General features: G+C 42.1%; 4 protein-coding genes across 6 annotated transcripts in view; 3 read left to right on the top strand and 1 right to left on the bottom strand.

Annotated features, from left to right (window-relative positions):
• LOC112258287 (CREB3 regulatory factor) overlaps nucleotides 1-3,154 on the top strand; it is a 26,219-nt gene extending 23,065 nt beyond the window's left edge. For all 3 annotated transcript variants that reach the window (XM_024432563.2, XM_024432562.2, XM_024432561.2), the window contains exon 9: nucleotides 1-3,154. This exon is cut by the window's left edge and continues 2,633 nt beyond it. The gene's annotated coding sequence lies outside the window, so the exon portion shown is untranslated.
• A 12,187-nt stretch (nucleotides 3,155-15,341) lies between these two features.
• Nucleotides 15,342-21,711, top strand: bnip1b (BCL2 interacting protein 1b). The gene is made up of 6 exons (XM_024432560.2): nucleotides 15,342-15,441; nucleotides 15,694-15,786; nucleotides 15,883-15,974; nucleotides 16,073-16,177; nucleotides 16,406-16,524; nucleotides 20,029-21,711. Exons 1-6 carry the CDS (start codon nucleotides 15,358-15,360, stop codon nucleotides 20,223-20,225), a joined length of 690 nt encoding a protein of 229 aa, XP_024288328.1. The 5' UTR covers nucleotides 15,342-15,357; the 3' UTR covers nucleotides 20,226-21,711.
• A 3,345-nt stretch (nucleotides 21,712-25,056) lies between these two features.
• LOC112259157 lies at nucleotides 25,057-52,530 on the bottom strand. The gene is made up of 7 exons (XM_042327859.1): nucleotides 51,920-52,530; nucleotides 51,584-51,708; nucleotides 48,554-48,752; nucleotides 31,477-31,672; nucleotides 28,301-28,443; nucleotides 25,892-26,103; nucleotides 25,057-25,766 (listed from the first exon to the last, which is right to left on the bottom strand). The coding sequence occupies exons 1-7, from the start codon at nucleotides 52,055-52,057 to the stop codon at nucleotides 25,409-25,411; spliced, it is 1,371 nt and encodes a 456-aa protein (XP_042183793.1). The 5' UTR covers nucleotides 52,058-52,530; the 3' UTR covers nucleotides 25,057-25,408.
• A 7,475-nt stretch (nucleotides 52,531-60,005) lies between these two features.
• On the top strand, nucleotides 60,006-60,579 carry LOC112259387 (non-histone chromosomal protein HMG-14A-like). The gene has a single exon (XM_042327921.1). The coding sequence runs from the start codon at nucleotides 60,128-60,130 to the stop codon at nucleotides 60,377-60,379; it is 252 nt and encodes an 83-aa protein (XP_042183855.1). The 5' UTR covers nucleotides 60,006-60,127; the 3' UTR covers nucleotides 60,380-60,579.
• The last annotated feature ends 11,510 nt before the right edge of the window (nucleotides 60,580-72,089 follow it).

Raw genomic sequence — 72,089 nt, 5'->3', positions numbered from 1 at the left:
AAGAGAATGTGGTGATTTAAGGCTAAATTTAATCAAATTGGCACAGCTGCAAACCCTCCCTGCGGAACAGTACCATTGTCCCTATGCTGGAAAAAAGGCATGTTTTAATTGAAAATGTTTTATTTTATCCAGTGAGCATCTTATTTGAGTTCTGACATTATCTGAACATGCCTTTCGTTTGCTGTAGAGGGACAATGTTATTGTTCTGCAAAGCAGGTCTCCCACACTGCACGCCATAGACTGATTAACTCACGATTTTAATTAAAAGGGGAGAAAATATACTTTTTCTGAAACTAGAATGATACTTTATGTTTATAATAAAATATCTTATTCTACTTTGTTAGTGTAGTCAAGATTCTCTATATACCACCCATGGTTTGTTTTTGTAGTGTTTCATTTTGTAAATAGATTAAGCTGAAATGTATCTTCTAAATATTATATTTGTATAGTATATTATATATTACGTGTATGGAAAAAGAAAGCACTTTGTTAAAAGAAAAAAAAGGAAAATACAAACAAAAAGTTAAAAAAATTCCTTCCATTTGCTGCTAAACCGACCTTGTTTGAATGCTGCAGTGTGTGCTTGACTTCTGTAACCTGATCAGGACAGTGTGTTGAGGAGGTCTTAAGAGGGCAATCAACATTTTGGTTATAAGGCTCCTATGTTTTGAATGACTCTGAGTCTAACGTCATGAATTAATTTGCCTTCAGTAGAGATTTCCTATGGAAAAACAAATTCTGCTTTGGGTTTTTCTTCAGGTTGATGTACAGTGTAGACTCATTTCTTCTGGGCATTTGCCAGAGTTATATTGTTATAATTTTTTTAGTAATTTGTACTTGTAACTTAATGGGGAGGGGGAGACTGAGGTACTCACAAAGGCCCATGTCCTTTTGTGAGTGCCTCAGAAGGAAAACTATCAATGTACTGTATGGCAAGTAATTTGTGGTGGAAATGTAATCCGGATACTTTTTGCCTTTTCAAACACCCATCCATTCACGTAAGATGGCCAATAGTTGGTTCAATTGCACGGCAGTGTTGCTGTGGAAACCGATATCAGCCAATATTGTACAGTCTACAACCAAGAACTCCAACCTGGTGATATGCTCAAATCAACAATGGCCTCTCCATTGGGATCATTGATGGCAAGTGAGGTTGAGCTAGGGGAATTGATGTTATGTAAGATGCTAGTAAAACATCTTATCTAGAAAGAGTGCTGTAGCTGAGTAGCTGACTCTAGCATCAGGGGTGTTTCCACACAGGTTTTCACATTTAACATGATGGGCGCAAGCTGTGCAACTTTACATTCTAGCCAGGAGACTCTGTGGCATTTTAACAGTCAAGGAAGTGGTTGTCATTCAAAGCCAGTAAATATTCCTTCTGCTCTATTGACATCAAACATATATAAACAGATATTAAGCTAATAGATAGTGTAATTATGTGCTACTCCCGTCTGATAATTGAATCCATTATGGTCTTTTCTGCTGCGAATCAGGGTAACGACCATTCTATCAGAAATATATGTAACGAAATATTAAATCAAAGGAAAATATATTTATGTAATCCAAATTGTTGCGATTTATTTCTGCAGTTCAATAATATTGTGTGCGTTAATGGAGAGTCAATGTAAAACAAAATGGTGCGATGGATAGGAATAGTCAACGGCCAATGGACTTGTAAGTAGAAATATTTTTCCTAGATTTGCTTTTCTTTATACTCTTAACATGTGTAAACATACAAAAATGTATTTTTCAAAAGGGAAATAATTTTGCTTTATAGTTTTGATCCAACCTGGGTTTTACCATGCTGCTGGTCATCTATGGTTGGTAATTCCTAAATGTTTAATGTATGAAAAATATTATCGTTTATGATGCATTACATAGACCTTTTTATTTGCTAACAAATGATTACATTTGAGTCAACCTTATGCTATAGTCTTAGACCTTCTGCTAAGTCTATAGATGTCTAATGGCAGCGTTACCCAACAGTTAGATCACAATGCGAAAGTGACCATACTCGATTTGTTCCAAATGGCTACAGTAGACTAGAGAGGAGGCGGCAAGCGTGTCTTGTCCCCTTTTTTTCCCTCCTTTTTTTGTTGTTCAATTCCTGATATGATTTTGGCTTGCTTTCTGTATGTAGTGGTTTGTAGTGTGTGATGACAATGTTCTTAAAATGGTGCACTATGCAGGTCTTACTCGTAAGACGGTGTTTCTTTAGTTTTCAGCTGTCTCGTGTCTGAGCAGAGCATTTTATTTGACGTTCTACAAAGACATTTACTCTGTCTCCATAACCCTATGAAGTTGTTCCTAGTGGTGAAAGGCAGGTGGGGGGGTTGAGTGGAGGTATTCCCTCTGAAATGGAGGAGCCAGGCGCGTGTAATGGAGAAAGGTCCCGTCTCGTCGAACACTGCTAAATTGACATGTTCTTCTTTCCATCTTATCTAACCAGTGGAATGCTTTTGTGTTTTTGTTTTAACCTGTCATTTTAAAGGACCCTGTAAAATGCATTCTGCCATTACATATACCTTTTCCCCCTACACCCACAGTGTCTATAGAAATTCAACACTTTTTTTTTATAGCAAATTGTCGTGGGCTGTATTTGAAATTTTCTTCAATGCTTAAGCATTGCAGAAGCATTTTGAAAAGCCTCATTTCATGTCATAACTTGCTCAACTTCCCCTATTGCTTGTAGAAATCCTCATACTCCAAGGTTCTATGCTTTATATGTAGTATAACCATTTTTGTGTAATATATTGTTTGATAAATACATGCAGCGAATATTTCATAGGGAATGAGCATCGTGCATGAAAATCTCATCTAATGTATTTGTTTATTGGTAAAACATTTACTAATTTACTAGCAATGGGTGCATCTTCACCCTGAGTTTAAGGATTTTGTATGTCTCAAGGACTTTATTGAAGATATTTCAACATAAAAGAATGAGCGCAAAGAGATTTTTGTTTTGGATGTTGATCAATATATTCAGACCAAACTCTTTTCCGTTGCTTACCCACTGTTATGACAACAAATAGTACAAACAGAAGCATACCCACATTGCACTTGGTTTTACAAAATGTCAAACATTATTTTTAATACAATGCCTGCTAAACCAGGTGCCTTACAAAAAAATAAAATAATCCAAACTTGATCTACACCCTTCAAAGTCTTGGAAGTTTTGTATGGATACAAGATTTACTATCTTTCTGCCCACGATGCTAAGAATTCTGACATTTACTCTGTCTGGTGTTTTAACAGTGTAGAGTGGTGATCTCATGTACTTAGGAAAATTGTTGCTGCTTTGCCTCAGACAGTTTTCTTATAAGTTGAATGTAGTCTTCCTTCGAGGGATTCAATTCAATATACGGATGTGTTCATACTCCAAAATATCCTAGTGTAACACTGGGTGAGAGAGACTATCCAAAGAGTGCTGCAATCATGAGTCGAAGGAACTTTGTCGTCCTTATTTCTGTGAACCTTTTTATTATTTCTTTGGTATTTATGCTTTAAATCTGTAAGTGGTTGCACATGTTTGAATTTGTAGATTATTTTTTTGGTGCCTTTTGTACTTTCCGACTTGCCATACCATTTATTTTATTATATTTACTTTTAACCTAAAGAAATTACTTTACCTACAGAAATTATTTTAGATATTCATGATACTGCAGCGAGCTATACATTCTTGCTGAAATAAATTTAGCAGACCCAGAGCATCCACCAACAATTTATTTTTTTATATAGAACCGGTAGATCTGCTTTGCAAAGACTATGTCCAACCTTTTCTAACCTATTGTGTCCCCTCCACAAATTATCAAGATAATTGTGCCTCTGTTCATCATTTTCTACTGTTCCACAAACGGCTGGGTTGCACTTTACCTGGAGCAGTGGCGCATACAAGCAGGTGGCCTTTAGCAGCCGTTCTTCAATGAACAAATACGGTTTGAAATAACTCTTAATGACACACCGAGGTTTGCATTGTTCAACTTTAGATCTATATTAACCATGGAGCTCCAGGAAACTGCATAAATATTTTTCACTAGAGACCAAGGTAGGCAAGGTTTTAAACATGGCAACCCCTGTATAACACTTAAAGCGACGATAATCTTGAAGTGGTGGGCCTCTGCACATAATCAGTTTCCTTGATTTCTCCAAAGTGGTGCCACCGCACAGTTCCCTTTATATCACCGAAGGTTGAAGGGAGCACTAATTGGAGAGTGAGTTTTAAACAAACAATGCAAACAGCTGATAGGTTGTCACCACTCACCAGCCATGGTGCTGAATCTCAGACGTACTTGAGCTCACTCGAGCTGCCTCTCGGCTCCTGTTGCCATGTTTGCACGCTGCTTGGGAGCGTTGCAACTCTTTACCAGTTCCCAGAGAACTTCTCTGGACAGTGACTGATTTGCTTTAAGACCTGCACTAGCCACTGAGGTATCAGTGCCAATAAGGCTTTGTCCTCAGTAATGGTCACCGACGACCATGTTTGAATTTGATTGAAGTGGATTGGCCGGTGGTGGTGCTTTTTACTAGGATTATTTTTACTTCAGGAAAGGCATAGAGATCGGTTAGAGTCGCTAGGGCTGCTGGGCAGAGATCTCTCATCCCTGCACTGAAGTGTTGAGGTATGTACTCCTGCATGTGACGCATGCAGACCAATTCAATGATTACCAATGCCGCTGAGAAAATGGGTATAACCCTCTTTCCAAACACCATAAACACATCATATTCACACTGCAATGATATACATTTCCTTCCAAACTTGCCAAATGCATGGAGTGAGAGGGAAATGTACCTAACGTTTATTTGTGGTTTTTGTAAGGTTAACTCCAAATTATTTTTGAAAATCCTTACAACTCTTGATGAGTTCTATTTAAAACCCATTCTAAAAACGACACAATTCCTGCCCTTGATGTAATGCTTCTGATGTTGTATGGTATTTAAATTGATAATTTAGCATGTAGTAGTGTGTGTGTGTGTGTACTCCCCAAGTGTAGAATATTTGTCACAGTAGGAATGCTGTATGTCATTGCTAAATTCTCTGTAATAGATCTCTTGGTAAGATTCATAAGAACATCTGCAGAAGTATATCTTGCTGAAACTAACAGTAACTTGATTCTATTAGCAATGTATATTTGTAGTTCAAATACATTATCTTGACAGTTGTCATATATGTTTTAAATGTTGTGCTGGGTTTATACTTTTGTCGTTCTCTTATTTTTTTTTATTTTTTTGGAGGCACAATTAGTTGGAGAACTGTTATGGATAATAAGCCTTGAAAATGTACAGATGTGATTTTGGCTAGGTTCAGTTGTGAACTGGCAGGGTAGCCTAGTATTTAGTGTTGGGCCAGTAACCGAAAGGTTGCTGGATCGAATCCCTGAGCTGACAACGTAAAACATCTGTTGTTCTGCCCCTGAACAAGGCAGTGATCCCCAGGAGGCCGTCATTGTAAATAAGAATTTGTTTTTAACTGACTTGCCTAGTTTAAAAAAAATAAAATTGATTGGAAAATGGGTCTGCTTGTGTAATTGTGCCTCTTTTTTAAAATCCTTTTTCTCACAGGTACCAACTCTGCTCAGAGTTTGTACCACAGTTTTGCGGTTTATGTTAGAGTACAGCTATGGACAGAAGTGACGTTACGTCAGGAGAATTCGGTAAGGGTTAGCAAAAATGCTACAGTTGTCCCCATTGCGACTCGAACATGTCACTTTTGGTCTGTAGCTGTATTCCATCTAGCCACAACCCAGTTTTGCTTGTAACCATGATAGTCTAAATCTACTATTGATTTTAATATAAAAATAATAATAAAAAACTTTTAGAAACCACAATTTGCTTCATGTTTTACAATTGTTTTATTTGTGTAGGCTATTAGTTTAATTGTATGATTAACACTGATGCACATTCATGACCTACATGAATAGGTGCATAGTTGAAATTCAGTCCAGACATCTGCCATAAGATGTTATTGCATAAGCATTGATGTTAGAGGCCGAATCATAGAAATATAATCACATTCTAGTTCTGTGGGCTGACTGACCTACTGTACTGACAAATGAGTTAAAATAGCCTCACTTTGCATTGTGATTCACATTTCCTTTTTCTGCCACTAACTGTTATGTCGCCTCCTGTATATTTATTTTCCATATTTCTTGTCTTGGATGAATGCCAGTATCATCTCAGATCTTGCTGGGGTGGGTGGAAAGAAAATATTGCAGTTTTAAAGCTACTTTTCTAGCAATTCTTCACATTTTTCCATGTCTAATGTGTATTCATTTGATAAGAGTGACAAAAACCTACATTCAAAAAAAGGTTAGCTGTTGTGGGCTAGTTGATCTGGACATGTCTGACAAGTTATAAATAGCTCTCTAATGTATACAATGACTAACATGACAAGAGGAACTGATGATGCACCTACCCAATTTAGAAATTGCACCTTGTGCATTCTACTATTAAACTTTCAAGAGTACGTTTGAAGTCGGACTTAGTTTCCTAGGGGGTGCGCCTCACAGCTTGGGAACCACTGACTTAGGTAATTGTATTAGACTTGATTTGTGGTCAACTTACTACAACTCTACATTTTCAATGAATTTCTTATTTCATGGAATTACATAGATACACAATGTGTGGCTTAACGTGACCACGGCCCCGAGTAGGGTACAAACAATAAATACAGTATGGGGATGAGGTAGTTGGATGGGCTATTTATAGATGGGCTATGTACAGGTGCAGTGATCTGTGAGCTGCTCTGACAGCTGGTACTTAAAGCTAGTGAGGGAGATATGAGTCTCCAGCATCAGTGATTTTTGCTGTTCTTTCCAGTCATTAGCAGCAGAGAACTGGAAGGAAAGGCGGCCAAAGGAAGAATTGGCTTTGGGGGTGACCGGTGAGATATACCTGCTGGAGCGCGTGCTGCTATGGTGACCAGTGAGCTGAGATAAGGCGGGGCTTTACCTAGCAGAGACTTGTAGATGACCTGGAGCCAGTGGGTTTGGCCATGAATATGAAGTGAGGGCCAGCCAACGAGAGTGTACAGGTCGCAGTGGTGGGTAGGATATGGGGCTTTGATGACAAAATGGATGGCCCTATGATAGACCGCATCCAGTTTGTTGAGTAGAGTGTTGGAGGTTATTTTGTAAATGACATCGCCGAAGTCCAGGATCGGTAGGATGGTCAGTTTTACGAGGGTATGTTTGGCAGCATGAGTGAAGGATGCTTTGTTGCGAAATAGGAAGCCAATTCTAGATTTAGTTTTGGATTGGAGATGCTTAATGTGAGTCTGGAAGGAGAGTTTACAGTCTAACCAGACACCTAGGTATTTGTAATTGTCCACATATTCTAAGGCATAAGGTAGGTGCGGGCAGCGATCGGTTGAAGAGCATGCATTTTACTTTTACTTGCATTTAAGAGCAGTTGAAAGCCACGGAAGGAGAGTTGTGTGGCATTGAAGCTCGTCTGGAGATTAGTTAACACATTGTCCAAACAAGGGCCAGAGGTATACAGAATGGTGTCGTCTGCGCAGAGGTGGATTAGAGAATCACCAGCAGCAAGAGCGACATCATTTATGTATACAGAGAAGAGAGTCGGCTCAAGAGTTGAACCCTGTGGCACCCCATAGAGACTGCCAGAGGTCCGGACAACAGGCACTCCGATTTGACACACTGAACTCTATCAGAGAAGTAGTTGGTGAAACAGGCGAGGCAGTCATTTGAGAAACCAAGGCTGTTGAGTCTGCCGATAGGAATGTGGTGATTGACAGAGTCGAAAGCCTTGGCCAGGTCGATGAATACGGCTGCACAGTAATGTGCTGCAGTTATGATGTTGTTAAAGAAGAAATAAAACTGACCTTTAGACTTGTTGAGTATCTGGCCAGTCTGAAATATGTATTTTTCTTTGCAACTCTGCCTAGAAGGCCAGCATCCCGGAGTCGCCTCTTCACTGTTGATATTGGCCACATACTCAACTAGTCTAAAGAAGGTCAGTTTTATTGCTTCTTTAACAAACAAAAAAACAGTCGTTGAGACTGGTGTTTTGTGGGTACTATTTAATGAAGCTGCCAGTTGAGAACTTGTGAGGTGTCGGTTTCTCAAAGTAGACACTCTAATGTACTTGTCCTCTTGCTCAGTTGTGCACCGGGGCCTCCCACTGCTCTTTCTATTCTGGTTAGAGCCTGTTTGCGCTGTTCTGTGAAGGGAGTATTACACAGCGTTGTACGAGATCATCAGTTTCTTGGCAATTTCTCGCATGGAATAGCCTTAATTTCTCAGAACAAGAATAGACTGACTAGTTTCAGAAGAAAGGCTTTGTTTCTGGCCATTTTGAGCCTGTAATCGAACCCACAAATGATGACGCTCCAGATACTCAACTAGTCTAAAGGACAGTTTTATTGCTTCTTTAATCAGAACAACAGTTTAACTGTGCTAACATAATTGCAAAATGGTTTTCTAATGATCAGTTAGCTAATCCAAGTTTATCATTTTAAAAGGCTAACACAGGAGTGATAGTTGCTGATAATGGGCCTCTGTACACCTATGTAGATATTCCATAAAAAAATTGTCCGTTTCCAGCTACAATAGTCATTTACAACATTAACAATGTGTACACTATTTCTGATCAATTTTATGTTATTTTAATGGACAAAAAGTGTGTTTTTCTTTCAAAAACAAGGACATTTCTAAGTGACCCCAAACTTTTGAACAGTAGTGTGTAAGAAGGCTGTTCATTGACTATAGCTCAGCCTTCAACACTGTAGTACCCTCCAAGCTCATCATTAAGCTAGGGTCCCTGGGTCTGAACCCCACCCTGGACGTCCTGACGGGCTGCCCCCAGGTGGTGAAGGTAGGATGCAACACCTCCACTACACTCATCCTCAACACAGGGGCCCCACAGGGGCCCCCCAGGGTGCGTGCTCAGCCCCCTCCTGTACTCCCTGTTATCCAATAACTGTGTAGCCACGCACGCTTGCAACTCAATCATCAAGTTTGCAGATGACACAACAGTAGTAGGCCTAATTACCAACACTGACGAGACAGCCTACAGGGAGGAGGTGAGGTTCCTTGGCAAAGTGGTGCCAGGAAAATAACCTCCCCCTCGACGTCAACAAAATGAAGGAGCTGATCGTGGACTTCAGGAGACAGCAGAGGGAGCACGCCCCCATCCACATGGGATGGAAAGAATGAGATTATGCTCTAAAAATAGCCCTAAGATCCAAATTAGAGCATGATAGACGTAGGTTTACCATGTTGAGAAATAAGGTGATGAACAAAATCAGACAGGCCAAGGCAAACTTTTTTTATTAACATAATTGGTGAAGGGAAATTCTAAATTGATCTGGGGAATCTAAAAAAGTTAACAGGGAAAGACCATAGTAACACTGCAAAAAGACTAGAAATCATGGTGAATAACAATCTAACACAGGATGCAGTTGAAATAGCACTAGCCTTCAATTCCTACTTTATTGACTGTCAGGGTACTGACAGAGAACCCCTCCACTGGTTTCTTGGGCTCAGTGCTAGCTCAGCTCAGACACTCAAACTTTCTTCATCATAAGGGAGGTTTCTGAGTCAAAGGTGAACAAGGTGATTAGCTCACTAAAGAACTCTAAAGCCAAAGATGTGTTTGGGCTGGACTCTACCTTTCTTAAAAACTACAAAGAGTCACTCATTGACCCCATTACTAAGGTCACCAACACATCTATTGGTCTCGGGGTGTTTCCAAGGGTATGGAAGTCGGCCATAATAACGGCCATCTTTAAATCAGGCAACCCTGCTGACGTGAGTAATTACAGGCCCATTAGTATACCACCTGTGGTGTCAAAGGTTGTTGAAAAGTGTGTAGCAGAACAGCTGATTGCCCACCTCAACAACAGCCCCTTCACATTACACTCCATGCAGCTTGGCTTCAGAGCGAAACACTCCACAGAAACAGCCAACTGCTTTCTTCTGGAAAATGTGAAGTCCAAGATGGACAAAGGGGGCGTTGTTGGGGCTGTGTCTCTGGACCTAAGGAAGGCTTTTAATACTGTTAACCATGAGATTCTCATCACAAAATTGTCCAAGTTCAACTTTTCCCCCGATGCCTTGAGATCATACCTTGAAGGCAGAACTCAGTGTGTCAGAGGGAGTAATGAGCTGTCGCCCACTCTTAGCTATGATGTGGGCTTGCCCCAAGGGTCAATACTGGGGCCCCTCTTGTTCAGCCTGTACATTAATGATCTGCCTTCTGTCTGTACCGGGTCTGAAGTTAAAATGTATGCAGATGATACAGTGATATATGTGCATACAAAGAGCAAACAACAAGCTGCACAAGAACTCACTACTGTAATGGTCCAGGTTACAAAGTGGCTCAGTGACTTGTGTTTGCATCTCAATGTGAAAAAAAAACTGTTTGCATGTTCTTCACAAAGAGGGCAACAGATGCTACTGAGCCAGATGTCTATGTGTCAGGGAAGAAGCTCCAGGTGGTATCTGATATTAAGTACATTGGCGTCATACTTGATTCCAACCTCTCGTTTAAAAATCATGTGAAAAAGGTCATTCAAATAACCAAATTCAACCTAACTAATTTCCGATTTATAAGAAATTGTTTGACTACAGAGGTAGCAAAACTGTACTTCAAATTTATGATACTCCCCCACTTAACATACTGCTTGACTAGTTGGGCCCAAGCTTGCTGTACAACATTAAAACCTATTCAGTCGGTTTACAAACAGGCTATCGAAGTGCTTGATAGGAAGCCTAATAGCCATTATCATTGTTACATCCTCAGAAAGCATGAGCTCCAGAGTTGGGAAAATCTTGTGCAATACACCGACACATGTCTTGTATTCAAGATCCTAAATGGCCTGGCTCCCCCTCCACTCAGTATTTTTGTTAAACAGAAAACCCAAACATATGGCAGCAGATCCACAAGGTCTACCATTAGAGGTGACTGTATAGTTCCCTTAAGGAAAAGCACCGCTTTCTCTGTGAGAGCTTCCCATGTCTGGAATACACTGCCACCAGACACACATAACTGCACCACAGTTTCACAAAATGCATGAAGACATGGTTAAAGGTCAATCAGATTTGTGAACATAATCCTTAGATGTGTATTGCCACTTTCCATGTTGTCTGTTGTCTGTAGCTTGTGAGGTGTCGGAACACTTTGTTGCTTTTATGAATTTTGTCTTGCTGTTTTTTGTTCTATGTTACTCTGTCTGTTTGCTACGTCTTGCTTGTCCTATGTTGCTCTGCGTGTGCTCACTGCTCAATGATTGTCTATATTGTAATTGTTTTTAAGAACCTGCCCAGAGACTGCGGTTGAAAATTAGCCGGCTGGCTAAAACCAGCACTTTTACTGAAACATTGATTAATGTGCACTGTCCCTGTAAAAATAAAATACATTCAACTCAACATTGACAGGACTGCATTGGGGAAGGTGAAAAGCTTTATGTTCCTCGGTGTACACATCACTGACAATCTGAAATGTTCCACCCTCACAGCATGGTGAAGAAGGTGCAACAGCGCCTCTTCAACCTCAGGAGGCTGAAGAAATTTGGCTTGGTCCCTAAGACCCTCACACACTTTTACAGGTATACCATTGAGAGCATCCTGTTGGGCTGTATCACCACCTGGTATGGCAAATGCACCACCTGCGTCCGCAGGGCTCTCCAGAGGGTGGTGCGGTCTGCCCAAAGCATTACCGTTGGCACACTGTCTTTCCTCGAGAACACCTACAGCTCCCGATGTCACAGGAAGGCCAAAAAGATCATCAAGGAAATCAACCACCTGAGCCTAGGGCTGTTCATCCCGCTGTCATCCAGAAGGTGAGGTCAGTACAGGTCAGGGTACTGGGACCGAGAGACTGAAAAACAGCTTTTATCTCAAGGCCATCAGACTCTTAAATAGCCATCACTATCTGGCCTCCACCCAGTACCCTGCCCTGAATTTAGTCACTGCCACTAGCCGGCTACCACCTGGTTACTCATCCATGCACCTTAGAGGCTGCTGCCCTATGTACATAGACATGGAATCACTGGTCACTTTAATAATGTTTACATACTGTTTAACTAATTGCACATGAATATACTGTATTCTACTGTATTATAGTCAATGCCACTCCGACATTGCTCGTCCTAATATTGATGTATTTCTTCATTTTATTATTTTACCTTGATTTGTGTGTATTGTTGTGACTTGTTAGATACTACTGCATTGTTGTAGCTAGAAACACAATCATTTCGCTAGACCTGCAATAACATCAGCTTAATATGTGTACGTGACTAATACAATTTGATTTGAAGTAGGTGTAGATATTGACATAGGCTACTTTGGGCCATTTGGTAGGGTTGTCTGCACAGCTGGTCTCAGGCAAGTTGAAAGGACATATAGGCAAGTGAACAAGAATCAATTTTTCTAAATACCTAGACCATTCAAACTTAGGCAAAGACTGGAAGTAGTTATGCGGCATATCTAAAACTAGCGAATTAGATCGATATTAATTTATCTCGCTAGCCAGCAAGCTAACTAGGAAAAAGCTTAGGGTTAACAAACAGTGACGTAAGTACACTGCTCAAAAAAATTAAGGGAACACTAAAATAACACATCCTAGATCTGAATGAATGAAATATTCTTATTGAATACTTTTTTCATTACATAGTTGAATGCTGACAACAAAATCACACAAAAATGATCAATGGAAATCAAATTTATCAACCCATGGAGGTCTGGATTTGGTGTCACACTCAAAATTAAAGTGGAAAACCACACTACAGGCTGATCCAACATTGATGTAATGTCCTTAAAACAAGTCAAAATGAGGCTCAGTAGTGTGTGTGGCCTCCACGTGCCTGTATAACCTCCCTACAACGCCTGGGCATGCTCCTGATAAGGAGGCGGATGGTCTCCTGAGGGATCTCCTCCCAGACCTGGACTAAAGCATCCGCCAACTCAGTCTGTGGTGCAACACAGACTGTTGGTGGATGGAGTGAGACATGATGTCCCAGATGTGCTCAATTGGATTCAGGTCTGGGGAACGGGCGGGCCAGTCCATAGCATCATTGCCTTCCTCTTGCAGGAACTGCTGACACACTCCAGCCACATGAGGTCTAGCATTGTCTTGCATTAGGAAGAACCCATGGCCAACCGCACCAGCATATGGTCTCACAAAGGGTCTGAGGACCTCATCTCGGTACCTAATGGCAGTCAGGCTACCTCTGGCGAGCACATGGAGGGCTGTGCGGCCCCACAAAGAAATGCCACCCCACACCATGACTGACCCACCACCAAACCGGTCATGCTGGAGGATGTTGCAGGCAGCAGAACGTTCTCCACGGCGTCTCCAGACTCTGTCACGTCTGTCATGTGTTCAGTGCAAACCTGCTTTCATTTGTGAAGAGCACAGGGCACCAGTGGCGAATTTGCCAATCTTGGTGTTCTCTGGCAAATGCCAAACGTCCTGCACGGTGTTGGACTGTAAGCACAACCCCTACCTGTGATCGTCGGGCCCTCATACCACCCTCATGGAGTCTGTTTCTGACCGTTTGAGCAGACACATGTACATTTGTGGCCTGCTGGAGGTCATTTTGCAGGGCTCTGGCAGTGCTCCTCCTTGCACAAAGGCGGAGGTAGCGGTCCTGCTGCTGGGTTGTTGCCCTCCTACGGCCTCCTCCACGTCTCCTGATGTACTGGCCTGTCTCCTGGTAGCGCCTCCATGCTCTGGACACTACGCTGACAGACACAGCAAACCTTCTTGCCTCAGCTCGCATTGATGTGCCATCCTGGATGAGCTGCACTACCTGAGCCACTTGTGTGGGTTGTGGACTCCATCTCATGCTACCACTAGAGTGAAAGCACCGCCAGCATTCAAGTGACCAAAACATCAGCCAGGAAGCATAGGAACTGAGAAGTGGTCTGTGGTCCCCACCTGCAGAACCACTCCTTTATTGGGGGTGTCTTGCTAATTGCCTATAATTTCCACCTGTTGTCTATTCCATTTGCACAACAACATGTGAAATGTATTGTCAATCAGTGTTGCTTCCTAAGTGGACAGTTTGATTTCACAGAAGGGTGATTGAATTGGAGTTACATTGTGTTGTTTAAGTGTTCCCTTTATTTTTTTGAGCAGTGTATAATGTAGCAGCTTTACTAGCTTTATGGCACATTCATAACTACTCGGAACTGGGAAATCTCCGACTTCCTTTCTTTCAAAACTGTGAACTCGGGAATAAAACAAGCTCCAAATGGAAAAAATAGTTTTGAATGGTCATCCAACTCGGAATTCAAACTCAGGACTCTTTCTAGAGCTCTGACTTGAAGATCACTCACAGTACCAGTCAAAAGTTTGGACACACCTACTCAAGCAAGGGTTTTTCTTTATATGGACTATTTTCTACATTGTAGAATAATAGTGAAGACATCAAAACTATGAAATAACACATATGGAATCATGTACAGTAGTAACAGAAAAGTAACTAAACAAATCAGAATATACTTTTAAATTTGAGATTCTTAAAAGTAGCCACCCTTTGCCTTGACAGCTTTGCACACTCTTAGCATTCTCTCAACCAGCTTCATGAGGTAGTCACCTGGAATGCTTTTCAAATTTGAGATTTTTGGTTCCAACCTCCATGTCTTTGTGAGATGAGTAGGTGAACGGATAATCTTCAAGACTATTGGAAAAGCATTCCAGGTGAAGCTGGTTGAGAGAATGCCAAAAGTGTGCAAAGCTGTCATCAGGGCAAAGGGTGGCTACTTTTAATAATCTCAAATATGAAAATATATTCTGATTTGTTTAATTACTTTTCTGTTACTACATGATTCCATATGTGTTATTTCATAGTGTTGATGTCGTCACTATTATTCTACAATCTCGAAAATAGTAAAAAAATAAAGAAAAACTATTGAATGAGTAGGTGTGTCCAAATTTTTGACTGGTACTGTACGTCATGATCTTGATCTATTATTCTGAATTCCCAGTTGTTTTGAACACAGCATTACTGTCAGTGTTAGCAGGTCGGGTAACACATTAGTGGAAATATGTATCATGCAAATAATTTGTTGTTGTGAGAGCCAAGTATGTTAATAAAGACACGCGAGGCTGCTGAAAACGTTTGTTGAAACGACAGTGTCAGTAGTTTGCGCAGGATGACGCCAAAGATATCTGTGTCTAGTTTGCTAACGTTATTTGTGATCACTCAAATAAGCAGCTTTTCATATATAGGCTATGCACTATATTATGCTATATATTATTTATTAGATGTGTCCATTAGTTATTTTGTCTGATTTATAGTGAATGAACACGGTCAACGTTTTCATAAAACAACGCGCTTCAAGTATTGCGCGCTTTTTGGATTAGTGGTTTTGCCGTACAACAACAACAGAAATGGCGTCTTCCCAGGATGTCCACGTCCGTATTTGTGGACAAGAAATAATCAAATATGATCTCGAAATTAAAGCTCTCATTCAGGTACACCCATCTTAACAACTTTTAACTTATTTTATTTATTATTATTATTTATTAGGTTTACCTTGTGTCATTTCAATATGCGGTTGTGAGCCAAGATAGTGTACATTTGTCCAGCTGTCTAATCTAGCCTAGTTCATTTGGCTGGCTAGCTAACTAGCTAATTGCGGAGAGCAAGCGATGCAATATAGCCTGTTTCACGAATGTGTATTATATTGAATGGACAGTTACATAAAACTATATTCTCTTGATTAGGACATTAGAGAATGTCCGGGGCCACAAAGTGTGCTGATGGATTTCAACTCCAAAGTAAAAGAGAAATTAAATCAACTGCGACTGAGAATCCAGGTAGTTATGTAAATCAATGCTAATTTATTTTAGATCGCATTTATTGTGATTAGATAGCTAGGAAAAACTCATCTGAACGATACATTACATTCACAGAATATGGAACAAATGGCTAAGGAACAAGACAGAGAGACAGACAAACAAGCCATCCTGAGTGAGACAGAGAGTCATCGCAGACAGAATCTGAGGTGAGAGATTGGGATCCAGATTCCTATTTAACAAGCCATTGACCTCGCACCTTTTGGAATTCCCTGACTGAATATTTTCATATGATTTCCATCTACAGTAACCAGACAGCTTGGAGGAAGGCAAACTTGGCATGTAAACTGTCCATTGACAACCTTGAGAAAGATCAACTTCTGAATGGTGGAGACTCTACTGTGAGACAGCGGTGAGTAGTGCTCTCCTCATCAGGCACAGCTGTTAGAGCATTAATAAAATCGCTATGTCCAGTTTCTTATTCCTACAATCATTATTCTTCACAGCCTGAAAAATCCTATTTTCAACACACCCTAATGTACAGGCTAAAAGATACCCCCTCTAACAGGGTGACAGGGACAGAAAGTTGATTGCATTGAATTTAGTTCTAGTGTGTCATCCCCTCTCTGTGTGTTCTCAGGAAAGCAACTAAGGAGAGTCTGGTCCAGACATCTGGTGACATCACAGAGAGCCTGATGAGCATCAGTCGTATGATGGCCCAGTCGGTGTCTCAGAGTGAGGAGACCATCGGCACTCTGGGTAAGAGACTACTCAATCAGGAAGGGAGAACAGTCACAAAATGGGTGCCAGTGGTTAGTGCTTGAAGACAAATATAAGATACGATAACTTTGTCCATTCACATTTTTTTTAAAGTTAGCATACAAAATACACAATCAATACACTATAATACAAATAATGCAATACAAAAATGGCTGGAAAGTGAGAACACATTCACATAGCCTAGTCCCTTTGGCATACTGTCCTCAGTGTCCCTGGGTGGTTAGACTTCGTCCATTAGGCTAGAACACTTTGCATTTCCAGCACCTATTCTAATTATGCAAGCCACTCTCTTATTAAGCTATGTTAAATTACTGTAAAACTTTAATTAAACACTGAGTCTCAAATAGTCGCCTGTGCCTTTTAATTAACCAGGCAACGGCACACATTTCAGCTAATAAACGCCGGTTTCAAATAAATTAATTCTAAATTACTTGTTTACGAGGTACGAGGAATTTACGAGGAATTAACAATAATTGTTTCCGAGGTTTAATCTTTGATTTTTTACATTAAATAATTCAGAAGTGACTCAAATTATGGCAATCTGTTTTTATCGGCAGTAAGAAACTGCTAGCTAAGTGGCAAGCTCAAAAACAGAACTTCAGGGGAACAGACCCCCAGAAATCGTCAGATCGCCCACTAGTAGCGGAAGTAAGAATTGCCCGAAAATGCAGTCCAGGAAAATATATATTTTTTCCATAGAGGCCTTTTTGCCTTTATACAGATTACAACTTTTAATTTCCGACGAATTGAAAACGAAACTTTGTTTAAAGTATCACCCTTTCTTAAACAAGCCGTACAAAGCTGGTTACAATTTCATCCTCCAGAAAAGATAGAACAAATATTACAACAAATATTGTGGTTAAACGCAAACACACTAATTGATAAAAATAACTTATTTTACGATAAATTAAATAAATATATTTTGTTGTAAATTATATCATAAATAGGACTGGTGGAGTTAGGTCATATGCAGCTAACACAGACATATGGAAATGTCTGCTGTACCCAAAAAGTAAGGAACTTGTCTGTTGGCCCTGCATTAAAGACCATAAATCGTTAAAGAAAATTGGGATAAATAAAAACCATATACCAATTTCATTTAAGGACCAAAACATTGACAGCTGTGCCATATAAATTGCAAAATAGTTGGGAAGAGTTTTTCGATGTACCTATTCCATGGCACATGGTTTATGAATTGACACGCAAAACAACGGCAGATTCCAAACTTCACATTTTTCAATTTAAATGATTATACAACATTTTTTAAATTAATAGAATGTTATATCATTTGTTTATTTTGGTGCTGTCCATATGTAGCTCGTTTTTGGTCACAGGTCCAAGAATGGCTGAAGAATTGCAACATTTGCCTAACGCTGCAGATAGCAATACTGGGTGATTTGAAAAGTCAGTCATTCAATCAATCAATAATAAAATAATTATTTCAGCAAAAAATGAGAAGCTATGAGAATAGAAAGGTTTAGTACTTCTGTGAAGCATCACAGCACAGTTGAAACATATATGGCAAATATAAATGGCAAATATAAATCCAAAATGGATGGTGTTAAGAGATAGATGGGAGTGGTTGAATGGAGCTGAAGGGTGGAACTAATAACAAGATAACCAATGTAAAACATACTGGGTCTTCAAAATGTATATAGGTTCAGAAATGTTGTTAAGCATCACAGTTACAAATATAAATCAAATAGAATCAAACTGGATGGACATCAGAAAGAGAGGAAGGAGTAAAAACAAACAAAATATAACTATTATAAAATGTGTGTAAACTGAAGGTAGAAGTGTTATTGTTTATTAGTTTACTCCAATTGGGGGAGGGTTTGCAAGGAATAATGAAGGTATATTCTAAAAAAAAGTAGGTGTATGTATGTACAGTTGAAGTCAGAAGTTTACATACACTTAGGTTGGAGTCATTAAAACTAGTTTTTCAACCACTCCACAAATTTCTTGTTAACAAACTATAGTTTTGGCAAGTCGGTTAGGACATCTACTTTGTGCATGATACAAGTAATTTTTCCAACAATTGTTTACAGATAGATTATTTCACTGTATCGCAATTCCAGTGGGTCAGAAGTTTACATATGCTAAGTTGAATGCACCTTTAAACAGCTTGGGGGGGGGGGGTTTGGTTCAGTCTGGTTCATCCTTGAGAGCAATTTCCAAACGCCTGAAGGTACCACGTTCATCTGTACAAACAATAGTACGCAAGTCTAAACACCATGGGACCACACAGCCGACATACCGTTCAGGAAGGAGACACATTCTGTCTCCTAGAAACGAACGTACTTGGTGCGAAAAGTGCAAATCAATCCCAGAACAGCAAATGACGTTGTGAAGATGCTGGAGGAAACAGGTACAAAAGTATCTATATCCACAGTATAACGAGTCCTATAGACATAACCTGAAAGGCCGCTCAGCAAGGAAGAAGCCACTGCTCCAAAACCGCCATAAAAAAAGCCAGACTACGGTTTGCAACTGCACATGGGGACAAAGATCGTACTTTTTGGAGAAATGTCCTCTGGTCTGATGAAACAAAAATAGAACTGTTTGGAGGAAAAGGGGAGGCTTGCAAGCTGAAGATCAGCATCCCAACCGTGAAGCATGGGGGTGGCAGCATCATGTTTTGGGGGTGCTTTGCTGCAGGAGGGACTGGTGCACTTCACAAAAAGAGATGGCATGAGGGATGAAAACTGTGGCTATATTGAAGCAACATCTCAAAACATCAGTCAAGAAGTTAAAGCTTGGTCACATGGGTCTTCCAAATGGACAATGACCCCAAGCATACTTCCAAAGTTGTGGCAAAATGACTTAAGGACAGCAATTTCAAGGTATTGGAGTGGCCATCACAAAGCCCTGACCTCAATCCTATAGAACATTTGTGGACAGAACTGAGAAAGCGTGTGCGAGCAAGGAGGCCAACAAACCAGGCTCAGTTACTCCAGCTCTGTCAGGAAGAATGGGCCAAAATTCACCCAACTTGTGGGAAGCTAAAAAAAAACCTGTGGATACTATGCTATAAGAAAGGATCAAAATTAATGTAGAACACCACAGCACAATTTGAAAATATGGCACAGGGAAACCAAACGAGGGTGGTCTATGTTGATGGGCAGAGACTGCCTAAACGGTGGGATTAAAGAGTTTATGTATTATGTGATTGCTTTATATAAAAGTACCATGTATATAAAATGTTTGTAGCAGAAAAGCTGTAAAAATAAAGATGTCTTCCAAAGAGGTGGATGAATGAATCAAAAATAAATAACACATTACTGCAGGAAATGTATTAATATGCTGGAATTAACTATGCAAATGAGCAAAAGCTGTGTCCGTTAGGGAAATATACGCCTGGCTCATAAGGGCCTATGTTCAGTGATTTCAGCAAATAAACGCCCAAGCTATTTTTGAAATTTTACAGTAGTCATGTTTTGTAGAAATGCACATTTACTCATACAGTACTTGTCCTCTATATAGCTACATCTTCAAGAACAGTCCTGGAAACGGATGAAGAGTTCAAATCCATGACAGGAACCATACATTTGGGAAGGAAACTGATCTCGAAGTATAATCGACGAGAATTGACTGACAAACTACTCATCTTTCTAGCAGTAGCTTTGTTTTTAGCCACTGTCTTGTACATTTTGAAAAAAAGGCTGTTTCCATTCATTTAGAGGAAATTGTAAGCAATTGCCAGTTTTGTCCTTTGATATTACTCCCCAAAATGACATCTGTAATGTCACTGCAGTCATGCTGCATTTCTAACCTTTCAATGTCTTTCTTGCCCTACTACAGCCTTGTGCATGGCCATTTTGCATCTTCAAAACTGTCTGACATGCATTATCTATACCACAGAGGAATGACCTTTAATGGCAAACTCACCGCAGATGTTGAGATGAGCGTGATGAAAGGACTGCTCTCAGAGTATCTTGAGCATGTGCACAGGTGCGCTTCACGCTGCTACGAAATGGAAGCTACAGGATCAAAACAGAGAAGTTTAGCCTTGCGGAAATCAATCCACTTTGTGTTTACTTCGTGCATGCAACATCTCGTTGAGTATCTTTACTGGCAGGAATTATTTTTTATTCCATTACCTTATTTTTCCTGTATAGTATACCTCAAATGTACACCCTGGTGTTAGTCCATACGAGGAAATGACAATGGTTACTGTACATCTGAAACAGTATAAAGTTTGGACGTAATGTCTGCTAATGGTTTTTGGATAGAGAACATTACATATGGCCTAAACGTACCAAAGGAGACTGTGCGTGTGTGTAATTCGAGAATACATTTTTGAATTATGACTCAATTGAAGCCGAGCGTGCGGGTTTTCCACTGACTCCTCGCTCAATTAAGTCTATTGTAAAGTTAATCGCTGGTGCTGTTAGTCACAACAATGTCAATTATTTCACTTTTTGTTTTGGAAGAGGTAGCTAAGGGTTGAGGCTTTACCATACATGGTAAATTAGACCAATTCATCCACTTATGGAAACATGGCAATCCTGCTCTGCCTGTCCTTTTCACCCTGCTTGCTCTGGTAAGTTCGTTGCATTAGTGTAGGAAATTGAGTTTACATTGAAGTTGAAAAACTATTGAATAAACAAATATTGTGCGTCTTATTGCTAGGTAGCGGAAAGATCTCTCCAATACGACTTCTAGTCTGTCCATTTTGGATTCCTCCAATACATGTTCCACATATTACCAGTAATGGCAGTAAGCAACCAATGTATTATGGCCAGATTTGCCAATTCATTGTTAAGGAGCAGACCCCTTTCCCCCCCAAATTTGCACCCGAAATGACAGATCCTTGCTACAGACAGTACGATTGGGATATGCATTTTCTTTGTACCATTTGAAAACTCAAGTTTGAGGAAATGTGAGAGGAACGTAGGAGGATAACACATTGATTTGCTAAAAGAAACGTTTTGTACCATCATCTTTGAAATGCAAGATAAAGGCCATAATGTATTATTCCAGCCCAGGTGGCCACTAGATGGCAGTGTACGTGAAGTTTTAGGCAATGAACCATCGCGTTTGTTCAAAATGTTGTATGAAGACTGCCCAAATGTGCCCAATTTGTTCAAAACTGTACATAATAGCATGGTATTCTTTTACTGTAATACAGTACAGTTGGATTAAATTCTTACGCTCTGACAATCAGATGTCTGTCCTGGGAAATTCTTGTTACTTACCTCATCTGTACCTCAGGGTATCCACCGATCCTGAAGACGTTCCAGTTGAAGTGGATTTAAATAAAATCAATTGTATGGAGGTCAATGGGAGTGTCAAAATAAATGTCTATAATTCGCTGTGTGAGGTTTACCGACTAAATTTTGCAATGTTTAGGTTGGCTAGAATGTCCCGCCTTTGTGGTCATTTATTTACATTGAGGCCTGTCTCGTCATTATCGAGATCTTTGGAAATGGCTCGTCTAATGTCGCAATCGCATTAACGCTTTATTTTCACGCTGACATATTTGAGCGGAGTCTGCCCTCTCCCTTCGCCTTCCTCTGGGATTACGATGTAATTGACACAACTTTTGCGCAGTCGTAAATTGACTTCGCTCGCTTCAAATTGTACACGTGAGAGTTATTTAAATCAACTAGTCTCAATTAGACAATTTGCACTCAAACTAGTAGCATTTTATTCTACTGCTTATAACATTTCAATAAATGGTCAAAATAGCAACAAAGTATGTGAAAATGTTTAATGTCCAAAAGTACAGAACAAAAGAGATGTATAAAATGGTTTGCTTGCATCAAGGCCTAATGGTATGCATAGCTTATTAAAAAAATAAGACATTGAATCAGAGTACAAACAAACGTCATAAGAAATAAGTTGTCTTTAAGTACAGACCTTCATTTTCCAATAGGTAAAAGTGAATGAAGTCATTCATTTGATTACGTGATAATACTGACACAGAAGTTGTCAGTACTATCATATAAACCAACCTATACATAATGCATGTAAAAAATGAATGTGAGAGATAGCGGAGTTGTATTCATACCAGTTCAATGTCCTCAATGTGTCCAGTATGAAACATCTCTAGAGCTGGCATGGTGTGAGGTAGGTTCCTTGGAGTACTAATGAAGTCAGAACAAGCATGATGTACAGTAGCTAGCCATTTGCATCAAAAGCTAGTAAAATGTTGAACCGTCAGTGGCAAAATGTTCTGATAAGACACTGTAGTCATCCTGTGACACTTTAGTTGAAAAATACATTGCAGTAGACCCTATTTGATACATACGTATTATCAAAGACCTCTGAGAATAGTCCAAGGCCCATAATATTTTAACCAGGAAATTATGAGTCTCGTTTTGTTACGAGACCTGAGGTTTGTCTTTGAGTGAATATACATAACCATGTTGCAGTGTTGTTACGAACTGTCCCGATTGTGATAGGCCACTTGTTCCTTGTAATTAGTGATCATGTACCAGAGATGGACTTCCCTTGTGGAGTTGATGTGCAATTACTGAGTTGAAAGGGAACGTAAACCTGTCTTAGACATACAAATGAAAAAAGTAGAAAAATGTTTCCATAGAAACATTGAACTTGCAGAAGCACTACTCTATACAAATGTTTTTCAGTAGTGACAGTATAAATGGGTCGTGCTAACGCAGTATTAACCATTTTATAGAATGTAAAGCGTAGTATCAAAGGGACAGTTTCCTTAAATTATATTTACCTCATCTTCTGGATACCTTGAAATCTATGACCTGGAGTCAGCCATCCAAAATGTGGGTGTTTGAGTATATTAGGAGATGTACTTTTAAGACACATAGTATCTCAAAAGCAATAGCTCAGTCTCAATACATTGTGTGTACCAAGTTAGTGTCCAGCTAAAACTACATTACAGCCACAATTATGAAATGGAAAACATCCAACCTTCTGCAAGAGTCCTTGCTATGACAAGCACTTTAACATCTTTACTGAACCTATATAACATGTTCATGCTGTAAATTGTATATACAGTGGGGCAAAAAAAGTATTTAGTCAGCCACCAATTGTGCAAGTTCTCCCACTTAAAAAGATGAGGCCTGTAATTTTCATCATAGGTACACTTCAACTATGACAGACAAAATGAGAAAAATCCAGAAAATCACATTGTAGGTTTTTTAATGAATTTATTTGCAAATTATGGTGGAAAATAAGTATTTGGGCAATAACAAAAGTGTATCTCAATACTTTGTTATATACCCTTTGTTGGCAATGACAGAGGTCAAACGTTTTTTGTAAGTCTTCACAAGGTTCACACACACTGTTGCTGGTATTTTGGCCCATTCCTCCATGCAGATCTGCTTTAGAGCAGTGATGTTTTGGGGCTGCTGGGCAACATGGACTTTCAACTCCCTCCAAAGATTTTCTATGGGGTTGAGATCTGGAGACTGGCTAGGCCACTCCAGGACCTTGAAATGCTTCTTACGAAGCCACTTCGTTGCCCGGGCAGTGTTTGGGATCATTGTCATGCTGAAAGACCCAGCCACGTTTAATCTTGCAATGCCCTTGCTGATGGGAGGTTTTCACGCAAAATCTCACGATACATGGCCCCATTCATTCTTTCCTTTACACGGATCAATCGTCCTGGTCCTTTTGCAGAAAAACAGCTTCAAAGCATGATGTTTCCACCCCCATGCTTCACAGTAGGTATGGTGTTCTTTGGATGCAACTCGGCATTCTTTGTCCTCCAAACACGACGAGTTGAGTTTACCAAAAAGTTATATTTTGGTTTCATCTGACCATATGACATTCTCCCAATCTTCTTCTGGATCATCCAAATGCTCTCTTGCAAGCTTCAGACGGGCTTGGACATGTACTGGCTTAAGCAGGGGAACACGTCTGTCACTGCAGGATTTGAGTCCCTGGCGGCGTAGTGTTACTGATGGTAGGCTTTTACTTTGGTCCCAGCTCTCTGCAGGTCATTCACTAGGTCCCCGTGTGGTTCTGGGATTTTTGCTCACCGTTCTTGTGATCATTTTGACCCCACGGGGTGAGATCTTGCGTGGAGCCCCAGATCGAGGGAGATTATCAGTGGTCTTATATGTCTTCCATTTCCTAATAATTGCTCCCACAGTTGATTTCTTCAAACCAAGCTGCTTACCTATTGCAGATTCAGTCTTCCCAGCCTGGTGCAGGTCTACAATTTTGTTTCTGGTGTCCTTTGACAGCTCTTTGGTCTTGGCCATAGTGGAGTTTGGAGTGTGACTGAGGTTGTGGACAGGTGTCTTTTATACTGATAACAAGATCAAACAGGTGCTATTAATACAGGTAACGAGTGGAGGACAGAGGAGCCTCTTAAAGAGGAAGGTACAGGTCTGTGGGAGCCAGAAATCTTGCTTGTAGGTGACCAAATACTTATTTTCCACCATAATTTGCAAATAAATTCATTTAAAAAATCCTACAATGTGATTTTCTGGATTTCTTTTCTCATTTTGTCTGTCATAGCTGAAGTGTACCTATGATGAAAATTACAGGCCTCATCTTTTTAAGTGGGAGAACATGCACAATTGGTGGCTGACTAAATACTTTTTTTGCCCCACTGTACCCATTTACTTCTAAAAGTAATCAAATGAAAGCTATTTTACAATAATGTTTTACATTGCACCTGTAATTAAAACAAAAGGAACTACTACTACTGAAAAACAAGTGCATGGCCTCAAATCTACATTTGACCACACATACCCTGTCACCTTTATAATTTAGGACAGTATGAATGGAGGAGCATGGTACAGGACCATTACTCGTCCTTTGTCATTGTTTGTAACCACTGAGGTTATCAGTAGTAGGGCTGTTTGAGGGGGAAAAGGGTTTAGGGGCAGCTATGTTGTGTCAACAGGCTAAAGACATTGCACTCAGCGTTTCACCCCTGGATGGCGGTATTGGGTGGTTGACTGGCCACAGCGAGCCCAAGGTCTGTGTCATTGTCCAGGGGCTCCTGACTGAGACTCACAGAGGGGTGGAGGTAGCCCCTGTCTAGCTGGCCCGTCTTACGTTTCTCCTGTTCAATGTCTGGGAGGAAGAGCTGTCCAGCAGGATGCAGAGAGGCGGGAGGGACGGTGATGTGTTGGGGGTCATCTGAACGACCGAGGGAGCACGGGCTCAGGCTGTCACACAGGGCCCCCCAGTTCTGCTCACACTGCATCCTCACTCTCTGTGCTATGGCAGTCCTCACCTCCTCACCACAACCCAGCAGGATGTTCACCAGCTCCACATGAGTCCTGAGGTAGGAGGAAAAATTATATTTCTGAATGCAGACTACTACAGTATTTGAATATCAGATCATGTGGAGTCTGGAAACACTACACAGAGTTTAGTATGAAATGGAAAAAGGCCTCATGCTCACCCTTTAGGGAAGAGGTCCTGGAAGTGGATCATCTCCACCATGACATTGATGTTCTCCTGGATGGCGGAACAAAGGTTGTGTTTGACGTAGCACTCTCTCTGCAGGTGGATCATCATCTCCCTCACTGCCAGGCACTTCCTGCTCACACAGCTGAACCGGTGCCTCAGGCTGTGGGCCATGCACTTCAGGGCATCCTTGATGAAGGACTTCCCCTACAGAGTTCAACATAACAGCTGACATGTCATCTCAGGGCTGGCACAATAATTATATCATGTAACCTACAATTAAGAACAAACAAAAAAGTCACTACATTTTAGGAGGGAGTTGTTCAACTTTATTTTCAGGTAGATTGTAACTGCTATTGGGTAAACTTTTTTACATGATGGTAAAGTTGGTAATCATTTTACGATCAGAACGTTCGGGAGGAGAATCTTAATTTACAAAGGTTCCAAGCAGTCAAAACTGTTTGAGACAGAACAGAACTTTGGCAGCACCCCTACTAATTAGATACAGTTGAAGTCGAAAGTTCACACACTTACGTTGGCGTCATTAAAACACATTTTTCAACCACTCCACAAATTTCTTGTCAAAACTATAGTTTTGTTAACAAGTCAGTTAGGCCATCTACTTTGTGTATGACAAGTCATTTTTCCAACAAATTGTTTACAGGTTATTTCACTGTATCACAATTCCAGTGGGTCAGAAGATTACATACACCAAGTTGACTGCCTTTAAACAGCTTGGAAAAAAACAGAAAATTATGTCATGGCTTCAGAACCTTCTGATAGGATAATTGACATAATTTGAGTCAATAGGAGGCGTACCTGTGGATGTATTTCAAGGCCTACCTTCAAACTCTGTGCCTCTTTGCTTAACATTATGAAAAAAAAAAAAGATCAGCCAAGACCTCAAAAAATAAAATTGTAGACCTCCACAAGTCTGGTTCATCCTTGGGAGCAATTTCCAAACACCTGAAGGTACCACATTCATCAGTACAGAAGTATAAACACCATGGGACCACGCAGCAGTCATACCGCTCAGGAAGGAAACACATTCTGTCTCCTAGAGATGGTGTGAAAAGTGCAAAATTAATCCCAGAACAGCAAAGGCCCTTGGGAAGATGCTGGAGGAAACGGGTACAAAAGTACCTGCATCCACAGTAAAACGAGTCCTATATTGAAATAACCTGAAAGGCCGCTCAGCAAGGAAGAAGCCACTACTCCAAAACCACCATAAAAAAGCCAGACTACGGTTTGCAATTGCACATGGGGACAAAGATTGTACTATTTTGAGAAATGTCCTCTGGTCTGATGAAACAAAAATAAAACTATTTAGCCATAATGACCATCGTTATGTTTGGAGGAGAAAGGGGGATGCTTGCAAGCCGAAAACCATCCCAACCGTGAAGCACAGGGGTGGCAGGCTTTGCTGCAGGAGGGACTGGTGCACTTCACAAAAGAGATGGGATAATGAAGGAAAATGTGGCTATATTGAAGCAACATCTCAAGACATCAGTCAGGAAGTTAAAGCTTGGTCGCAAAAGGGTCTTCCAAATGGACAACCCCAAGCATACTTCCCAAGTTGTAGCAAAATGGCTTAAGGACAACAAAGTCAAGGTATTGGAGTGGCCGTCACAAAGCCCGACCTCAATCCCATAGAACATTTGTGGGCAGAACTGAAAAAGCATGTGCGAGCAAGGAGGCCTACAAACCTGACTCAGTTACACCAGCTCTGTCAGGAGGAATGGGCCACATTTCACCCAACTTATTGTGGGAAGCATGTGGAAGGCTACCCGAAACGTTTGACCCAAGTTAAACAATTTAAAGGCAATGCTACAAAATACTAATTTGAGTGTAAAATTCTGACCCACTGGGAATGTAATGAAAGAAATAAAAGCTAAAAATAGATCATTCTCTCCACTATTATTTTGACACATTCTTAAAATCAAGTGGTGATTCTAATTTTTTTACTAGAATTAAACGTCAGGAATTGTGAACATGACTTCAATTGCACGTTGTAGCTAATTTGCAAAGATGCATTATGATAAGCTAAAAATATAATTTTACAAAGATGTAAATTGTTACACCAAATTCCAGAATAGTCACATCATAGGTATCATTTTCCAAGTTGTTCTATAACATACTAAACATGTTCATACAGTTACATAAAGGATGTACTGGCTGTAGTACACTCAACACCTTTTTTCTATCTAGAACCTTAAGAGGTTCTTCAGCTGTCCCCATAGGAGAACCCTTTCTATAGCGGGTTCAACATGGACCCCAAATCTTATTTATTTTTTCCTACGGGGACAGATGAAAAAACCTTTTGGACCCCTTTTTCTAAGAGTGGAGAGCATTTGTGGAAAACCCTCTATGACAGCAGCACAGCGGTTTAGGAGAAGTGGAATACCTTGGAGTCAAACTTGCCGGCATTGTGCAGAAATGTCATGCAGATCTCATGTAGGCCTCGTATTTCACAGGAGTTGTTGTTGAAGCATTCGAACATGCCACAGCCCACATCCCCAGCATTCACCAGACAGTGCTGGATCTCCGCTGATGGAGGGAAAATGTTAAACAGGAGGGTGGCAAGCATGTTTGTGGTCTCTTCAGAAGAGAACAGTAGCTTGTTAATAATAATGCAACAGTCAATCGTGTGTCAATGTGCTGGTTCCTAGGGAATCATCGAAAAGTCCTCCAAATATGACTGCTGCTTTTTCAGTAAAGAATAATCATCTTACAAATTATACAACCAACTGTGCAGACGTAATATTGTAAAAGTATTTAAAATGTTTCAGGGTTAGACTAGTGCTGTCAGGACTCGTCCTGGTCGTTCTGCTGCCCTAGAGACAAAGAAAAATGGGTCCCTCCTATACAGTGGCGATCCGTCATTCAGGGCAGGCACGTTTTTTGCAAAAATAAATAAAGGTGGCTTGCCTGTTTTGCATGTAATTTTGGCATTAATACATTTTATTACATTTATTTAACCAGTTTGGCCAGAACAATTTCATTTACAACTGCGACCTGGCCAAGATAGTGCAACAAACAAGAGTTACACATGGGATAAACAAATGTACAGTCAATAATAGAAAAATCTATATAGACTGTGCAAGTGTAGTAAGATCAGGGAGGTAAGGCAATAAATAGGCCAGTGGTGAAATAATTACCATTTAGCAATTAAACACTGGAGTTATAGATGTGCAAGTAGAGATATTGGGGTGCAAAACACCAAGAGAAATAATATGGGGATGAGGTAGTTGGGTGTGCTATTTACAGATGGGCTGTGTACAGGTACAGTGATCGGCAAGCTGCTCTGACAGCTGATGCTTAGAGTTAAACTTTTGCAATTCATTCCAGTCATTGGCAGCAGAAAACTGTAAGGAAAGGCAGCCAAAGGAGGAGTTGGCTTTGGGGGTGACCAGTGAAATATACCTGCTGGAGCGTGTGCTACAGGTGGGCGTTGCTATGGTGACCAGTGAGCTGAGATAAGGTGGAGCTTCACCTAGCAAAAGACTTAAATGACCTGGTGCCAGTGGGTTTGACGACGAATATGTAGCAAGGGCCAGCCAACGAGAGCATACAGGCCGAAGTGGTGGGTAGTATATGGGGCTTTGGTGACAAAGCAGATGGCACCGTGATAGACTAACATCCAATTTGCTGAGTAGAGTGTTGGAGGCTATTTTGTAAATGACGTAGCCAAAGATCAGTAGGATAGTCAGTTTTACGAGGGTATGTTTGGCAGCATGAGTGAAGGATGCTTTGTTTTGCAAAATAGGAAGCCAATTCTAGATTTAATTTGAGTTTGGAGATGCTTAATGTGAGTCTGGAAGGAGAGTTTAGTTTAACCAGACAGGCATTTGTCCACATAATCAAAGTCAGAACCGTCCAGAGTAGTGATGCTAGTCGGGCAGGCAGCAATCGGTTGAAGAGCATACATTTAGTTTTACTAGCATTTAAAAGCAGTTGGAGGCCATGGAATGAGTGTTTGGCATTGAAGCTCTTTGGAGGTTTGTAAACAGTGTCCAAAGGGCCAGATGAGCGACATCACTGATGTATACAGAGAAGAGTCGGCCCAAGAATTGAACCCTGTGGCACCCCCATAGAGACTGGCAGAGGTCCAGACAACAGGCCCTCCGATTTGACACACTGAACTCTGTCTGAGAAGTAGTTGGTGAACCAGGCGGGGCAGTCATTTGAGAAACCAAGGCTATTGAGTCTGCCGATAAGAATGAGGTGATTGACAGTGTCGAAAGCATTGGCCAGGTCGATGAAGACTGCTGCACAGTACTCTTATCGATGGCGGTTATGATATCCTTTAGGACCTTAAGCGTGGCTGAGGTGCACCCATGACCAGCTCAGAAACCAGATTGCATAGTGGAGAAGGTACGGTGGGATTTGAAATTGTCGGTGAACTGTTAAGTTGGCTTTCAAATATTTTAGAAAGGTAGGGCGGATATAGGTCTAACATTAGGGGAAGACACTCTAGGCCCTTGAAAGGGATGACCGCGGCATCTTTCTAATCTATGGGGATCTCAGACGATACGAAAGAGGTCAAGTTGCTGCACATCGTAGAGTTATCGGTGGTGACAGTGTCTCCTAGCCTCAGTGCAGTGGGCAGCTGGGAGAGGTGCTCTTATTCTCCATGGACTTTAGTGTCCCAAAACGTTTTGAAATTAGTGCTACAGGATGCAAATTTGTTTGAAAAACCCTAGCCTTAGCTTTCCTAACTGACATTGTATATTGGTCCCTGACTTGCCTGAAAAGTTACATATCGCGGGGGCTTTTCGATGCTAATGCAGAACGCCACAGGATGTTTTTGTGCTGGTCAAGGGCAGTTAAGTCTGAGGTAAACCAAGGGCCATATCTCTTAGTGCTACATTTTTTGAATGCATGTCATCAGTTTGTAAACAACGTAAAAATATATAATTGAGTTAATAAAGCTGCTTACAAAACAGGCAGCGCCAAAATGCAGGTGTTTCAGCCTAGCTCATTGCTTTGTCGTGGTGGGGCAGGCCAGCAGAAAAATAGGAGCACCAAGATTTACATGCTAAAAGTCGCCACTGCGCCTATACCCTGCAAAAACGAAATAAACACTGCTGAAGACTAGGCACGTGGAACCATGATTACATTGATGGATTACATAAACCCATGGTATTAAAAAAACCGTCGTCGTCAACATATTCACGGTGGTGTGTGGCTGCGCCGGGGGTAAGAACAGCTTGCTGTCAGAGCTTGTGTTGGCATTTCAACGGGAATGTGCTTGGATAAGAGTTGGTCACTTGGCGCATTGAATTACAGTGAAGTGACAGAACTAGAGATCACTGCGTACCTGCGTAGGACGCCACTATAAAACCGAATTCTACCACAGGTCATTTCGGGGGACATCATTTTGTGAAAACTTTCATTCACAGTGAAATAGTTTCATGTGGCCTAAAAAGAATACGACCGGAGAGTCACAAGGGCATTGTGCAGACCATTTTATGAAAACGTGTGAAACTTTAGACTATCTGGTGAATGTATAATCCGCATTTCAGACATACAAGTACGAGGCAGTAGCTATAGCCTACAAGCAACATTTAGCCAACCTACCTGTGTTTTGCAGTGAGAGTCGTCTTTTCTGATGGTTCAATTGTTTCTCTTGAGGGCTTTCGTGAAGTTCGTTTGGGTCGGCCGCCTTTACTTGCTGAAAGGCTATACAAAGAAAGACCGCCAAAGAAAATTTAAGTAGCATCTCCATTCGCGCTAATACACTCCAAAAAGAAAATAGCATTTTGAATATTTTAAAAAAAAAAAAAAAGTATTAAATTCAACTAAATGGATAACTTTCCAGTAGAGACGTGAATCAAAACGAGCATTGCGGGGGGAATGGATGCTGCCTATATTTCCCTCAACTCTTATGTCAGTTTTAATGAAGGCGCTAAACAGGTGCTGTCGTTTGTGGCTGCCGACCAATCACATGTCAGGCATCCACAGCCAAAGTTTAAATGGCCTGCGTTCAATAACATTTCGCCATACTGTACTAAAGAATTGGAGGAAGTATTGAAGTCAAAGGCTGTAATATATTTCATATTACAACGCAGTGATGCATTTATGGTTTTGAATTATGTGATGTGAAACTACAAAGTAAGGGTGGAGTTGGGTTTTTCAGATGCTGAGTTGTTTGTTATAACAATGGAGGCTAGTAGTTACTGCTGTTGAGGTGGCATTTGAAAAAGACGGAATAAAATGATGAATGTATACAGTGGCACAGGAAAGCAATGTCCCTTACCCCCAAAGAACCTAAGCACATTGTAAATCAGTTACACTGATGGGATTATCACTTCTAGCCTCAATTAATCTGGCAGCTAACGGGGGTGAGAGAATGTCAGCATGCCGTGACAGCCAGTGTGGCGGTAGGCAACTGCAAAGGAGTAGCCTTCATGAGGGACATGCTTGAGGGATCAGTTTTGCAATACTCCAGAAAAATGTCACTAAGTTTTGAGTCTTTAACTGAGAGATAGTCAATGGGGGGGTGTACTGTGAAGTGGTGCTATTCAAAATAGTTGAGTGGAAGTCAGGAGCCTTAGTTCCCATAGGCTGGGCTAGTGATTTGTGGGAAATATCTTGCTGTCTTGCCTAAAGGTTACAACTGCATGAGAGGCATAGTACATACCATGGAAAACAGAATGTGACAAAGTGGCCTATAGTGCCAAAGGATCCCAAAGGAACATGAGGTGAGAGAGAATCCGATGCCATTACCAGGGCTCAGTGCCAAGCCAAACATATCCCCTGTCATCCTTATATTGGCAGTGTGTGTCAGAGGCACACTTCAGGAGGCCATCAGAAAGTATTCGCACACCTTTGTTGTGTTACAAAGTGGGATTAAAATGGGTTTACAACCCAAAAAAATACTCTGTCAGTGGCAGACAAATTCTAACATTTGTAGTTATTGTCCTGCTGAAAGGTGAATTAATCTCCCATTATCTGGTGGAAAGCAGACTGAACCAGGTTTTCACTCTAGGATTTGACCTGTGCTTAGCTGCATTCTGTTTCTTTTTTATCCTGATAAACGCCCCAGTCATTAACAATAACAAGCATACCCATAACATGATGCAGCCACCACTATGCTTGAAAATATGGAGAGTGGTTCTCGGTAATGTGTTGTATTGGATATGTCCCAAACATAACACTTTGTATTCAGGACAGAAAATGGAATTGCTTTGCAATTTCTTTTGCAGTATTACTTTAGTGCCTTGTTGTACAGGCTTCCTTCATTTCAGGCGGTCAATTAGGTTAGTATTGTGGAGTAACTACAATGTTGTGGATCCATCCTCAGTTTTCTCTTATCACAGCCGTTAAACTCTGTAACTGTTTTAAAGTCACCATTAGCCTCATTGTGAAATCCCTGAGCAGTTTCCTTCTTTTCTGGTAACTGAGTATCTGTATCTTTGTAGTAACTGGGTGTATCGATAAATCATCCAAAAAGTAATTCATAACTTCACCATGCTCAAGGGGATATACAATATCTGCTTTTTTAACCCATCTACCAATAGGTGCCCTTCTTTCCAGCACTGGAAAACCTCACTGGTCTCTGTGGTTGAATCTGTGTTTGAAATGCACTCTTCGACTGAGGGACCTTACAGATAATTGTATGTGTGGGTGTACAGAGATAAGGTAGTCATTCAAAATGAATGTTAAACACTATTATTGTACACATTGAGCCCCTACAACTTATGATGTGAGTTGTTAAGCACATGTTTACTCCTGAACATATTTAGGCTTGCCATAACAAAGGGGTTGAATACTTATTGACTCAAGACATTTCAGCTTTTTATTTTTGGTATTAATTAGGAACATTTTCGAAAAACATCATTCCTAATCATTGAATTAGGAATTATAGGGTATTGTGTGTAGGCCAGTGACAAAAGACAAACAAATATCAATCTAAGTCAAGGGGTGTGAATACTTTCTGAAACCACTGTACCTTAAAGCGGACTCTTGAAGTCACTTGAGTGACAATTCAATCTCTTCCGGTACAGTTTAGAAATGTGTATATACAGTATATACGGAGTAAAAATATAAAGGCAACAGGTAAGTGTTAGTCCCATGTTTCATGAGCTAAAATAAAATATCCCAGAAATTGTCCGTACGCACAAAAAAACGTATTTCTCACAAATTTTGTACACAAATTTGGTTACATCCCTGTTTGTGAGCATTTCTCCTTTGCCAAGATAATCCATCCACTTGACAGGTGTGACATATCAAGAAGCTGATTAAACAGGTTGATCATTACACAGGTGCACCTTGTGGTGGGAATAATAAAAAGTTTTGAGGGAGTGTGCAATTGGAATGCTGACCGCAGGAATATTCACCAGAGCTGTTGCTAGATAATTGAATGTTCATTTCTTTACCATAAGCCACCTCCAACGTTGTTTTAGAGAATTTGGCAGTACGTCCAACTGGCCTCTCAACCGTAGACAACTTGTAATCAAGGCAGCCCAGGACCTCCACATCTGGCTTCTTCTCCTGCGGGATGGTCTGAGACCAGCCAGCCGGACAGCTGATGAAACTGTGGGCTTGCACAACCAAAGAATTTCTGCACAAACTGTCAGAAACCGTCTCAGGGAAGCTCATCTGTGTGCTTGTCGTCCTCACCAGGGTCTTGACCTGACTGCAGTTCGGTGTCGTAACTGACTTCAGTGGGAAAATGCTCACCTTCGATGGCCACTGGTAGACTGGAGAAGCGTGCTCTTCACGGATTTATCCCGCTATCAACTGTACTGGGCAGATGGCAGACAGTGTGTATGGTGTTGTGTGGGTGAGCGGTTTGCTGATGTCAACGTTGTGAACAGAGTGCCCCATGGTGGCAGTGGGGTTATGATATGGGCAGGCATAATCTATGCACAATGAACACAATTGCTTTTTATCGGTGGCAATTTGAATGCACAGAGATATCGTAATGAGATCCTGAGGCCCATTTTTGTGCTATTCATCCGCCGCCATCACCTCATGTTTCAGCATGATAATGCACGGCCCAATGTCGCACGGATCTGTACACAATTCCTGAAAGCTGAAAATTCCCAAGTTCTTCCATGGCCTGCATACTCATCTGACATGTCACCCATTGAGCATGTTTGGGATGCTCTGAATCGACGTGTTCAACAGCGTGTTCCAGTTCTTGCCCATATCCAGCAACTTTGCATGGCCATTGAAGAGGAGTAGGACAACATTCCACAGGCTACAATCAACAGCCTGATCAACTCTTTGCGAAGGAGATGTCATGCTGCATGAGACAAATGGTGGTCACACCAGATACGGACTGTTTTTCTGATCCACGCCCCTAGTTTTTTTTAAGGTATCTGTGACCAACACTAGATGCATATCTGTATTCCGAGTCATGAAATCCATAGATTAGGGCGTAATTAATTGTTTTCAATTGGCTGGTTGCCATACATGAACTGTAACTCAGTAAAAATCTTTAAAATGGTTGCTTTTATATTTTCACATTCAGCAGACGCTTTCATCCAAAGCGACGTAGTCATTCATGCATACATTTTATGTATGGGTGGTCCTGGGAATCGAACCCACTATCTTGGCACTGCCAACTGAGGTACAGGGGACCACAAAAATGCCCACAACCAGCATCTTCAACTCAGACGTCATAGACACATTTCAAAACAATTTGTCTTTGCTTTCAGTAGTAAGGTGCTTGATTTGAGCCGTCCAATGTGTTTGTTTGGAGAAGTCCAATTGGCTTAGTTAATATCATTAGCATTACTCCCAGCTGCCTGGGGGGTGTACTGAGGTCGGGGAATAATGGCATACTTCCCTCAGTAGTAGCAGGGCCCTAGGGATGGCCCCAGTGTTTAGTTAGGCTAATATTAATGTTACAGAATGGGTGAGATCCAGTAATGGGACAGGATGAGAAGCTATCTGTCTCCCAGCAGAAGGCAAGTTCAGCAACGGCTTTCACCCTCTCTCCAAAGATGTATGTTCCTCCATGGCCAAATATGGTCAAATGTTGGCCCTCTGAAATGGCTGTAAATGGTTTAGGGTTGAAAGAATTTCGCAAGCTGATTACACAACTCCAGTTAAGCCGAGTTTAATTCATTCCCTCAATACCGTGGGTGCTGAATGTTTTGGCTGTTGAATATACCGATATTTACTTTATTAACAGCAGCTCAAGTGTTTACATAGCATAGACATATCACTCTCTAAACTTCCTTAGTGAAAGTGTTCAGTGCCACAACGGCGCCAGGAGCATAAGTGACAATGAATAACAGTCAAATAGGGACATACAGTACATTCGGAAAGTATTCAGACCCAATTACTTTTTCCACATTTAGTTACATTTCAGCCTTATTCTAAAATTGATTAAATAAAAAAACACAATCATTACTCTACATACAATACCCCATAATGACAAAGCGAAAACAGGTTTTGCAAATGTATATAAAAAAAAAAATGTTATTTTTTATTTACATAAGTATTCAGACCCTTTGCTATGAGACTCAAAATTGAGCTCAGGTGCATCCTGTTTCCATTGATCATCTTTGAGATGTTTCTACAATTTTATTGGAGTTGTAGTTAATTCAATTGATTGGACATGATTTGGAAAGGTACGTTTATATGTTATATAATGTCAGAGCAAAAACCAAGCCATGAGGTCGATGGAATTCTTTGTAGAGCTCTGAGACAGGATTGTGTCCAGGCATAAATCAGGGGAAGGGTACCAAAACATTTCTGGAGCATTGAAGGTCCCCAAGAACACAGTGGCCTCCATCATTCTTAAATGGAAGAAGTTTGGAACCACCAAGACTCTTCCTAGAGCTGGGGAGAAAGGCCTTGGTCAGGGAGGTGACCAAGAACCTGATGGTCACTCTGATAGAGCTCCAGAGTTCCTCTGTGAAGATGGGAGAACCTTCCATCCAGAAGGACAACCATCTCTGAAGTGCTCCACCAATTATGCCTTTATGGTCGAGAGCCAGACGGAAGCCACTCCTCAGTAAAAGACACCTGACAGCCCACTTGGAGTCTGCTAAAAGGCACCCAAAGGACTCAGACCATGAGAAACAAGATTCACTGGTCTGATGAAACCAAGATTAAACTATTTGGCCAGAATGAAGGAAACCTGGCACCATCCCTACGGTGAGGCATGGTGGTGGCAGCATCGTGCTGTCGGTATGTTTTTCAGCGGCAGGGACTGGGAGACTAGTCAGGATTGAGGGAAAGATTGCTCCCCGAGCAAAGCACAGAAAGATCCTTGATCAAAACCTGCTCCAGAGTGCTCAGGACCTCAGACTGGGGCGAAGGTTCACCTTCCAACAGGACAACAATTCTAAGCACACAGCCAAGACAAAGCAGGAGTGGCTTAGGGACAAGTCTCTGAACGTCCTTGAGTGGCACAGCCAGAGCCCGGACTTGAACCCGATCGAACATCTCTGGAGAGACCTTAAAATTGTTGTGCAGCGACACTCCCCATCCTACCTGACAGAACATGAGAGGATCTGCAGAGAAGAATGGGAGAAACTCCCCAAATACAAGTGTGCCAAACTTGTTGCGTCCTACCCAAGACGATTTGAAGCTGTAATCACTGCCAAAGGTGCTTTAACAAAGTAATGAGTAAAGGGTCTGAATACTTATGTAAATGTGACATTTCAGTTTTTTTAAAGTAAAAAAACAACAACATTTGCAAACATTTCTGGTTTTGTTTTGTCATTATCGGGTATTATGTGTAGATTGATGAGAAAAACAAACAATATAATCGTAACAAAATGTGGAAAAAGTCAAGGGGTCTGAATACTTTCCGGATGCACTCTATATACTACATGTCAGGCAGGGGTGATGACAATCAACCATGAAGTGGACTACAATTGACCACATAATCATAGCTATGCGTTGTCATGGAATGTGGTTGGTTGTTCCTTACTTTGAGACAATAGAACCCTACAATGGATGAGTTATGAGCAGGAGGTTGGAAGTATACAATGTTTGGTTTATCAACAAGTAAAAGTTGTAACATTCTAAAGCGATTGACCATGTTGGTGGCTAATTACTACCCTAGTGTTCTGTTTTTCTAAGACCTCTGCTTGAAATCAGGGGATTTTTATCTAAAGTGTTGGAAGAAAGAATATCTGAAACCTCTGGTTTTGCTCAGCCACAAGTTTATCCCACAATAATATTTCTCTGTGTGCAATCATGATTGTGAAATAGTCCAATTCCATTTTTCCCATATGCAGGTAACCGATACAGGGATACTGGCCGTACTCCGTTGTTCGGTAGTAAATGTATGCTGTTTACCCTTCTGACTTTCACCCAACACATCCAAAGAATGTGGTCCTCAAAACAGTCGACATCATATGTCTCTTGTGTAATACCGATACCACCACATGTAAAACCTGTGTAAGCACTCTGGAGTCAGATTAAACATAATTACTTCATGAAAACAGTTGTCATCAATAAAATTGCCTATTGCTGACTGGTGGAAGGTATTGAATAGCCTGCTTTTCCAGACCTACACGCATAAGTCCTCATTAGCTGTGGCAACACAATCACATAGGATTAACCACACTGTTGACGGTGTGGTTAAGGGGTGGTGTTCTCTGTGTGTGCTGTGGGTGTGCTGCTCTCAGGCAGCGGGCCTAATGGAGCCGGTCTCGGGTCTCTGGTGGCAGCAGATGCTGATTCTGCAGAGTGAATCTGAACTGTCAGAGGAAAGCAACGATGGTCTCAGCCTCTTACGTCAGGGCACATTTAACAGACCCCACATGCTGCCAAGAAAAGGAGCAGGCTTCTCAGGAGGGTAGTAAAGTTTGGGTTTAGGAGGGTTGCTGCCGCTGTTCAAATAAACTCACTTTACCAGGCTGAGAAAAGAGTACAGGCTGCAGGGCCAGGCAGGCCTTCCCCAGGGCCCAACGCAGGGCAGGACTACCGCATTTGGGCCCCTGGAAAACTGTTTTTTTTTTGTAATATTTTTTACACATTTGTACACACCTTCTGTGCAGTTTTATAATGCTATTCTTCAAATTTCCTCACGACTCTATGAGAAAATGTTGCCGTTTTAAAGCAAGTTTCCTGCTATTCTACATGGGTCTGTGCAGGCCAGTCAAGTTCTTCCACACTGATCTCGACAAACCATTTCTGTATGGACCTCGCTTTGTGCACAGGGTATTGTCATGCTGGAACAGGAAAGGGCCTTCTCCAAACTGTTGCCACAAAGTTGGAAGCACAGAGTCGTCTAGAATGTCATTGTAAGCTGTAGCGTTAAGATTTCCCTTCACTGGAACTAAGGGGCCTAGCCTGAACCATGAAAAACAGCCCCAGACCATTATTCCTCCTCCACCAAACTTTACAGTTGTTAGTATACATTAGGGCAGGTAGCGTTCTCTTGGCATCCACCAAACCCAGATTCGTCCGTCAGACTGCCAGATAGTGAAGAATGATTCATCCAGAGAACGCGTTTCCACTGCTCCAGAGTCCAATGGCAGCGAGCTTTACACCACTCCAGCCGACGCTTGGCATTGAGCATGGTGATCTTAGGCTTCTGTGCGGCTGCTCGGCCATGGAAACCCATTTCATGAGGCAGTTTGGAACTTGGTAGTGAGTGTAGCAACTGAGAACAGACAATGTTTACACGCTATGCACTTCAGCACACGCCAGTCCCATTCTGTGAGCTTGTGTTTCCTACCACTTTGCGGCTGAGCCGTTGTTGCTCCTAGACATTTCCATTTCACAATAACAGCACTTACAGTTGACTGGGGCAGCTCTAGCAGTGCAGAAATTTGATGAACTGACTTGTTGGAAAGGTGGCATCGTATGACGGTGCCGTGTTGAAAGTCACTGAGCTCTTCAGTAAGGCCATTCTACTGCCAATGTTTGCCTATGGAGATTGCATGGCCGTGTGCTCGATTTTATACACCTGTCAGCCACTAGTGTGGCTGAAATAGCCGAATCCACTCATTTGAACGGGTGTCCAAATACCTTTATGTATATGTAGTGTATTTGCAGGGTCACAAAACCAAGCTTTGGCACACACATCCATGATCTCACATGACCTCTCTGAGTTGGGACTAACAATGAACTTGGAAAAGAGCTCTCTGGTCCCAACTCAGTGTGTGCACTTCCTGGCCTTGACACTGTAAGCTCAAATCATGCGAGCAACAGTCTCCAGAAAGAGTGGTATCTTTGACAAATTGTCTTTTGACATTCAAACTGAAAAAAAAACAGGTGTCAGCACTATAGAGTCAGAGGCTCCTAGGCCTCCAAGCTGCTGCAGTCCATGTTGTACCATTGGGCTTGCTCCACATGTGGCCAATACAATGCTGGTACAACAGACATAATCTATGTCCCAAAAGGGACAAACACAAAAAGCTGACAATTTCAATGAGTTACTGGAGAGCAATACAATGGTGGTGCCTAGCACATCAAACTCCCAGTGGAGATCTCCTATGCCCAGTTCACAACCGGGTCTTTGAACACAGAGCCTCCCTACAGGGATGGGGAGTAGTCTGGGGTCCATGGTGTATGGTCAGCACCATGGACAACGGCTCACATCAATGTACTGGAGCTCAAGGTGGTTCACCTTGCACTCTGGCACTTCCTCCCAGTATTGAGAAGACAACATGCACTGATATGGACAGACAACACAACCGTGGTTGCACACATCAACCACCCGGGAAGGATTGAGGTCAATGACACTGCACTAGCAAAGGAGCTACTGCTTTGGGCAAACAGACACCTGAGAGCAATACACCTGCCAGGGGTGGAGAATCAGGCAGCAGAACGTCTTCTGCAGAGGAGGCCTTCTTCCTCTGTAGTGGAGAGGATCTGGGCGCGATTCAGAATGGACGTCACCGATCTGTTTGCATCGCAAGATTCAACCCATTGTCCTATGCAGTTCTCCAAGGGTCCTGGAGGCCCACTTGGGGCGATGCCATATCACACAGATGTCCAAGGGGGTTGCTGCTGTATGCGTTTCCACCAATTTCCTTGCTCCCTCGGGTCTTGAAGAAGATCAGTCTTGAGAGTGTGTAAGTTATGCTTGTTGCTTCACATAGGCCACAGCATCACTCGTTTTCAGACCTTGTACAGCTGACAACCTCCCAACCATGGGAACTCCCGCTTCGAGCGGACCTCATGTCACAAGTGAACGGCAAGCGTTGGCACCCCAAACCAGCATACTGAAGTTGTGGATGTGGCCCCTGAAAGTAACTGCCTTGTAGCTGCAGGGTTGCTCTCTTTGGTAATGGATACAATTTAGGCAGCCAAGGCATCCTCTACGCAAACCCTGTATTCCTACAAGGGAAATGTGTTCAGGAAGTGGTGTGTCGACCATGCAGAATTGTTCACTTCCTGCCCAATTTCTGTCATTTTGACTTTCCTCCAGGAGCTTATGGCTGCAGGGAAGTCCCCATCTACATTGAAAGTGTGTACGGCAGCCATCTCTATGGATCATGACCAGATTGCGGATGCATTACTACAGGCACACCCTCTAGTATCGCAATTCATGAAAGGTGCTCTCAGACTACGGCCACCCAAGGCTCCTTCAGTACCCTCGTGGGAGTTAGATGTTGTCCTACGATCATTTATGACTCCACCATTTGAGCCCCTGTCTTCACTTGAGCTATGGGAGCTCTCAGTCAAGACTGCCGTTCTATTGGTTATTGTTTCAGCCAAGCGTGTTAGAGAATTACAGTACATGCGCTTTCTACCCAACCTTCATTACTCACTTTAGCAGAAGATGGATCTAAGGCAGTGCTTTGGCCAAATCCAGCATTCTTACCTAAGGTCCTTTCATCATCACATGTTAACCAGCCCTTAATCATAGCAGCGTTTCACCTGCCTCCCTACTCCTCACAGGAGAGTCGTGAGTTGCATACACTTTGCCCGATTAGGGCATTGAGTGCCTATCTTGCTGCGAGAAGAACTGTTCGTTGAACAGAACAGCTTCTTGTGTGTTATGGGGGAAAATCCAAAGGGCGTGCTGTCTTGAAGCAGAGACTAGCACATTGGATGAAAGTCCCAGGGTGCATAACCTGTTTTTGTGAACAATCCCCCTGGACTTTGTGACAGTTTAGTAAAGCCCAAGGGCAGCATGATCATGTGCAGCACGCCATGATGACATCACAGGGTCCCAGTGGAGTAGCGCCACACAGATATGGTGATCTCCGGTCTCCTCCCCCTGGCCCTGGGCGATTGAATATGGGAGGGGGAGCTGTTGTTTTGTTTTGGGAAGGGGGCGAAGAAGTCTCGTGTGTGTGTGTGTGTGTGTGTGGCTGTGTGTGTGTGTGTATGTGTGTGTGTGTGTGGTTTTACACATAGTGGGCCCCATGTTCGGACTGGTGACTGTCCAGCTCTCTTTCATCCTCGCAGAGAGCTTTCAAAACAACCAAAGAGAACAGTTCCAACTTCAGGCAACCTCTGTGTTGATCCCCCACTGAATGACCCCTGCCCTAGAAACGTATGCCTACACATTGTCTCAAACACACAACGTTCATGTGCATTCTTGTACCCCCTGTCTCTCACATGATGATGTTGTGAAAAATGCAAAACGTAAAACTGGTTTTATGAGGTGTAAAATGCAAGTCTTGTGCGTGCATGTTGTATGAACACAATTTGAGTAGCTTTTAAATGATGATGGATTAAACACAAAAGAAAAGGTCATGCAGCATTCCAGAGACTGTATTTTGATATTGGGGTCATTCTTGAATTACGGTGGCATTTGGGAATGGCATTTTGGAAATAATTGACTTAAATGTAAATGTATCTGGGTACATTTCCCCCATTCTAAATCAACTAATATGATGGCAAAATTATTGGAGTGAAGAGATGGAAGATGTGGGTTGAGAATGAACTCTGTGAGACACTCAAATAAAATGTTCTGATAGTGTTGAAGGCACCTGGTTTGTGTTCCACTGTGATACAGTAGGTCATGACAATGCATACAGAGAGAGTATTTGTCCTGTCCCCTACTAGCGGCCCCTAAGCACGTGGGAAAAGACAACAGGGCCCGCTACACACAACGTCTACTCAAATCTGCACATTGCCTGACATTAAACATGTGAGTTGCATACACTTTGCCCTGTTAGGGCATTGTGCTTCAGACTCATGCCAAAAACAAGTGGATAAATCAATGAAATTACATCAGCGCTGACATCTGCAGATGAATAGAATAGCCAAGCTGTGCTCATGTTACGAGCTTACTTTCTTCTTTCTCACTCTGAAAAACAACAGAATGTGCTTGTAATGGCCGAATTCATAATATTTTTTAAAAATAAAATGTACAATGAATACAATTGCCTAATATGTATATAGGCCTGCTAATAATTCTCTCTGTGTAATGAATTGATCCTCTTTTTTTTTTGACATATAAACTGTAGCCAGCCGCTATGCTCTGTCCTTATTGAGTCCTTATTCCACAACTAATTACTTCAAAATATAACTTTCCAAATATGATATAAATCAGAATTTTGCTAAGAAAATTTGCTAACATATTCACCATGCATACAGTCAGGTCCAAAATGATTGGCAATGTTGATGAAGATGTGCAAAAAAGGCTGTAGGCCTGTAAAATAAATCATACAAATACTGTTATATTGTATGCAAAACATTTTTTTGAAAATGATATTATTTTCTGCTAATATATTTGCTCAGTGAAAGAGGTTTGGTTTAACAAGCAATAAAAACAAATCTAAAGAAGATGGGGGTCAAAATGATTGGCACAACAGAATTCAGTACTAGAGCACTCTCCCATTGTGGGGATAACGATACTGAGCCTTTTTCTAAAATGTCTAAAACACACACCAGGGGTAGGTTTGGTGTCGAAAAACAGAAGCATATGCAGAAAAGTATCTCATACCTTCTGTAAAATATGATGATGGATGTTTGATGTTCTGGGGCTATTTTGCTTCTACTGGTCCTGGGGCCCGGTCAACGGCATCATCAACTTTTAGCCCAAAACCTGGTTGCCTCTGCCAGGAGGCTGATAATTGGCTGCAAGTGGATCTTCCAGCAAGACAATAACCTCAAGCACATCAAAATCAATAAAGAAACCTGTGGTTTGAATTGAAGAGAAAGAGAGCAGTCCATAAACGCAGACGATGGATATCAAGGATCTGGAAAGATTCTGTATGGAGCAATGGTCTAAGATCCCTCCTAATGTGTTCTCCAACTCATAAAACAATTTAGAAAAAGGCTTTTTATTTATCCTCGCAAGGGGAGAGTGTTTGAGTACTGAAAACAGGGGTGCCAATAATTTTGTATATTACCTGTTAAACAAAATCTCTTTCTCTGAGCAATTGTATTAGTATAAAATAATGCAATTTCAACCAAATAAATGTGAACGCAATATACGGGTAACTGACAAAACACAGGAAACACCAATGTAAAGTTTCTTAATTAATTGGGTGTTGGGCCACCACAAGCCAGAGCAGCTTCAATGCACCTTGGCATATATTCTGCAAGTGTCTGGAACTATTGGAGGAATGCAACACCATTCTTCCATGAGAAATTCCATAATTTGGTGTTTTGTTGATGGTGGTGGAAAGCACTGTCTCAGGCACCACTCTAATGTTCAGTTGGGTTGAGATCTGGTAACTGAGACAGCCTTGGCATATGGTTTACATTGTTTTCATGCTCATCAAACCATTCAGTGACCACTTGTGCCCTGTGGATGGGGACAATGTCATCCTATGGGGGCATGGCCATGGTAGCCAAAATAATTGCCTGCCTAGCATTTTTAAACATGACCCTAACCATGATGGGATGTTAATTAACTCATGGACCTCACCTGTGTGGAAGCACCTGCTTTCAATATACTTTGTATCCCTCATTTACTTAAGTGTTTCCTTTATTTTGTCAGTTAACTATAGCTCAGTATTTTGTATTATTTATTTTCTACAGTTTTTTTGCTCATCTTTATCAAGGGTGCCAATCATTTTGGACCTGACCGTATGTCCTCCATCAAACTTTTAAAAGAGGATTGCACCTATAGGCCTCCCTAATCACTACACCACAGATTTGAATACACATTATGTCTGCATATTCCCTGGCTGAAGTGGAGAGAAGAGACTGAGGAACTTGTTCCTAGTGGTAAAAGTGACCTCGTCTGGATCGGGCAACCTCAGTGTGCCACTTTATGTAATGAATCCTCCCACTGATGTGTGATAAAAATCTGAAGGGCAATAAAATGAACAGATGCACTAAGGCTTTGCAGGGGAACGGGGATTTAATTGTTGTGGCTTGGGCCTCTGAGAGCCAACTCTGGGACCAACGTGCAGCTGTGCTTTAATGGGGGTAAGGGGAGGGGCGTGGGGGGTGACTTTATCCTCCCTCTGTCCTCTTTCAATAATAACTCTGGTGATTTATAATGTCCAGAAGACAAATGCAACGACAACTGAGAGTTCCCAACCCAAGATGTGCAGTGAACACACAAGTTCACATTACCTGTGCCCCCCAAGGACCCCAAATTGAATTGCTGCAGATCTAAGGCCAAATGTGCTGTGTCACTCGGTTCCTTACACAATGCACTGTTCAACCATGTGTGTCATTTGCATTTGACATTTTAGTCATTTAGCAGACGCTCTTATTTGTATTTGTACTGGTGTCCTCTCTCATCAGTGAGAGTGATTGGGTACATCTGTGGATTTGAGTTTTTTACACTTGATGACAAATTATTTACTTGCTATGTCCTACAAATATGATAAAAACCTTTGAATTTACTGTTATCATTATGCAATATGAAAAATTCCAATTAGGGAGTCATGATTGCGTGTCATGATTTGTTGCCCGAGTATAGACAAAATAGTGGTAGTAGCCAGTGCCAGAGCCGAGGCACAAAAATGAACCCCACAGGTGACCAGCTATCTCCCAATTAATACCCCTTCCTGTTGTATTGGTTGCATACATTGTTCTTTGCCAGAAATGATACATCATACTTTGTCAGCTATGTCAAGCCAGACTCAAGAGACACAGCTAGAGGATGATGTCCCTTAGCTAGTTTGGATCACTATACCCCCTTTGTGGGTTTTATCTTACATTTGAGATACTGCCAAAGCATCTGCTTCAGCACGGCCTTGTGTTGCCCTGTACACTGCACAGTACTCCTCTATTGTGTGGGAGGAAGATGCAGTTGTTGCGAGAGTTCTGAAACACAACTTGGTCACCACTTGACCTCTAATATTCAGGATAAAAAACGAGTGTGTTCAGACCATCTGGTCGTAAGTTGCCATCGCTTTTAACTGAGTTACTGGTATTATGCGTGTGTAATAAGTGGCTTTACTTGACTTAATGCAAAGAGTGTTAGTCGATAATACAACCACATACTATGACCTGCATAACAGGTACGGACTAGAGGGAGTGAGGACGAGAGTCTTCCAGCTAGAGTGCAACGGAGCCAGGTCGTTCAATTCCTCACCCTGCTTTCTGATTACTCACGCCAGACAGCTGACAATTGTGGTGTTAAAATCAGGACAAGATCAGCTTTCACTAGGTGTCACTTCTCTTAGCAACCAACAAATTAGCTATATTCAATGTCCAATATGTCACTAGTATCCACTTGCCCTAAATGCTTATCGATCTACTACACTCCCCAATGTGTTTTTTCAGACAGTGAAGCTAAAGCTTTTCACTTGGCGCTATACTCCAGCATTATGAGGTGGCAGTACAGAATGTCACCTTGTATTTTGATGTTATTTTCATACATATCTGTTTTACCGTTTAGAAATGAAAGCACTTTATTTATCTAGTCCCCCCCATTTGAAGGTGTCATACGTATTTGGGCAAATCCCCTTATATATGTACATAAGTGGTCAAAAGTGTAGTATTTGGTCCCATAGCCCTAGCACGCAATTACTACATCAAGCTTGTGACTCTACAAACGTGGATGTGTTTGCAGTTTGTTTTGGTTATCTTTCAGATTACGTTGTGCCTAATAGAAATACATGGTAAATAATTTTGGAGTCACTTTTATGGTAAATAAGAATATAATATGTTTCTGAACACTTCCACATTAATGTGGATGCTCCCATGATTACGGATAATCATGAATGAAACGTGAATAATGTTGAGTGAGAAAGTTAGAGGTATAAATATCATACCCCCACCTTCAAATGGGGGGACTAGATACATAACGTGCTATCATTTCTAAACGGTAAAACATATGTATGAAAATACCCTCAAATAAAAGGTAACATTCTGTATCTCAAATCCAAAATACTGGATTATAGAGCCAAGATAAATGTTTTAGCTTCACTGTCCAAATACACAGTGTATATATAATTTTCTTCAAACTTTTCTCCTACTACTTGTACAAAGACCAGGAGAGAGAAGAAAACTCATTCTGTTGTGTCGGGTGTGTGGAAGTATCTGATATTTTTTTTAAAGACAACAGAAAGGCCTGCTTGCCAGTTCTCAGTGATGCAGCATAGATGGCCTGCTAGTCTGCACGTCCTCAAAGGCGAGGTGGTGAAAGACAGAAGCAGCTCTATCAATTTAACCTTTGCCCCAGCCAGGTGGGAACACTCTGCACAGCTCATCCAGAGCCCCTTGTCCCCTTCCTGGGGGCTGCATCTTAGGGCCATTGAGCTAAGCCTCTCCTACACGGCAGAGGGTAGCAAGAGAAATATAGCATGGCTGTGGAGACAGCAACATGCCGTGCCAATCACCTTGCACCCTGTCTGCCCAGAGAAATGCCAACAAACCTGTCAGAGGCAGCCTGTTGGATCCCCCTGGGAGCTAGTTTCATATCCTGGGTTGTACTCCAGATGTCAAGTCTCAAATTGGCAAAGACTGTAGCACCCTTTCATGGCTAAGGTTTTGCCCAGGACTGTGTGCTCTATAAGGAACACATTGCACCTCCCTCCCCTCAAGAGATCTCACTGATTTTGCTCTGGATGGCTCCAAATTGGATAATAATGCTGAGATCATTCTAATCTAATAAGAATATCGTCAGATGTAGCAGAGGTATGGATCATTTAATATAGGCTAACTCAGCAATGAAGTCTTACCATGGCCAGTACAGCACATTTTCTATTGACCCAGTTTAAAAATGAAAGGGCAGTGTAAACATTTCTACCAAATCATTTATTGTTGAAAACATTTATTTACAAAATTCACAAAAAAAAAAAGTGGCAAAACATTGGGGGATAAAATCAGTTAGCAAACATAACGAACGATGACTACTTCTGGCTTTTAAGAAATAAAAGTGACCATTCTATTGTTAATTCAATAACCACAAATGCAATTTAAATCAGAGCGATTCATACAACTTTATCTGGAAGTAAAAGATGTTATATTTAGCCAATTGTGCTAGCTACACAATAAAGTGTCATTTTGCACGATTCCTCCTGTAACTTGGTAGTTGGTACGCATGTCCAGCTAAAATCCATGGCTTGGTTTCTCCACATGAAGAATGACTAAGAGTTGTGGAAACCTCTTGCAAAGCCCTTGCGCCATGATTCCTCCACACTAGTTTTTAAAGTTGGAGTTCCTTGTCCAGTCTGATGGAGCTCTAGAAAAGTCTACCTTTAGCAGAAGATGTTTCTCTGCACCTGAAATAAAGATAAATTACAAACTGAGAACCTGAAACATTCTGGTGAGATTATAGTTCAATACCTATAGTTTTTCCCATGATTTGTATGTTTATGTTGATTTCAGCAATCTTGACCACAGGTGTGACACACTGACCTCATGGTGTTTTGGGTCCAGTGTGGCTTGGAGCCTCTTGCTGTTCGGTCTCTGATGGAGTGTTGGATGGACCCTCCTCCTTCTTCTCAGCAGACAGGAAGTCGTGAATGGCTTCCTCAATGTGGGGCCTGAAGGTGTGGTTAAGCTTCGGATCCACCACCTGGGTGATGATTCTGTCCACTCCGGACTCCAGCATGCCTGACCTGACACACCACCGAGACAATGCATATGACTGTCACATATACCCTAACTCTGTAAACATGGGCACCCTCATAGATATTATCCTGACCAACTTGCATTCCAAATGCACCTCTGCTGTTTTCAACCAGGACCTCAACCTCATTGCCTGCATCTGCTATTGGTCCACGGTCAAACGACCACCCCTCATCACTGTCAAACGCTCCCTAAAACACTTCTGCGAGCAGGCCTTTCTAATCGACCTGGCCCGGGTATCCTGAAAGGATATTGACCTCATCCCGTCAGTCGAGGATGCCTGGTCGTTCTTTAAAAGTAATTTGCTCACCATCTTAAATAAGCATGCCCCTTTCAAAAAATGTAGAACTAAGAACAGATAAAGCCCTTGGTTCACTCCAGACCTGACTGCCCTTGACTAGCACAAAAACATCCTGTGGTGGACTGCAATAGCATCGAATAGCCCACGCAACATGTAACTGTTCAGGGAAGTCAGGAACCAATACACGCAGTCAGTCAGGAAAGCAAAGGCTATCTTTTTCAAACAGGAATTTGCATCCTGTAGCTCTAACTCCAAAAAGTGTTGGGACACTGTAAAGTCCATGGAGAACAAGAGCACCTCCTCCCAGCTGTCCACTGTACTGAGGCTAGGTAACACGGTCACCACCGATAAATCCATGATAATCGAACATTTCAATAAGCATTTCTCTACGGCTGGCCATGCTTTCCTCCTAGCTACCCCAACCCCGGTCAACAGCTCCGCCCCCGCAGCTACTTGCCCGAGCCTCCCCAGCTTCTCCTTCACCCAAATCCAGACAGCAGCTGTTCTGAAAGAGCTGCAAAACCTGAACCCGTACAAATCAGCTGGGCTAGACAATCTGGACCCTCTCTTTCTAAAATTATCCACCGTCATTGTTGCAACCTCTATTACCAGTCTGTTCAACCTCTCTTTCATATCGTCCGAGATCCCTAATGATTGGAAAGCTGCCGCGGTTATCCCCCTCTTCAAAGGGGGTGACACTCTAGACCCAAACTGATATAGACCTATATCCATCCTGCCCTGCCACTAAAGTTTTCGAAAGCCAAGTTAATAAACAGATCACTGACCATTTCGAATCCCACCGTACCTTCCGAGCTGGTCACGGGTGCACCTCAGCCACGCTCAAGGTACTAAATTATATCATAACCGCCATCGATAAAAGACAGTACTGTGCAGCCGTCTTCATCGACTCCATCGACTCTGTCAATCACTGCATTCTTATCGTCAGACTCAATAGCCTTGGTTTCTCAAATTGCCCTGGTTCACCAACTACTTCGCTGACAGAGTCCAGTGTGTCAAATTGGAGGGCCTGTTGTCCGAACCTCTGGCAGTCTCTATGGGGGTACCACAGGGTTCAATTCTCAGGCTGACTCTTTTCTCTGTATATATATCAATGATATATCCACCTCTACGCAGACGACACCATTCTGTATAAATCTAGCCCGTCTTTGGACACTGTGTTAACTAACCTCCAAACAAGCTTCGATGCCATAAAACACTCCTTCTGTGGCCTCCAAATACTCTTAAATGCTCGTAAAACCAAATGCATGCTTTACAACCTTTCCCTGCCCGCACATGCCCGCCCGACTAGCATCACTACCCTGGACGGTTCTGACCTAGAATATGTGGACAACTACAAATACCTAGGTGTTTGGCTAGAATGTAAACTCTCCTTCCAGACTCATATTAAACATCTCCAAACCAAAATCAAATCTAGAATCGGCTTTCTATTTCGCAATAAAGCCTCCTTCACTCACGCCTTCAAACTTACCCTCGTAAAACTGACTATCCTACTGATCCTCGACTTTGGCGATGTCATCTACAAAATAGCTTCCAATACTCTACTCAGCAAACTGGATGTAGTCTTTCACAGTGCCATTCCGTTTGTTACCAAAACCCCTTATACCACCCACCACTGCGATCTGTATGCTCTAGTCGGCTGGCCCTCGCTACATATTCGTTGCCAGACTCACTGGCTCCAGGTCATCTATAAGTCTATGCTAGGTAAAGCTCCGCCTTATCTCAGCTCACTGGTCACGATTACAACACCCACCCGTAGCACACGCTCCAGCAGGTATATCTCACTGGTCATCCCCAAAGCCAACACCTCCTTTGGCCACCTTTCCTTCCAGTTCTCTGCTGCCAGTGACTGGAACTAATTGCAAAAATCGCTGAAGTTGGAGACTTATATTTCCCTCACTAACTTTAAACATCAGCTATCTGAGCAGCTAACCGATAGCTGCAGCTGTACATAGCCCATCTGTAAATAGCCCACCTAATCACCATATTGTTTTTATTTACTTTTCTGCTCTTTTGCACACCAGTATCTCTACTTGCACATCATCATCTGCTCATTTATCACTCCAGTGTTAATCTGCTAAATTGTAATTACTTCGCTACTATGGCCTATTTATTGCCTACCTCCTCACGCCATTTGCACACACTGTATATAGACTTTATTTTTTCCTATTGTGTTATTGACTGTATGCTTGTTTATTCCATGTGTAACTCTGTGTTGCTGTTTGTGTCGCACTGCTTTGCTTTATCTTGGCCAGGTCGCAGTTGTAAATGAGAACTTGTTCTCAACTAGCTTACCTGGTTAAATAAAGGTGAAATAAAAAAAATACTGGCATTAGCAGGAACACCTGATTGCAATCCAGACTGGGTACATGATCTTAATCATTCATGTGCAGATGGCACTGTTTTTGGCTTGAGAAAGTGATTTAATTGTTATATACTGTCAACAATTACAATGCATTAGACATTTACAAGCAGAATTATAATCATATAGTAGCTACTCACTGCACGACGCTTTGTCTTAGCACATTTCGCACTTGATTTTTGTTGATTGATGGGTTCCAGTCTTGAGTGTTCAAATGAGTAGAGACGAAGTTGTCAACTTTCTGTCGTAGATTCTGGTAGGCAGGCTGATGACAACAATGACAGAAGCACGTCATTTACGCTACCCATTGATCAATAGCCGCAACATTTCAAACAGCTGGCTAGCTAGTTAGCTAAGCTAAGCTAAAAACAAGGTGGGACAAATAAAGCGGAAACTATTTGCTAGCTAACGTTAAATAGCAGGCTTAAAGGAACGTTGATAGCTAGTCAGAAAAAGTTGAAAGCTAGATTAGCTACCTTTGTATCCACATCTGCCAGGCAGTCCCTGCGGAACTCGTCGAACAGGCCTCGGTTCTTGAGATGTTCCACGATGAGCCCGATGAGCTGCGGATCTCCGGGGGGAAGATTCACTGCGTTACCGACACCCTCCGCCATACCGATATTTGTTGAATTTCAGCCCGTCAATTAGTTTTGTACATATAGAAGTGTAGCAGTATCGATATAATTTCAAGAAATGACACAAAATAACTGCTGGTGGCTCTAAAATTAATCAGTTATTCTGCTCGCTGCAGACTCAGACGGGAGTGATCGGAGTAGATAGCCAGAGCGAATCTACGAACGTGCCCATTGCGTCTTCTTCTTTAACATTCTATGTTACGGGCATGATAGTAGACTACACATATTGGTGTATTTCCGCCACCTACTGTACGGGTTATTAAAACATGTATTACATTGCGGGAAGAGGCACATTGCATATTGGGATATGTAGTATTTACTTAGCTAGTTTTACATTTAGTTTTGGTTTACAGAGGGAATGAACTGTATTATCTTTTCATGGTTACCCACAGTTCTGCCTAAAAACGCCCAAATATGCTAATGACAGTGAGTATGACCAGATAATTTGCACGATCATTTTTGAGGAAACAGGTGATATAAAGTACCACAGTATGAGTCATAATACCCATAACACATAGCAGTCAAACAGGGAAATCGTTCCAATCGTTTTTCCACCATTCATTTTTCCCATATGAGATTTTAGAAACACTTTTGTGTAGGTTACCCTGGTGTGACTTTTTGATAACCGTGTAAATCTCTCTAGGACAAGGTGACGTTTATCAATATTGGGTTCTTCAGAGGGTGGTGGGGTCTGCCTAACGCATCACCGGGGGCACACTACCTGGCCTCCAGGACATCTACAGCCCCCGGTGTCACAGGAAGGCCAAGAAGATCAACAAGGACCTCAGCCACCCAAACCACAGCCTATTTACCCCGCTACCACCCAGAAGGCGGGTGGTGTCGCTCTTGCTGCTGGTGATTTTCTGATCCACCTCGACACAGACATCAACATTCTGTATACATCTGGCCCTTCTTTAGACACTGTGTTAACTAACCTCCAGACGAGCTTCAATGCCAAGTAAAACTTGCTTTAAATGCAAGTCAAACTAAATGCATGCTCTTCAACCGATCGCTGCCCACACCTGCCCGCCCGTCCAGCATCACTACTCTGGACGGTTCTGACTTAGAATATGTGGACAACTACAAATACCTGGGTGTCTGGTTAGACTGTAAACTCTCCTTCCAGACTCACATCAAGCATCTCCAATCCAAAAATTAAATCTAGAATCAGCTTCCTATTTCGCAACAAAGCATCCTTCACTCATGCTGCCAAACATACCCTCGTAAAACGGACTATCCTACCGATCCTCGACTTCGGCGATGTAATTTACAAAATAGCCTCCAACACTCTACTCAGCAAATTGGATGCAGTCTATCACAGTGCCATCCGTATACTACCCACCACTGCGACCTGTATGCTCTCGTTGGTTGGCCTTCGCTTCATATTCGTCGCCAGACCCACTGGCTCCAGGTCATCTATAAGTCTTTGCTAGGTAAAGCCCCGCCTTATCTCAGCTCACTGGTCACCATAGCAGCACCCACCCGTAGCACGCACTCCAGCAGGTATATTTCACTGGTCACCCCCAAAGCCAATTCCTCCTTTGGCTGCCTTTCCTTACAGTTCTCTGCTACCAATGACTGGAACAAACTGCAAAAATCACTGAAGCTGGAGACTCATATCTCCCTTACTAACTTTAAGCACCAGCTGTCAGAGCAGCTCACAGATCACTGCACCTGTACATAGCCCATTCAACTACCTCATCCCCATACTGTTATTAATTGTATTTATGTTGCTCCTTTGCACCCCAGTATCTCTACTTGCACACTCATCTTCTGCACATCTATCACTCCAGTGATGAATTGCTATATTGTACTTATTTCACCACCATGGCTTATTTATTGCCTTATCTTCCTTATCCTACCTCATTTGCACACACTGTATATAGACTTTTTCTATTGTATTATTGACTGTATGTTTGCTTATTCCATGTGTAACTCTGTGTTGTTGTTTGTGTCTCACTACTTTGCTTTATTTTGGACAGGTCGCAGTTGTAAATGAGAACTTGTTCTCAACTTGCCTACCTGGTTAAATAAAGGTTAAATAAAAAAATATATATACAAAAAAAGGTGAGGTCGTCACTTTAGAGGCTTCTGCCCTATGTACATAGTCATGGAATACTGGTCACTTTAACAATGTTTACATACTGTTTTACCCACGTTATATGTGTATACTGTATTCTAGTCAAGGCCTATCCTTTTTAACTGTTGCTGCACGTGTTCTATTATTCAGGTATACTACATATTGTATTCATATAGTGTCCATATTGTATATACATCCCATCACATATACAGTGCTAGTCAAAAGTTTGGACACACCTAATCATTCAAGGGTTTTTCTTTATTTTGACTATTTTCTACATTGCACTTTGCACACTCACTTTGCACATTCTCAATTATGTCTGACTCATATTGTCAGACAGCATTTTCTGTTTATTTGAATATTAATTCCAAATGCCTCTTTTAAAAACCATTGAGGCAATTGTTGTTTGGAAAACTATTGGCCAAGTTGATGATTTATAAAGAACTTGAACGTGAATGTGTTTGCAAGGCCTAGTTGTAAAATAAACTACAGAGACATGATTTGGCCTTGCAATTATTTTCTCTAATAAATGTAGTTATTGTAAAGTGTGGGCGTGGTCTTTAATTATGAAGTCAACTGTAGTCTCAATTTCCAGGAGGAGCTGGTTGCCAGGCAACTAGGGAGAGGAACCATGGTGACCCTGAGGGAGGGAGGGAGGGGGGGGGGACAAGAGGACCTGATGAGGAGGGCTGTGACAAGTATATCAAATGTATTGTAGCATTGGGTCTATTTAAGTACACAATGCCCTTGTAGGCCTTGCCCCAACTCATGCTTTCTGTCATCTGGGGCGACGAGGCAAATGGCCCAGGTACACAAGGATAATACCAGCCAGTCAGCCCTTCCCCCGTCAAGAGGTCAAAATGCCCCTCTCTCTCACACACACTGTTCCCAGAGGACTGACTGCTAAAATGCATGTGTGTTAGAGTAATATTATGGCATCCATGTTTGGTATCTATCTGAAACGTTTTCCCTGTGGAGAACGTCGATGCCATCTATATGGATGTATGATCTCTGTGGTAACTTGTATCCATTCAGAGTGAACTCTAAACTACTGTAAGCAAGAGAGTTGATTGTCTTTTCAGGAATTCTATCTTATCTGTGTTTCTCTCTCCAACCCTCCAATCGTGACACCTCTGGGACCAGATTCTGCTGGTCCTGTAGGTCTGAGGCTGAGTTACACTAATGCTATTGGTCAAAAACTCAGATTTTGAATCCAAACAGTCAGCGCAGATGATGCTGAGTACCATTTTGCACAATGACGCTGTCGGTGTGATCAAGGTGTTAGGATATGTATGCCTAGAATAATGCCTGGTTAATGCCAGTAATGCCTTGTAACATATCATTTCGCCTTGTATTATGGAACTCGTTCATCTTACAATGTTAATTAAATACTTGCTTTGATATTCGTTCTCATTACTATTTCTTGATCTTAGTCAGGTACTCATAATACTTGATTGCACATTGTTTTACCATAATATTAAAACTATTAAGTCAGATTTATTTTTATGTAGATTGTTAAATATTATTTAGCCCTATAGCCTTCTATGTATTGTGGCTGGAGCCTGAAGGCCTGGTTAATTTGACTCTCATTGGAAGATGAAAAATGCAAATAGGCCAAATGTGAATTGACAACCCTTCTGCAATTGTCAATGTGTTTGGAGAGGTAGAGGCCAACCAGATGATCTCAAACTTCTTTTTCAGACACTTCTGTACGGCATTGTCTTTTTCACTTGCAGTTATGCATATTAATCCATTGAATTAATTTCATAAAGTACCCTCGGGATGGTTCAAGCAAAGTAATTTAATCTCAATAAAGGTTCAATTTAATATGAAAAAGTAATTTCATCTTCCAGATTTAGGCCACAAGGTGGTGACATAACATCAATATGTGTCAGAGTTAAAGCAGTTTAAGCAGAGGTTTAATTATGCAATACCCTCTAATTTATTCTCCAGTTGTAGTTGACAGTTTTCGACATGTGCAGCGGCATATGTATCTTTGATCTTTAGAATAAGATATTCTGTAATGGCCACCAAATAACAAAAACAAAGCACTCCGGCAGAAACACACACGCACGCCCACACACACAATTCTTAATGGAACTAGTCCAATGCATAACTCTGCCAATTTATCAGAATCAGGCAGGCCTGGTGTAATGTAATCAGGGGTGCACTGGGACAAGAATTCGCCCCTGGTATTTTATCCACACCAGCCTACATCACTGCACACGGTGTCAACTCAACCCACACATACAACTCAGACCCTACACCCTAGTTAGACACAGGCAGTAGTGCTGACACATAACATTGGCAGTACAGTACAGTACAGTACAGCGTTTCTCAACCATTTCTTTACCAATGACTGGTGAGACATGTTCCTCCTCCTCTTTTTTAATCAGCGCATGTTTAAAACAATGCAATATGTAAAAACACCACTGGCAATACAACTCATAAATAACAGTTGTAGGATCTTAATTTAAGACAGTTTGGTCAAGCAGGAACATTTTATTTGATTTAATCTTTAACTAGGCATGTCAGTTAAGAACAAATTCTTATTTATGACGGCCTACCCCGGCCAAACCCTAATGACACTGGGCCAATTGTACGCCGCCCTATGGGCCTCCCAATCACGACAGGTTATGATACAGCCTGGAATCGAACGAGTCACAACAGGAAATGTGAATTGTTATGTGGATTATAATTAATGGACATTTTTGTAGGGGTTGATACATTTTTCACAAGGGAAAATCAAGTCTGAAATTTCAAAGTGGAAATTACAAACTTCTGAAGCCTTTTTAAACCTCAAATTCTCTAAATTATCCTGCAACAGGGTGCTCAGATTAATGTTTTATCCTCCTATGTCTGATTGAAAATGGGCTAATGAAATGTCCATCGCCCAAATGATTTTACCTGTTCAAGCACTGAAAATCATTGTGCTTCTTCACATGAAGGTGACATATCTGAGCATACATTTGCACCACATTCAGTAGTAGGCTATACAAGCCATGGAAAGGCAAACATCCACATATTTAATCCAAGTTGCAATTTCCAAAGCACATCTTGTGATATTTGTGTAAAAAGAAAAAATGCTGCATAGAAAATCCAGAGCTCCAATCATAAAACCTATTCTGGAAGATAAAAAACATAAACCAATCTTTGAGAAAAGTTATTTTATTCATTTAACAGAAAATCCAAGTTGCACTTGCTCAATACCCCTGCCTGCCCTGTTTGTTATTATGGACGATGCGATGGGTGCAGATTGGGTCGTCAGCGGTGGTCCCTTGGAGTCCAGACCAAAAGTGGTGGTAGTGTTGGTCTGTGATCCCCTCAAAACTATCAATACATACATTGTGAATCAAAATTATGATATTGCAAGAAAATATTGCAATTCCACATAACCCTACCACAAGGTAGAGCTACTTTAGCTGCTTCATCATGACGAAAGAACTATAGTAACTGAAACTAAAGTTAGACAGATAGCCAGCCAAGTTGCTAACATAAACTCACCCCATTCCGTACAAATGTGCATAACCTCTACATTCAAATGAGGCTTCAAAGAAAACTAATGGGACTGTAGCGACTGTGTTGACTTCAAAATCGGGGGTGTGAACTAGGTTTCTATTCAAGCATTGATCGACATGGTAATGGCTCTATAGTATTGGAGAAAAGTTTAAAAAACGGACCCTCCGTTACATCGTAACGTACAGCACGCATAAAGCTACTATTTCTGTCTTACAATCTCTCTCCACTAGGTGTAGCACATCTCTCATCGCTTAAAAACAAGAAATGGACAGTGACGGGGGTAAGGGGGGTTACCTAGTCATTTTTTTCGTCATCATTCTCAAAGCCTCTGTTTTACATCTAAGATCACTTTAGCACCGCCCCAAAAACCCGATTCAAATTCGACACAAACCTTCAAATAGGTATGTAATGACACATTATATAAACTCTTTATAGTGTTTATTTTCATTTTAGAGTCGATAAGGTGATGGACAGATCTAGTGAAAAAAAGCCATTTTCCCACATGGCAACTGTCCTTCTCACTATCACGCATTAGTTTCGCTTCCCCACCCGCCATTTTTAAAAAGACCATTGGGGGCTCATTGCCTGCTTGAATTATGCAGAAACGGGCAGCGTTTAGGTCATGTAATTTATTTTGTTGGAAAGGGGAGCAATTGTGCTTTACAATGGTATTGACATTACAGTTGATCTGGAAGTATTACGTTTTTGGGGCGCTAAAATAAGGGCAATTGTACGGACCAAGGCGATGTACGAGTTTACGTTAGTTAGTCAGCAAGCTAACTAGTTAGCTTATATTAACTAGTAATATAAAATACGCCTAAACGTTTTAAAACATTATCTGTCACCAGGGGTGCTTGATAGGGGGGTAAAAAAATATTTCCCCTGAAGGAAAGGCAATTCCGTTATTTGTTAGCTAGGCTACCAGTTAGCTTTTACCTCCCTATCAAGCCTAGCTAGCTAGCCCTACTGCTACTGGACAAATTAGTTATTGATTCAAGTTACTAAGATAATTAAAACAGATCTAAAATTAGCTACTAATTTTAGCATTTACTTAATTGAGATATTTTCTGAACAGCTTCTTACTTTGTTTCTCTAGTTGTCAGTTCAATCACACCGCCTACGTTTATGCACTCATTTGCGGCAGAAAATACGTAATTCTTGTGGCTAGGCTACAAGTTAATGCTTTTTTTTAGCTTGCAGTTTGCGTGTGCCTTTATCCAGAAGTAAAATACAAAAATATAGGCCTAGTGCCTGAAAGAATGATATGGATTTAATATTTGTCAAATTATTGAGCATGTCCTCAAAACTCAAATAAGCATCAGAAAGTGTCCCTATTTAGCATATCAAAATGCATATCAAGGTCCTGATATGGACCTCAGCCAAGAGAATATGCATAGTATGTGCTGATAAAATATACTATGTTGGCCTAATGTCAGTATTTGTCAACATATAAAGCAAATAAGATGTCCACATAGGCCTATCTCAGGATATCTAATGAGTCCATATCCGGCCATATGATATCCGGAGGGAATCCAAAAAGTATGTGCATGAAATTATTGAGCATATGCTGAAAACTCAGAAATGCATTAAAAATCATCCTTATTTTTAGTATATCAAAAAGCATATCAAGATCTGGGATATGGACCTCAGCCAATATATATATTCTATATTTTTTATTTGATTTAACCTTTATTTAACTAGGCAAGCCAGAACACATTATTTTTTTTACCATGGTGACCTATATCTGGACTCAATGTAGCTTCCTAACTTGTTAGCTAGGCTGAGAAAACGCATATGCTATGTATACAGTCAGTATTTATCAACATGAAGAGAGAACATAGGATTTCACTTATCCCCAGGATATCTAATGAGTCCATATCCGGCCATAGTAAATGTCCATGTGTGATATTCTGAGTAATCACAATATCAAATTGGTCTTAAAGACACGTCTGGATTCAGAACTTGTCAATGATATAGTGGATATCCACAAAACTCCAAATATGCATTGGTTAATGGTCTGTATTCTCTAGATAATCAAAAACGTGTCATGTAAAGATATCCCCTGACATGGACCCTTTTCGCCTGGTGCAAAGATATGCGACTTTGTCATACTGCAAACCGAAGTCAACGTAGTAGAGAGACAACCTACCTCCAGTTACCAAACTGTCATCAATGTTTACCAAATGCTTGATTATTATTCAGTGCTTTGCCTAGGTAGGATGAATCAAGTGCAACTGCTTGGGATGTGGCTGGCTGGCAGAAGCAGCAGGATCTCCAGCGCTACTGTAGGTAGTGATGCGGCTTGTCTTGAAAATTCAGCATACACATGCTATAATAGAATTGTGTTATGATAAAACGTACTGTTTGAATCTTATACCGAACAGCATTTTTCTTGCTCCGTTTTGGAACATTGCCCTCTTTTTTTCTTTTAACAAATACGCAAAACAGCCATGCCTAAAAGGAGCAAAGCAAACACTGATGCTGAGGCAGCAGAGCCCAAGAGGAGATCTGAGCGATTGGTAAATAAACCAGCCCCTCCAAAGGCAGAGCCCAAGCCAAAGAAGGAGAAGGCAGTACCCAAGCCCAAGAAGGCTAAGGAGGTGAAGAAGGCTGCACCTGAGGAGAAGGAGGCGCCTGCAAAGAATGGCGAAGAGGAACCAGCCACAGAAGAACCTGAACAGAAAGAAGATGCGGCAGAATAACATCTCTCAAACCACATCTTTTATCACTGCTCCCTATTCCTCTTTCTTGTACAATTCAGGGGAATATTTTTATTGACTATTTTCTAAATGCAAGTGTTTTAGTAGTTTGATTGTAGAAACACATTTTTTTATGGAACAAATACATTTGGAGACGGATTTCATCACATCCCACATTTTTACATCTCTGGAACAATTACGGTTATTGTAAATGTCAAAGGTTTCTATTTTTGCCGGGGGGTGGGAATGGGCCAGGTTGCTGCATCAAGAACATGCAAGCACATTGTTTACAGGATCCGGTCAAAACAGAGAGCTTGCCTGAGAGACTAACATTCCATAGGCTATATGAGGGACGGTATTTGTAACCTGTATTGTGTGGTGGGGATGAATTCCTCAAGGGGCAACACAGTTTTATTGTTTATAATGAGAAATGTTTTAGAATGTTGTAAGCTGTGTTCCGTATGTTAACTATTGTACTCATGCCATTTTTTTCTTAACCATTCTGCTTAATAAACCTGTTCCCTAGCACTGGAGTTCCTCCCTATCAGGAGGTTCCTCCCTATCACATAAACCAGCAGTATTCATGTGGGTTTTAGGTATCAAGTACAAGTGTACAGTTCTTGTATTCTTTGTTTATAGATGTATCTGTGTCATGATTGGTATAAACAAACCAATAAAAATGTGTTTGTAAAAATAAAATAAAAAAATAAAAAATTGTGTTATTTGACCCGTCAAATGAAAAGCTTAAAAGAGTGTAATATGACGCGTCAAAGTGTTATTTGACGTGCATCTTTTTTTGACACACGAAGACCAAAAATGCGCGAGCGCGCCGCTCCGTATGTGAAAGCAATATCAAATATCTTGGTAGTAAAATAGTTGCTATTGAGCTGAATATTGAAAGTTTCAGAAATAAAATGCCTACAAAAAGCTGAGACCCTCTCTATTCGACAGGGACAAGTGGACGAAGCTTTCAAAGCTGTGTTTTTCGTTTTGAAATGTTAATACATGGTGAACGCAATTTTTCTTTAGAGCAAGTCATGGAATGAGAGTTGCTCGCTCATCACAGCAACAGGCCACAGAGAGGCACAGCTGCAGTGCAGACACGTTCATTACATGAATCATGAGCGTATTGTACTTTACTGTTTGACCATATCATGGTTTTAGCCCCCACTTAAAATAGGACGTTTTGAGTGGGGTAAAAATGTGCTCTTTCTCTTGTTTATGATCAATGATCTTGGCTGTTTAACTGATGAGGAGTTGGAGCAGGTCTCTTTGCTGATGCTGTGTTTGACCTTGAATGTGAGTTTGCCGACCTCAGAAAACCAGGCCGGCCCATCTTGGTAGGGGGCCAGCCATTAATCAACGATCAACCAAAAGCTCATTATACAGTGAGGGAAAAAAGTATTTGATCCCCTGCTGATTTTGTACATTTGCCCACTGACAAAGAAATGATTCTTCTGTAATTTTAATGGAAGGTTTATTTGAACAGTGAGAGACAGAATAACAATAACAAAAATCCAGAAAAATGCATGTCAAAAATGTTATACATTGATTTACACATACAAATGGTATCCACAAGTTCATCTAACTCTGGGAAACTAGATAAAGGGCATCATTGCCAAAATCCCGATGTATCCCTTTAACAGGCTGATTGGCCGCCGGACATGTCACCTTTTTCATATTTTTGTGTGTGGCAATTTTGACCAGCCCACCCAACTAAAAATGGTGCAGGCAATCTGGCATATGAGGGAATATGAGAGTTTATATGAGAGCTTGGAACTGAAAGGTTTTTCCAGATTTGTATTCCATTCATATTCCATTCAAATGCATTTTAGTCCCTTATGGGGACAGAATACGCTCAGATAGAGGTGTCAAAGGCACAACACAAGTAAGGCTGAGTTGTGACAGTATAATGTGGATTCTCATGGGCCATGTATTTACCTATGTAATTTGATCACCCTGTTGCAGGAGAACTTTCCTGCAACGCAGGACATTTCTAACTTGTAGTGTATTTGTCACACACTGATCTGTTTCACCTGTCTTTGTGCTTGTCTCCACCCCCCTCCAGGTGAAATTTTTCGATGCTCTATTGTCCTGGAGAGAGGCTGCCCTGAAGTTACTCCAGCTTCGGCAAGACTCCCGCACTGTGGCAGACTATGCAGTGAATTTCCGCATGTTGGCAGCGGACAGTGTCTGGAATCCGGAAGCACTGTTCGACATGTTCCTGCACAGGGTATCGGAGGAAGTAAAGGGCTAATTAGCTTTCAGACTGGGAACTACTGACGGATCTCGACTCGCTCATCACCTTGACCATTTGGATCGATGGGCGACTACGGGAACGAAGGAAGGAGACGAGATTCAATTTCACGCGCCCGCCCAAGGATTCCACCTTGCCTCTGAGGCATCCCGGAAGTCCCCGACAGCTCTGTTACCGAGAGAACCCGAGGCTACCCGAGTTCCCCTGATAGTCTCCGAAGTCTGCCGATTCACCTTTTCCCGAGCCAATGCAACTAGGCAGAGCTAGACTGTCTCCAGCCGAACGGCTATCCAGGCTTCACACTAAGAGTTGCATGGATTGTGGGACTACTGGTCATTTCGTTTCCACCTGTCCACTAATAGACCAGGGTCACTGGTAGGAGCGAGTACTCTGGTGGGCCATACGATAACTTTTCCTCTCCCCTTGCTTGCACCCCTTTTCGTGCCATTTTGCTGTGGGGAAACCAGTCTAAATCTCAACGGATACTCATCGACTCTGGGGCCGATGAGTGCTCTATCGACACTACCCTGGCGTTCGACGGGCACTCTATAGGCCGGGTCACCCACAATACCACCCCCATCAACCTACGTGTGTCAGGGAACCACAGCGAGACAATACAATTCCGGCTCATTAAGTCTCTTCAGGTTTCCGTGGTAATTGGGATTATTTTCGCTCCAGAGACACAATCCCCTTATTGACTAGTCTGCTGGTGCCATCATGGGCTGGAGTCCATTCTGCCATGCTCATTGCCTAAAGTCAGCACAGCCTGCCCCGGGACATCTTCCCTGGGGCTTTGAAGTTGCTCTGGACCTCTCCACCATTCCCGCGGAGTACCAGGACCTCTGGGGGGTGTTCAGTAAGGCCCGGGCCTCATCGCTTCCACCGCACCGACCCTATGACTGCAGGATTGACCTTCTCCCTGGCACCACTCCACCCCGGGGACGACTGAACTCTCTGTAGGGTCTGGAGACCAAGGCTATGGAGACCTACATAGAGGACACTCTAGCTGCAGGGTTCATTCATCCTTCTGCCTCCCCCGCCGGTGCAGGGTTCTTCTTTGTGGAGAAGAAAGACAAAACCCTGCTCCCGTGCAGCGACTACCAGGGCCTCAACGACATCATGGTGAAGAACCGCTACCCGTTACCCGCTACCATCATCTCCTCGGCCTTCAAGCCGCTCCAGGGGGCCACCGTGTTCTCCAAGCTGGACCTACAGAACTCCTACCACCTGGTGCTGATACGGGAAGGGGATGATTGGAAGATGGCCTTCAACAAGGCCAGCGGTCACTACGAGTATTGACATGTTGATCTTCGTCTACCTCGACGTCATCCTCATCTTCTCCCGCTTCGCCCAAGAACACGTGCTCCGCATCCGACATTCTCCAATGCCTACTGGAGAACCTTTTTGTGAAAGCAGAGAAGTGCAAATTCCATCGCTCCACCATACTCTTCCTGGGTTACATCATCGCTGCAGGGAGTGTACAGATGGATCCCGGGAAGGTGAGAGCGGATTCGCCAACTTTTATCGCCACTTTATCCAGGGTTACAGCAGCCTGGCTTCCCCCCTGCCTGGACTCACCTCTCCCAAGGTTCCGTTCACGTGGTCCCCAGCTGCTGACCGGGCGTTCTGGGATCTCAAACACCGTTTCACCACAGCTCACATCTTGGTTCATCTTGACCTGTCCCGCCAGTTTGTGGTGGAGGCCGATGCTTCAGATGTCGGAGTGGGGGCTGTCCTGTCCCAGCATTCTGCCCTGGACCTCAAGTTACATCCCTGCACCTTCTTCTCCCATCGCCTCAACGCCACTGGGATGAACTACGATGTGGAGAATCGTGAGCTTCTCTCAGTGAAGATGGCGTTGGTGGAGTGGAGGCACTGGCTGGAGGGGATGGAACATCCATTCATTGTGTGGATCGATCACAAGAACCTGGAGTATCTCCTCACTGCCAAGCGTCTCAATTCCAGTCAAGCTAGGTGGGCACTGCGTTTCACCCGGTTCAACTTCTCCCTCTCATACCGACCGGGATCCAAGAATGTCAAGCCGGATGCGCTGTCATGCCGCAAAAGCCCCACAGCTACAACCCCTGAATTTGAACCATCCTTCCCACCTTGTGCCGGGCGACGGCACTCAGCTGGTGAATAGGGAAAAAGGTTTGTGAGGCACAGAGTTCCCAGCCGAACCCAGGGAGGGCCCAGATAGCCGGATGTTGTTCCTGATGCTGTTCGCTCCTCGGTCCTGAAGCGGGCACACTCCTCCAGGCTTGCCTGCCACCCGGGCTCCCGTTCCACCCTGGCCTTTGTGTAACAACGCTTTTGGTGGCCTATCATGGTTCCTGACGTCTCCGCGTTAGTCACCAAATGCACAATCTATGCGCAGATCAAGACTCCTCTGCAAGCTCCAGCTGCCTGTCCCTCACCATCCCTGGACTCACATATCCCTGGACTTTGTCACGTGCCTCGTCAGATGGCAACACCGCCAGCCACTTCCTCTCCCCAAGCTACCCCTGGCCAAAGTCACAGCCCAGCTCATGGTGTAGCATGTCTTCTGAATCCATGGACTCCCATTGGACATGGTCTCCGACCGGGGTGCTCAGTTCTCTTCCTGGTTCTGGAAGGCGTTCTGCACACTCATTGGGTCATCTGCCAGCCTGTCCTCCGGGTTCCACCCCCAGTCCAACAGCTAACCAAGACCTGGAGATGACTCTTTGCTGCCTGGTCTCCACCAACCCCACCACCTGGAGCCAGAAACTAGCGTGGGTCGAATGCGCCCGCAACACCCTTCCTTGCTCTCCCACGGGTCTCTCGCCCTTTGAATGTTCCCTGGGTTAACAGACCCCGCTCTTCCCCAAGCAAGAGGAAGAGGTCGGCATACCTTCGTCCCAGATGTTTATCCGCCACTGTCGTCGTACCTGAAAGAGAGCCCGGTCGGCCCTTCTCAAGACCACCTCCAGGTATCGACGACAAGCGGACTGCCACTGGACCCCGGCTCCCCCGTATCGTCTCGGGCAGAAGGTATGCCTCTCCACCCGGGATCTGCCCCTCCGGGTGGAGTCCTGCAAACTTTCCTCCCGGTTTATCGGCCCTTTCCCCATCTCTAAGGCAATTAGCCCCTCTGCTGTTCGTGTTCTGTTGCCCCGTACTCACATCCCAATTTTTATGTGTCTAGAATCAAACCCATGTCTCACAGCCCTTGGTCTCCTGTTTCCAGGCCCACCTCTCTCCTCCGTCTGATTGACGGCCAACCAGCGTACACGGTGAGGCGTCTCCTGAAGGTTCGACCTCCGGCAGTGGATTCTAGTGCTTGGTTGACTGGGAGGGTTATGGCCCGGAGGAGAGGTGCTGGGTCCCTGCTAGGGCTATCCTGGACCCAGGCATCATCTCTGATTTTTAACGCCGGCACCCCGGTCAACCAGGTATGCACCCAGGTAGGACGCCAGGTGCCATCCCTAGAGGGGGGGATACAGTCACACTGTGATCTGTTTCACCTTTCTTTGTGCTTGTCTCCACCCCCCTCCAGGTGTCGCCCATCTTCCCCATTATCCCCAGTGTATTTATACCTGTGTTCTCTGTTTGCCTGTTGCCAGTTCGTTTTTGTACGTCAAGTCTACCAGCGTTTTCCCCTTGCTCCTGTCTGTTTCTATTTCCTGTTTTCCCGGTTTTTACCATTCTGCCTACCCTGACCCTGAGCCTGCCTGCCGTTCTGTACCTTGTCACTCCACACTGGATTATTGACCCCTGCCTGCCCTGACGCCTGCCATTCTGTACCTTTTCGACTCTGATCTGGATTACTGACCTCTTCCTGCCCTTGACCTGTCGTTTTGCCTGCCCCCTGTTATTTCGACACTGTCTGCACTGGGGTATTTCCTAAAACGTCATAGTATTTGAGGTTTAAAAAGGCTTCTAAAGTTTATAATTTCCACTTTGAGATTTCAACCCCTACAAAAATGTCCATTAATTATAATCCCCATAATAATTCACATTATTGCTGCAGGATTATTTTCCTGCTGTAGCCAACTGTCTCAAATTAAAATTTTACGATCTAACATCTGAATGTTAATTGTAGACACTTACCACCACCGGGAATAGTTAATGTAATATAATGCACACAAATTAAACCAGTTACAGAGACCCATTTTCTCCATTGTCTGATCATACAAGTCTCCGTTGCCAAGGCAACTTCTCCAGATTTAACATTTTCAACTGAAGAGACATTTTACGGATGTAGGATCTTAATTTGATTACCATGTTGCAGGAGAACTTTCCTGCAATGCATTGCAGGAAATGTAAAACATGTAGTGTATTTGAGGTTTACAATGGCTTCTGAAGTTTGTAATGTCCTATTGCTGGAGAATTATTTTCCTGTTGTAGCAAACTGGGTCAAATTAAGATCCCACATCTGTATGCACTAACTGCTTCATTTATCTTTATCTTATGTCTTTAGGATTATGACATAAATTATCATATCATGTCTTAGTCTGTGCTGCAGTAGTTACAGTTCTGATAATATTCATGAATGGATATTCCTATGGGCTTTTACTGGGGTAAAATAGGGAGGAACTGCATGGAGAAGAGTTCCACCACCATGGTGTAGTGACAACAATGGAATGGAATAGAGTTATGTTACAGTAAAAAATAGTGATAGAAAATCCATGAATTATATTGACAGTTCAACCCCAATAAAATACCAAATTGACCCCTGAATGTAAGTGATCTATCCTGCCTACCAATACCTCTAACCTACACGAACTATTCTGTCCAGAATAAGTCATTTAAAAATAAGTTTAAAGCTGTTATTTTTTGCTGTACAATCTAGGCTAATGTAAGCAGTGTATTGCTAGCAGAAGCAAGTGCATAGTAGAGCTAGCCAAGCGAGAGAGTTAGCATCGTCATGGACGGCAGAAAATGATTTGAGATGGACGTTGGAACGGGAAAACAACTCAGATCACAGTTAATCCTGTGTTGTCTGCTGAGCAGTATCCGCTACCACACATCTACAACCTTTTTGAGGGTTTAGCTGGGGGTTAAAAGTTCAGCAAAATCTACCTCTGCCAAGCCTACTTACAGATGCATGTGGATGAAAAGTCAAAGGATCTGCTTACCGTCGTGACACACAAGGGGCTCTACAGGTACTGTTGTCTGCCGTATGGCATCACAAGTATGCACCAGCACTGTTCCAGAGAGTGATGGACCGGATCTTGAGTGGATTGCCAGGAGTACAATGGATGACCTGAAGAGGACCGTCTCCAGAACTTGAATGTGACCTTACAAAGATTGAAGGACTACGGACTGCAAGTTCGTAAGGACGAATGTGTATTCTTCCAATCATTGGTTGAATACCTTGGACACGGTCAAGGCTATCTTGGACGCCCCAGCTCCTCAGAACGTGAGCCAACTACGTTCTTTCCTGGGGTTACTGAATTACTAAGGAGGCTTTATCCCGAACTTAGCAACGAAGCTGAAGCCACTGCATCAGTTGATTTGTTAGGACAAAACATGGAAATGGACTGAACAATGCAAGGAGGCATTCATGAAAAGCAAGGAAGCATTCATGTTTTTGAGTCATGCAAAAATGTGTCGGAAGAAACACCGTTCAACTGGTGACCGGGGTTAGCCTGCAGGCACTTGGCCCACCACAAGGAGTCGCTAGAGCGTAAAGCCACCCCGGGCAAATCCATCCCTTAAACCAGACGACGCTGGGTCAATTGTGCGTTGTCCTATGGGACTCCCTCTCACGGCCGGTTGTGGCATAGCCCGGGAATGATCCCGTGTCTGTAGTAACGCCTATAGCACCAGGATGCACATTGCGCACACACTCGGGGGCACCTGACGAGCATCTTTGGATCGCATACTGGGATTCTGTCATTTACTACAAGAAGAATGCAAAGGCGGGCTATGTTGTCAGCACACACCTACGACATCAAGTACCACAAGTCAGAACTGCCAAGTAGATGGACTTCCCAGAGAAAGGAATACTGAATATTCACATACAGGTTACAATGGATAGAGCAGAGTAGTGAATGAACATGAATAAGCTACAACAGTGTAGTAGCATGATAAACAACAACAATAGCACAATAGGAAAGGACTGTATCTAGTAACCATGTATTACATAGTAGCACAAGAGAAACGACTAGCATGTTTTCTAACAAGATGTAATAAACAACAGCAGTGTAAGAAAAGACTGTATGGAAAGTATGGAATTAGCTACATATGCTATCTGAAGATAACACAGCAGGGTTATTCGCAGCAGAGCTACAGAGGTACAAAATCAGTCTAATAATGTCTTCCACTGTGCTTCAAATATCAGAAGTTCCCTTTTCTGAATGCTGAGGTCGGATATCTTTGGAACAGTCAAGAGTAGGGGAGAACCAGGACGAAAGTAACACTTTTTGTTTTATTCCTAATTACTCAGAGAACAATAGAGCTAAAGACACCACATTCTATGACAAACAACGTATATATATATCATCTACCGTTAGCAACTGTAATTTCATTTCTAGGGTAAATTTGTTTAAATGAAATAGACCGAGAACAGAACTACTGCAACGTTACCTTTGTACCTGCCTGCAGGGCCGGGAGTAACACAGCCTTGGGATGGAAGTAACAGCTGGTGAGAAGTACACAATATTCATCTTATCTCCATGATTTTGGTTTGTAATGCTAGTTACTGTTAACAAATGCACTATAAGCCATCATTTCACGTTAGTGTCGATTTGAATAATTAATGATATAGGTTTGAAATATATGAAAATGAACCATGCGTCAACATCGCAACATTGCTATATTAACCATCATTTTCTCATCTCACTTCAATGGGAATGCAGTAGGAGATGATTTTCACCATTTTCCTTGACTAATGCTTAGCCCCACCAATCAGGTGCTCTGTGGCTGTCCTTGTCATGCATGCTCCTCGTGTCTTGATAGAATAGATGTGTTCATTCTCTTCACAAATGGCAAACTCATCATGCTTATCACATTCCCATAGCTTGCCACAAGGTAATTGACACCCAGAATCATAAAGATATATATTTTTAACCACTAACCTGTCGATAAAAGCTTATGCAAGAAGCTGATCCATCCATTCAATTGATTAAGGCTAACGATGTCATATATCATTTTCAAACATTGACACTTGTTGATATTTTGCTAACATTATAAAAATCAATATGAACTAGAGGAGACAACGCCTGTGCTTAAATGTTTATTTTGATTTATTCCAGGTCATCAGTTAACATTGTGTTACTTTCGTCCCAAATGTCTCTCCTGTAACTCCCAGGCTAACACCCAAGACTAGCCAGCATGATACTTAAAACCTATGCTGTCATTTAGTCACTAGATGGTTTAAGAAAATGACTAAATTCAACTCTACAACTGAAAAACCCTCCGAGTCCATTTTTTACTTACATCTCTCAAAACCACTTTTTTGTTGATAACTCAGCAAAACATGGTCGGACTGGGCAGTTTTTTGTTGTTGCAGGGAGCTCGTCCTCCTCATTAAGAATGTGCTGTCTTCACTACGTCATTCTAGCTTCTGTGTTATCAGAGAAAATGGGTGTGTTGCTTTTACCCCGTGTTACTTTTGTCCCAGCTCTCCCCTAGCCTATTTCCATGGCAACAATGATTCTAGGGCAATGTGACCACAGAGATCCTATTAAATTCATATTCTTATTACTCATTCTATAACTGTGACAAACACCAGCAATATACAGAATATGCAATGTCACATCTATATCAAAGGCCCCCTTTCAGCACACGACACACTGACATCATGTACAGATGCGCGCAACTCATGGCTGCAGAAAGAAAGCTGTCGCCATCTGCACCCATTCAACATAGTCTAGATTTAAGTTATTTTTTACTTCTAAACAAAACAACATTTTGGAGTTTTCATACCCTGGAATGTTGTTTTTGCTTGAACATTTGCTAAGAATATATTTGGTTGTGATCTTTGCAAAATTCAGATTTTGGATGCAGCATCAGTTTGCTAGAATGCTAATGCTCATTGACATAGGCTGTAGCAAAAGCTAGCCAAAGAGCCATTTTACTGTTTGAAGTGCACGCATTGCCCTCTTAGGATGATAATGTGGGAAATGGTTTGGTTAAGAGTCCATTTTCTGTTGGACATTAAGATTTAACCTTCACCCAGAACATTGTCTTCATTCATCACTCTCTTTCTCTGCCTATACAGGTCACCATACTCTGTCACACCTTAGCATCAGCTCTCAACCCCACAAGTCTCATAGACAAAGTGTAATGTTCTGTCTGAGTGACATGAATACTCACACAATGGTCCTTGAAACTCATCCCTGTAACACCCATTCATCCACTGGCCATTTACCCTCCCCTGGTGCTCATCCAGCCTCACATGGCCCAGCAAATGATCCTTGTGAGTTTTAGTAGTAACCTCAAAATGGAGGTCCTGTTTCACTGCATGAAGTTTGTGCAGTGTTCGATCTGTCATCTCCCTTGTACACAACATTGTGGTAGTTCATCAAGGCAAATGATTATGATAGCGATGTTGATGATGGATACCATGCATAATTTATGTGGGTTTTACAGTGCAAATCAGTATGATTGGAATGGATTGTATGGCCATCTGTGTGGTTGGCTTGGTTACTAGAATGGAACAGTGGAGCAGAGTCCTGGTTCAAGGAGACTGTAGGTGCTGCTGAGTTCTGCTCAGAAAGTTGTTGCAGTTTTCTTTTCAGCTTTTTTCGTTAGCATTCCACTTAATTCAAGTAGGCCTATATGTAAAGAATGCTATCAAGATTTGAGCTTCCACAGCATATTTGTGTGTGTGTGTGTGTGTGTGTGTGTGTGTGTGTGCGTGCGTCATGAGTGTGTGTCTAATCCCGCCTGAGTAATTATCCACTTTGTAGAACACAACTGATAGGATGTGAGATGGAGTGGGAGGTCAGACCCACAGTGCTGACAGACTAATGCTCTCAACACACATGCATGTATCTATGTGCACGCTATGGGTGCAGGGTATCCATGTCCTCCTCACAGATGATTCATCTTCATAATGTTGGACTTTAATGTGAAGAATCCCCTTCCACCATCCTCAGGTCATGGCACCAACCATGCCACCATGAATAAGTAAAGACCGCTGAGCTGGGAGGGAACATGTAAGTTAGCCGGCATCTAGGTCCCATCTCTATGGAAACAGGTAAAGGGATAAGTACAGTTGAAGTCGGAAGTTTACATACACTTAGGTTGGAGTCATTAAAACTCATTTTTCAACAACTCCACAAATTTCTTGTCAACAAACTGTAGTTTTTGCAAGTTGGTTAGGACGTCCACTTTGTGCATGACACAAGTCATTTTTCCAACAATTATTTACAGACAGATTATTCCACTTATAATTCACTGTATCACAATTGCAGTGGGTCAGTAGTTTACATACACTAAATTGACTGTGCCTTTAAACAGCTCGGAAAATTCCAGAAAATTATG

The sequence above is a fragment of the Oncorhynchus tshawytscha genome, linkage group LG09, assembly GCF_018296145.1.
Source record: "Oncorhynchus tshawytscha isolate Ot180627B linkage group LG09, Otsh_v2.0, whole genome shotgun sequence".
In the NCBI taxonomy this organism is placed as follows: domain Eukaryota; kingdom Metazoa; phylum Chordata; class Actinopteri; order Salmoniformes; family Salmonidae; genus Oncorhynchus; species Oncorhynchus tshawytscha.
The sequence above is the reverse complement of the archived record's forward strand: the minus strand, read 5'-3'. Positions and strand labels throughout refer to the sequence as shown.

Excerpts from the sequence above, each read along its gene's own strand:
- bnip1b (XM_024432560.2), top strand. The coding sequence starts at position 15,358 with ATGGCGTCTTCCCAGGATGTCCACGTCCGTATTTGTGGACAAGAAATA. Across the intron at positions 15,787-15,882 it reads AACTGCGACTGAGAATCCAG|AATATGGAACAAATGGCTAA; the intron begins GTAGTTATGTAA and ends TTACATTCACAG. Across the intron at positions 16,525-20,028 it reads GGAGACCATCGGCACTCTGG|CTACATCTTCAAGAACAGTC; the intron begins GTAAGAGACTAC and ends TCCTCTATATAG.
- LOC112259157 (XM_042327859.1), bottom strand. The coding sequence starts at position 52,057 with ATGGCGGAGGGTGTCGGTAACGCAGTGAATCTTCCCCCCGGAGATCCG. Across the intron at positions 51,709-51,919 it reads TGGCAGATGTGGATACAAAG|CCTGCCTACCAGAATCTACG; the intron begins GTAGCTAATCTA and ends TGTTGTCATCAG. Across the intron at positions 28,444-31,476 it reads ACTCTCACTGCAAAACACAG|CGGAGATCCAGCACTGTCTG; the intron begins GTAGGTTGGCTA and ends TCCCTCCATCAG.
- LOC112259387 (XM_042327921.1), top strand. The coding sequence starts at position 60,128 with ATGCCTAAAAGGAGCAAAGCAAACACTGATGCTGAGGCAGCAGAGCCC.